Source organism: Tachypleus tridentatus, chromosome 1 (genome assembly GCF_004210375.1).
Source record: "Tachypleus tridentatus isolate NWPU-2018 chromosome 1, ASM421037v1, whole genome shotgun sequence".
Classification (NCBI taxonomy): Eukaryota; Metazoa; Arthropoda; class Merostomata; order Xiphosura; family Limulidae; genus Tachypleus; species Tachypleus tridentatus.
Window position 1 is genome coordinate 124,634,458 of NC_134825.1, and position 69,289 is coordinate 124,703,746.

The 69,289-nt window shown below is 34.1% G+C and overlaps 1 protein-coding gene across 7 annotated transcripts; it reads right to left on the bottom strand.

Annotated features, from left to right (window-relative positions):
- Positions 1–20,917: 20,917 nt before the first annotated feature.
- LOC143222663 (NFATC2-interacting protein-like) lies at positions 20,918–60,742 on the bottom strand. 7 transcript variants are annotated; one of them, XM_076449510.1, is made up of 9 exons: positions 60,605–60,714; positions 60,048–60,100; positions 55,370–55,613; positions 53,151–53,295; positions 47,493–47,597; positions 36,126–36,294; positions 33,205–33,349; positions 31,814–31,941; positions 20,918–29,494 (listed from the first exon to the last, which is right to left on the bottom strand). In XM_076449510.1, the coding sequence occupies exons 3-9, from the start codon at positions 55,572–55,574 to the stop codon at positions 29,330–29,332; spliced, it is 1,062 nt and encodes a 353-aa protein (XP_076305625.1). In that variant the 5' UTR covers positions 55,575–55,613; positions 60,048–60,100; positions 60,605–60,714; the 3' UTR covers positions 20,918–29,329. The 7 variants fall into 7 exon arrangements, with proteins under 7 accessions (XP_076305625.1, XP_076305607.1, XP_076305616.1 ...); XM_076449492.1 differs by lacking the exon at positions 60,048–60,100 and having other exon boundaries at positions 60,605–60,742; XM_076449501.1 differs by lacking the exons at positions 60,048–60,100; positions 60,605–60,714 and adding an exon at positions 60,143–60,515.
- Between the last annotated feature and the right edge of the window lie 8,547 nt (positions 60,743–69,289).

A 69,289-nucleotide genomic window follows, 5' to 3' on the forward strand; every position in this document is an offset into this window, starting at 1 on the left:
TTTTATATAATGAATAGTTTTCAAAGCCTAATATCGCTCCCTTCACTTACCCATGAAAACAAGTTTTCGCCTCTGTGAATTGTGAGGTGAATTAGGATTAAACAGCATCTTTTAAGGAATACTTCAATTGTTTTAATTAGAAACACAAATCACGGACTTGCGTTCAAGATGCAGATTCCGAATAAGAATCTAAGTCTTACTTAAAAGAAGATTGAGACCATTGACTCTAATGAACGAACCTAAGTATAGAAGGCAGTGCAAACAGTTCCCTCAGTTTAGTTACTGTAAGAGATAAGCTGTACAAGAGACCCTCTTGTGTTGTTCCCACTGCAGGTATCAGGTTATACCTTAAGTAATGTCCGATTTTAGGTTCGGAAAATACAGAGGATTTCAAACGATTTTATTGTTATTTAATCAATAATGTATGTTTCATTACACTATGTAACACAAATTTTGTTCCTGGATAGTATGTGTTATTTATTAATTACTTATGCTGTAAAAGTACAGTGGCCATTATTCCCTTCAAACTTTGTTTTTGTGATCTGAATAATGAAATTTAGAAATTAACCTATTTTCTATGTAAAAACAGGCAAATTTGCACATTTTCATTTACATAAGATCTGAATAAAACAACATATCAATAAAGATTTATATGTATTTGTAATAAAGTTACACAAAAATATTTAAAAATGAGTAGTTTCTCGAGATTTGCGACTGTAATGTAAATTACTTTCACATATCAGCCCCCAAATTTCGTCTCCCATCATGTTTTTGTTATACGCTCCTTGGTAGCGGGGTTCAAAGTCCAGAATATCTTGATGGAAACTATCGCCTTGCTCTTCTGAGTATGCTTCCATGTTCTCCTTCAATTTATCAAGAAGAGCGTCAAGGATATGGACTTTCAGGGGCATCCTGCAGCCCATTTTTCTGTAGTTCTTCACCAGATCCTCAACCAGTTCCACATAATTTTCGGCCTTGTGAATGCCCAAGAAGTCCCGAATTACTGAGACAAAGCTGCTCCAAGCTTTTTTTCCCCTCCTACTGAGCTTCTTGGGGAATTCTGTGCACTCCAGGATCTTCTTTATTTGTGGTCCAACAAAGATACCAGCTTTGACCTTTCCCTCAGACAGCTTACGAAAGAAGTCTCGAAGGTACTTGAAGGTTGTAGACTCCTTATCAAGAGCTATGACAAACTGTTTCATTAGGTCCAATTTTGTGTGCAATGGTAGGAACAACATATTCTGGAGGTCCAATAGTGGCTCAACCTTGACATTTTGCCTTCCCACAGAGAACTTGGTTCGCTGTGGCCAGTGCATCTTGTTGTAGTGCACTGCGGTGTCCTTGCTGTCCCAAAAGCAAAGATAACAGGGAAATTTGGTAAAGCCTCCTTGGAGACCCATCAGGAATGCCACCATTTTGAATTCTCCGATAACCTCCCAACCATATTCGTCATACATCAAGGCTTCTAGCAAGGTCTGAACGCTATTGTACTCCTCTTTGAGGTACACCGAATGAGCCAGGGGAAGAGACGGATACTTATTCCCGTTATGGAGCAGCACAACTTCAAGGCTTTTGGAGGAGTTATAAATGAAAATGCGTCATTCGTTCGGGCATTTTCACTTGCTTCACACAGACCGAATACATTATGGCAGACTGAATCTACTTAGAATGTTCTGAAAAAATGGGTAAATTTGAATATTTCATTACCCAGGTCACAAAAGCAAAGTTTGAAGAGAAAAATAAGTCTTTTCCATTTACTTTACGCATAAGTAATTGGGAAATAACACTTTCTGCCCAGGAACAAGAAAGAGTAAAAATTTTGTTACATGGTGTTATTATTAATTACTTCCTGTCAACGATTCACAAGCTTCTGAATACCACTTCTTAAAATTCTTGAAATTTGGAGGAAAAAAATATAGAGATGATAGTTTTTACATCTTCATGTGTTCCAAGCTCTTTTCCATCATGACAATTCTGCAAACTTCGGTATAGAGAATAGGGAGGATGTGGAAGTTTTTCCCATTCTAGCTCTTCAATCTTTGTAGATGTGATCCTCCTGTATGGAACTGTGCATTAGCCTGGTGTAACACAACACCTTTACGATTCATCAAAGAAAGCCTCTTTTCTTTCAGTGCAGCATTCAAGCTCTCTAGCTGTTGACAATAAAAGTCTTATGTAATCGTTATATTGAGTGGCAGTATCTCAAAGTAGATCACCACCAACAATATCCTACCAAACGCTTAACAAGTCTTTTCTAGGGTGGAGGTCCATTTTAAGCTGTGCTTTAGCCAGTTTACCTGCACTGAGCCATTGTCTGTGGAGTTTTACATTTTTATAGCATATCCATTTGTATCTCCAGTCATTACCCTGTCCAAAAAAGGTGAATTACGTTCACGAGAGTGCAGAGAAGTACATATGTCCATTCTTGCCCTAAAGTTGGCTTTTGTAAAATCGTGGGGACTCATTTTCCAAGTTTTGACTCATTTCCAAGCTGTTGCAGATGACGGTGAACTGTTAAATAGGTTGAATTAAGCTTCTATGTTGATTCTTTAACTGTTACAGCACAATCTTCATCAAGTGCAGCTTACAGCAAGTCATCATTAAACTCAACAGGACAATCTGAATTTGGCGCGTCACTTAAGCTGTACCACCTGATCTGAGCTTTTGAAACCACCTTTGACATTTTATCTAATTGAAAGACTGCACCATAAACACCTTAAATGTTTCATGTTGTTTCTGCTTCACTGTTGTCTTTCTTAAACACCTAAACCAGGGGTTCCCAACCGGTGGGTCGCAAAGCCTTGGCAGGGGAGTCGCGTAGTCTTATTAGAAGTAGCTTGGGATAACATTAATTTTATTTCATCAATTACATTTTCATGCTCTTATTTTTTTTTTTTGTTTCGGTGCAAAGCAAAACGCGTGCTACGTTAGTTCAATGTCATTAGGTGATATTATGGGTGTATGTATGCGTGCCTGTGAGTGAATGTGTATGTGTCTGCAACTGTATGTATGTGTGTACTAGTGAGTGGCGAATATGTGAGTGCACGCGCATGTACGTGTGCTTGTGTGTCTGTTTAGCTGTGATTAAGTGTGTGTGTGCTCGCTGTCGACACGTGAGTCACATGTCCGTTGCTGATTGGTGGATGACGAATCGCGCGACTGACCACGCTCCCTTCCCTCCTAATACTTACCCCATCATTACTCTACCTGCACCCCCCACAAGTAGTCAGTGTAAGATCTACGGTTGCCAAAGCGTTCATTATTCAACATTTTTATTTTATTTTAACAAGAAGATAAGTAAGCATTATAGGTGAGTTGTGTCCATGGCTAAACGGTGCAGATACTCAGAATGCTACCTCAACATTGGCTTCACCACTGTGCTCGCCAACGACGGCATCGAAAAACCACAGTGTGTTTTGTGCCATGCTGTCCTGAGTGCAGAGTCAATGAAACCATCAAAACTCAAGCGTCATCTCAAGACCAAACATCCAGAACACGCAAAGAAGGATTTGGATTTCTTCAAACGGCATGAACGGTGTCTTAAAAGCCAAAGAATCGATAGAAGTGGGTCGTTTCAGCAGCAGAGTGCAGCCGTAGTGGAAGCTTCATATGAGATTGCATTCGAAATTGCTAAACAAAAAAAGCCTCAAACGATTGGAGAAACACTTCTTAAACCCTGCATGATGAAAGCAGTAAATCTTATTCTTGGAGAAGCCAGTGCAAAGAAGACGCAGCAAGTATCCCTGTTAAATAATACTATACATTGGCGCATTTCTGAAATGTCTATGGATGTGAAGGAACATGTTTTGACTGAAATCAAGAGTTCCCCTTTGTTCTCCTTTCAGCTCGACGAGTCAACAGATGTAAGTTCATGTTCTCAGTTGCTTGTCTTCGTGAGATACATTAATTCAGGTGACATCAAAGACGAATTCTTATCCTGCAGTGCACTTGAAACCACAACAAAAGCTGATGATGTCATGGAAAAAGTTTCAACTTTTTTTCAAGACGAAGATCTTCAATGGGAAAACGTGTGTGGAATTTGTACGGATGGGGCACCGGCTATGCTGGGATCGAAATCAGGATTCCAGTCGAGAGTGAAGAAGCTAGCACCTCAAGCAAATGGCATCCACTGCATGATTCACCGATATGCTCTCGCCAGTAAGACTCTCCCTGCCTCTCTGCACGAAGTACTTGAATCTGTAATCAAAATTGTAAATTATGTGAAGACTCAAGCACTTAACACTCGCCTATTCAAAGAACTATGCAAAGACATGAATGCTGACCACGAAGTCCTTCTCTTCTACACAGCAGTACGTTGGTTGTCGAAAGGAAACGTTATTAATCGTGTCTTTGAAATGAAAGATGAAATAAATTTATTCCTTGAGACTCAAGAAAGGAAAGCTCTTGTAGCTCACTTCGAAGATGAAGCATGGAATAAAAGGGTTGCGTACCTAGCCGACATTTTTGACCAGCTAAACAAGCTCAATTTGAAGCTTCAAGGAAGAGAAACACGTGTTCTCCTTTTCCAAGATAGTCTTCGGGCCTTTGTTTCCAAACTGCAGAACTGGCGTCGGAAAACCAATCTTGGAAACATCGCTATGTTTGTAAAACTTTGTGGAGTGACGGATGAGTCTCAGATCCAACTGGATCAGTTCCTCAAGGATGAGATTACCGAACATCTTCAGTCTCTAGAAAAGGAAGACGAGCGTTACTTCCCTGAGCTATGACAGGAACAGGAGGCCCTGGTAAGGAACCCATTTTGTACTGAACTTGATGTATCCAGCATCCCAGATGATATCCACAATGAATTTCTGGATCTAAGGAATGATTCTTCAGCTCGTGATCTCTTCAAGGTGAAATCCGTGACTCAGTTCTGGTGCGCTATGTATCAGTCATACTCCAAAGTCAGCATGATAGCTTTACGTGTCCTTGTTCCATTTGCTTCTACCTACTTGTGTGAGGCAGGATTTTCCACTCTTGTCAATATAAAAACAAAGAATAGGAACAGATTGGATGTTGGAGATGACATGAGACTGGCTCTAACAAACGCTCGGCCACGAATTTCAAAGCTTGCTGCTAAAATGCAACATCAGGCATCTCACTAGCTGGGTTGGATAGCTGTTCAAACCTATGTTAATATTATTTTATTATGTTAATAATATATTTTAAATATATGTTTTTTATGTGAATTCAGGTTGGACCAATGTGATTTAATTTGCTAATAAATAATTACAGAATGTTTAAATATTTTTTTAGATGTTTTTTTCCCTCTCCTTCACAGAAAAGAAAAGAAAAATTAAGCTGCTGATAGTAAGCCCTATGTAGGGGGTCACATGGGTTTCAAACTTTTAGGTAAGGGGTCGCGAGTGCCAAAAGGTTGGGAACCCCTGACCTAATCCATTATATGCCTAATGTGGTCCTCAGACACATCCATCTTTATAAGGTTTTATTTGATTAATGATCTGAAAAAGTGGAGTTGCGTTAGTTTCTTTTACTTGTCTAAACATTTTTATACATGTCCTACTACATATTTTAGTCATTAAAGCCTTCTACAAAGACAGAAATGATAATTCACTTTCTGTATTAAATTTTCAGACATTACTTATGGAATGATCTGATATATTAACTCAGCTTTTATCATTATGATCCCTTTGACTTACCACTTAACAATTATTAATGGAGTGGAATAGTTCAAATATAAATTATATTCAAGAAAACATCAGCGTAGCCTCAAGTATAATTTTAAAACGTTTCTTTAAACGGAATGCGACTTTCAAAGTACACATTTTTTATTACATCGATAATAATGTTTAGAGTATGGGAAAATGATTTTTAGCTAGACCTTAATAAGCGAAGAAAATAAAGTCAATTTCATCATTAAGAATGCCAGAAGAATACATTTTATTTGAGAATAGGCTTCAATGTAAAAACACAATGGTTTACAGTGAATTATAGATGTGTTTTTTCGCTAAGAATGCAATAGTAAGAACATTTTATAGAGAGAGTATGGCCTTTCTATAACGTACCTTCATGTAAATATAACAAAATTCCTCTAGCTGTGAAAAAATGGTTTCTAACGGAATTTATGAAGAACATGTTTCGGGTATAATGAAAATACTCCCTGTCATAAACCAAACGTTTAATTAGTCCTTATTAAAACTTAATATTATGAGATCTTTAAGAGCGAAAATTGCATGTGTGCTAAATACACTGCGCAAAACATCAAATCAAATTAATTTCTCTTGTGTAGAATTTTTCATACAAAAAGTATATCAAAATATACAAAGCGTTCGGGAGAGATTAAAGGGCAAAAAAATTTCAATAAAGCTGTGTTCACATTTTGAAAAATTAAAAAGTGTAATACATTTGTGTAGAGACTAAAAGGAAGGAAAAGCGCGTCTCTTTGATAAGCCTAGAATGTCAAAATAAGAACATTTTGCAACAATGAAAAATTTTTGCGTCTTTTATAATATCATATTTTGCATTATGAGCATAATAAATATTTCGAAGTTTTTTCTTGCTCTACGTCACACCGAAAATGGTACCAAGTATCTACAAATGACACAAAAATTCTATTTGTCTGTGTGTTCAGCTACCATTAGCCTTTTTTGTTTGTTTGTTTGTTTGTTTGGGAATTTCGCACAAAGCTACTCGAGGGCTATCTGTGCTCGCCGTCCCTAATTTAGCAGTGTAAGACTAGAGGGAAGGCAGCTAGTCATCACCGCCCACCGCCAACTCTTGAGCTACTCTTTTACCAACGAATAGTGAGATTGAACGTCACATTATACACCCCCACGGCTGGGAGGGCGAGCATGTTTAGCGCGACGCGGGCGCGAACCCGCGACCTACCATTCGCCTGTCTCTTGCCAGAACAATATCTCCTGTTCCTAGATGGCGCTTTGGTAATTTTAAATTTGTTTCTTTTCTTGTTTTGAATTTCGTGCAAAGCTACACAAGGACTATCTGCGCTTTCTATATTTGAAACACTCTCCTAACTCGTATGTATTATAAACTGTATAGCAAATGGAATAATACAGAAAGAAAACTGAAACATACCATATTCTATAAGACAAATAAGACACCTACATGTATATCATCGTTTGAAGATAAGCACAAATAAATACAATGGGTCGACAGGTTTCTGTCCATAATTAATATCAAAAACCCGTTTGTGTTGTTCCACATCCGTAGAGATGACGGTCTGACACTGTTTTAAGCATAGATAAATGTATTCACACAATGGTAAAAATTAACTGATTTTGAATACATTATTGAATAGCGTTTATATAGCTTATAATATGAACAATAATATTATCCTAATCCTCAATCACTTTTTTTTCCAAAATTGTGAAAATATCCACCTAGCTATTTTTTCAATTAATAAACTACAAACATAATTACTCTTTTATCTAAAAAGTCAGCTTTATGTTATTTATATGAATTAGATTGTATTAAGTTATAACAAAATGGGATTGTTTGTTTTTGAATTTCGCGCAAAGCTAATCGAGGGCTATCAGCATGTGTGTGTGTTTTTTTATAGCAAAGACACATCGGGGTATCTGAAAATTTTGTTTGTTTGTTTGTAATTAAGCACAAAGATACACAATGGGCTATCTGTGCTTTACCCACCACAGGTATCGTAACCATGATTCTAGCGTTGTAAGTCCGTAGACATGTCGCTGTGCCACTGTGGTGCAACAGTGAAAGACTAAAGAGAAGACAAGTGGTCATCATTTCCCGCCGATAACTCTTGGGTTACTCTTTTTCCAATAAATAATTGGCTTGACTGTCACATTACGATGCCCTCAGCGCTGAAAGGGCAAATATGTTTTGTATTTTTTACAAAAACTAATTAAAATGTGGAAGAGAAAGATGAAGTAAATTAAAAGACAAACAAGTAGCCAAGAGAAAAGAGGATAATGGGACAGTTGTAACAAAAGTATACAAGTAATCAGAACAGAATTAATAGCAGCGAAACTGTGTAATTATTTAAAGTTGGAATTCAATTCGTTTATAATAGATCAACTTTCTGTTTTAAAGGTGGATGATTCAGATGAGAGTACTTTAAAATTCGTAATCAAAACGGAATAATTAGTGTTTTCACTACATGTGAGAATTGTGAAGTCTGGAAGAATTGATAGGTTTTCACCAGTTCTGCTTGAAACTCCATATGTTCGCTGCTTGGCAGGTGTTTTGCCAATGTAAGTGGCGTTAAAGCTACCACATGTATATTTCTATACGATCCTGGAATATGTCGGGTAGGTAATAGATCTTTAGTTCTGAATAAATATTTATTTTTACAGGTGGTTTAATTTGTATTTGAACTTGTATATAAAACGTTTTAATTATTCTTAAAATTTGTGATTTCACCATGCTTACCTAAAAAAACGTAGGACCAAAACGACCAATCTTAATGCAACGTGCGCATTACTTCTTTGCGTGTTCAACTTTGTAAGTAAAGAGCTTGCGCGTTTGGACTTGAGTAAAATCTAGGGGATGGCTGTTCTTTGTTAGAAAGTTTTGTAAGGTGGTGATTTTGATATTAGTAAAACGGTAGTTAGAACATATGTTACATACTTTATTGAGATAAGGTTATGGTTGAAGGAATTCGGAATAAAACTCTCATATCGAGTACTTAAGTCCGAATACGTTTTTTGTTGGTTTGTTTATGATAAGATAAACAGTTATGAAATGTTTATCTAATCTGCTGATTTGGATACCAAAACAAAGCAATTTAACGTGTGTGTGTTTTTTCACGAGTAAAATTTCTTTGGGGTGCTTCGAATTTAAATAATTCAAGAAATGTTTGACGTGATCCTTTCTTTTTATACCTTAATTACCTTTCACAAAATGCTTAAACTTTATACATTTTTGTATTTAATTTACTCTGTTTAACACAGCTTGATGAAGTTGAAAAAATTGTATATTCCGAAACGTTCACATATAGATAGACATAGTATTTTTATTTGCCGTATTTCATTCATTTGGTATGCTTTTAAACGAAAAATTGCCACGAAGGCTGTAGCGGTTCCATCGTCATTGCTTTTAGAACTTCAGAAGATACTTCATTACTTATGAGTGTATATAAGGTTCTCTTTAAAATTATAAGTTTAGTTGGAGTTTGTTAAAGAAATTATAGTTTTATAAAATCAGTAAATTAATAATGGTACATATAAATATATGCTGCGTGCAATAATAATAATTTTCATTTTACAGGTTTACTTTGAGCCGTTTATTTCATTATTTGTTTTGAATTATTGCGCAAAGCTACTCGAGGGCTATCCGGGCTAACCGTCCATAATTTGACAGTATAAGACTAGAGGGAAGGTAGCTAGTCTCACCACCTACCGCCATCTCTTGGGCTACTCTATTTACAAACTATTACTATCACATAATAACGTACTCACGGCTGAAAGGGCGAGCATATTTGGTACGACGGGGAATGCGAATCCGCGGCCCTCAGATTATGAGTCGCACGCCTTAACCTACCTGGTCATGCCGAGCCTGAATTTCTTGATAAAACGATTTATCTAACTAGTGCATTCAGCAAAAACCAGCATTTACAAGTAAAGCAAGGAATATATGATACCGAATCCAGTTATACACTCATATACACTGTTAACATATGAAGGCTTATAATGAATGAAAAAAAAACAACCAAAAAACATTGATTTCATAAAAGTCTGAGGCCCAGATGGTCAGAGTGCTCATCTCGCAATCTGAGGGTTATAGGTTTGAATTCTGTCGCTCCAGATGTGCTCACCATTTTAGCCGTGGGGGCATTATAATGTGACGGTACAATATGCACAGAGTTAATGTACACTAAGTCTTGCACCTATAGATAAACTGCCATTTTCTGTCTGTATACTTCTGGAACTTCACTAAAAGAACTGGAGTAACTAGAAATTCTGGAACCCTCTGGAGCAGCCTTGAGGTTAGGACACTCTGTCAGGGACAACCAACTACTTGTGGTCCAGAGACATCCGTTTTTATGTGGTTGCAGCAGAATTCATTTAAACTAATGGCAGTAAATTTTGAGGTGACTGGTCCAGCAATTATTGTGTACTCATCTCTTTCTAGCAATTGATGCCCAGTGAGTGATCCCAGGACTGGATGTCAATTGATGTTAAAGATTACAGGAAAGGTTACCTAGGTATACAATTTCTCATTCTGTCTTGTATGAATATTTTTCCAACCAGATGATATTTATTGCTACATTGATGGTACTTTATAGATACTTTTACATCTGTGAACACATTTGTTTAGACTTGCACAAGCATCTAGTTAGAATCACCTTACACGAAAATCCTCTGTTTTCATCGATATGCAGACAATGTTTAATACAATGCGAGTTGTTTTTGACAGGTGTGTTCAACAGTTACCTTTTGTTAACATGTCACAACTATTTTGAAACAAATCTGCCAGTTTCTAGCTTAGTTCCTAATAAAACTTAGTTGATAAGCATGTTTATTTTAAAGTAACAATTTAGCTTGTGAGAAAGCATAGTAAAAATATGTGTTTAATATTTTGTAACATAAACATAAGTCTGTTGTTAGCCCATGTGAAAGTGTACTTGTGAAGCATTTGTTTATTTGCTTCACTACTGTCCAATTGAGAAGGCAACAGGTTATGATGGAGAGATATCATGGAAGGTGTGTTGCACAGTTTGAAATAATTTTCAAGGTAAATGGATGGAATACTGAAGAGAAAGATATAAATGGACCATCTTTAACATTGTTAAATACTCTTCCAACAGAGAACCATATTAATTATTTGGTATTAACAGCTGATTTATCAAATAGATTTGGAATGTTACATCAGAAAGAAATTTTTAAAGTAAAGCTCAGGAACTGTGTGAGGAGGAAAGATGGGATGCATACTGAATTTGCTTAAGATGTATAAAGGTTTATCTAATTATTTTGCATAGATGTGTTATGTGAAATGATTAATTCATTGGCAGGTCACCAGTTTATGCATTCTGAGTAGATGAGAATATACAAATCATGAGAAAGTATTAAAAGTATATTTCCTCTTTAAAGGAAACTTTATGGTTGCAAATGGTACTTCAATTAAATCTTCAGATAAACAATGAATGATACCATAGAGGAATTAAGATTCTTAGATTAAATTCTGTACAAACATTAAATTTATTTGATGATAGCGTATAAAACTCAAAGAATAAATTGGACAACTATTTACCCAAGTAACTTTAAGAAGTAAACGAGAGTAAAGATGTTTCAATTGCAGTTTAGAAAGAAATGTTGTGAAAAACTCTAAACAAAAGCTTTCACAAAATAGAAATTGTTTCCAATGAGTAGTGGCAAAAAGAAATCACTATAAATGTACTAAACCTGAACATTATATCTGAAACTGTGATGAATCAACAATTGATAATGGGCTGAAGAGATGATATTGTGAGGATGAAAATACTTTATATTCCCTAATATAGGTAAAGTGGTTTGATGTGAATAGCATCTAGTCATAAAGTTCTGGCAAAAATGCACCCTAACTTTGGGAAACTTCTGCAAAACATATGGGGGTAACTAACATAGAGAAAGTGTGCATATTGGGAAGAGATTTCAAGTGGAGACATAGATGTGAGGTGAAGCTTGCTTCATTTATTTTCATAATATTTGTCCAGAAAATCCTTTCTGTATTTCATTACTATTACAATACTAGAGGTTAAGCTTCTGTTTATAACAAAGATTTAAACACAAGATAATGAAGAAATCCAACCTAAAGGAAAACAGAAAATGACAATTGCTCCAAACCAAAGATCATCTACTTTGACTGTCTTTGAAGGTACATCAGTGGAAGAGGAAGAATAGTCAACTGGATAACTTCAGAGATACTATACCAAAACTAAGGGTACCTGCTGAAGAACATAATGTTCCTGATAGGACTACTTCCAAAATAATTGCCAGTTATGACCCCTTGAGGTTTGCCATGCACTGCAACCCATGAAGGGGAGGATAGGATCCTGGTAGGTGAGTGGTGTCTGAGGCATTGCAGCACACCACTTTCACCTTAAATTCTTGTGAGGTTTCTCAGCTGGTCCTGTTGGGCTAGGATCAATTGAGTAACAGTATTGGGCATTCTCAATGAGTGTTATGGACATACTGTCTGATGTTGGTGTTTGGGTATAGTGCTCATGAAACACAGGTGTTTCTGTAGTGTAACTGTTTGGTATTATTGTAGTGCATCTCCTCTTAGGGTTCCATGGTGGGTGACGTTAGTGGACACCAAACCATTCTTCTTTTATAATGGATCCTCTATCCAAAAAATAGAATAAAATAGTAAAACCACAGCTCATTGGTAAATGACGACACCTTAAAGACTCTGACCACCAATCTTAAACTTATCTTGATCCTGTACCTTATTTTCTGATTTTGGATTTCTTGTCAGGCACAAATGTCTCTGTTTTTTTTTAATTCAGAAGGGATTAGAAGGGCTTGCTGGCTGTCCAAAATCAGTCAAGAATCTTATGTTCTGGGAGCATCTTGATGGAAACATCTACACCAAAACACAGTGAACTTCTCTTGAATTTGAAGGCTATTGGAGATATACCCATTAGGATTGCTCCCATGCTACTTTGAATTCCTCACAAGGAGTTATTGTTGAAAGGGTTAGAAGAACATCCTTGAGTCAGACATCCTCGCTGATTTTTCCAACCAAGAAGTTTATGCTGTGTTACGTAAGGAATTATGCTCTCTTCCAGTGTTCTAATTTTGACATGTACATTACCGTGTCTACCTCCTGCTATCAAGGAAGGTTATCTGAATTGTAATGTATAGCCATATATTCCCAACATTCTCAGATGTTTCCAGTGTCAACAGTTTAGTCATTCAAAGATATGTTGTCATGATTCTTGGACATGTGCTTATTGTGGTGGAAAAGATCATGATGCCTACAAGTGCAAACTGGAACCACACTGTGTTAACTGTAGTAGTTCACACCCCTTTTACTCTAGTTCTTTCTCTAAGTGGATGGAGGAGAAAGAGATGTAATACTTGAAGACTGTGAACAGTATTTCCTACCCAGCGGCTCAGAAATTATTGTTCCCCATTTCATCTTGGACATGTGTTGATGCACTCCATTCCACTGCCATAGTGGGAATGCAGACAGATCTCTCTATGTCTACAGCAGAGTTGTTTGCAAAACATCTGAAGAGTATTTATACTCTCCATGGTTCAAAGAGTTGTTGAGTCTATGTCTACTCCCATCGTTGTTCCTTCTACTCCATAGAGAAGCAACATGGGTCCACTTCCATTGGTTTGGGGCATTTTCTCAGGTCTATCTTCTTCTCCAGCCCTGAATTGCAAAACAATTAATCATTCACGCCCTCAGTCACTGGAATCTTTGTCCACAGACTGATACCTACCTACTTGATCAAGAGCAAGATCCTCCATCCAGTAAAGAAAAAAAAATGTGGTCAAAAACATTCTCCTTCACATAAATAAAATTGGCCACTTTGATACAGTGGAATTGTTAGGGTTTTTGATGACATTAAGGATTTGATTGATTCTTATCATCCTGTTTCTGTCCTTACAGAAAACATTTGTGAAACCTGCTGATGCAGTCACCTTTCAACAGTTTCCTTTGTACAGAAATGACAGGTTGTATGATGGACGAATGCAAGGGAGGGGTGGCACTGCTGTTGATCTCTTTATCTATTCCCCTTTCAATTTGCTCTTACTTTTCTAAGATGACTGATAGTAATCAATGGGGTAGTGATCATTTTCCTATCATTTTGAGAGGACTGACTGTGATTGGTGCTACCCAACCTGCATGCCTAGATGGAAGTTGGACCCAGCCAACTGGTCCTCTTTAACTGCTCCTTCAAAACTTGATCCTGCTGCTGTCTGTAAGTCATTGATAGATGTCTGCATGACAGTAGTGAATGACTGTATTATCCAGGCAGCTGTTCAATGTATTCCTAAAAACCACATGTTTTCCACTGTATGTTCATCCATGGTGGAATCTTGCTTGTGACATGGCATGAAAAGTTCAAAAATGGGCCTAGGATATCTTTCATAGGTATCCTATGCTTTTAAACTACATTGCTTTTCAGTGGGCCCTTGCCACGGCTTGGCAGGTCAGACATAAAAGTGAGAAGGAATCTTGGATTAAGTACACAGCTAGCATTTCTTCTACCACTGGTTCCAAAGTTGTATGGGACAAAATTCAGAAGGTCAATGGGTAGTATACTTTTGACCCCCCCTCCCCATCCTTTTGATCTTGCTTTCTGATGGCCAGAGCATTGCTGATACTCTTGGCAAAAGCTTTTCTTCTGCATCTAGCACTTCTGCTTCATCAACCATCTTCTTAGCCATCAAGACTCGGGCAGAACGATCACCTCTTTCCTTTCAAGCTGGTCATTTCTTTGATTATAATCAACCCTTTACACTGGTGGAACTCAAGCATGTTCATTATCAGTCTGGCAGTACATCAGTTGGACCTGATGAGATTCACTACAAGATGCTTCTTTTGCTACTCTTCTTGTTGTTTTTAACTAGATCTTGCAATAGAGTGATTTTATTGATGCTTGGTGCTGGGCTATTGCCTTCCTTTTTTTCCAAGGGCAGGAAGGATCCCAAGATTCCTTCAGATTATCATCCAACTAGTTTTATGAGCTGTCTGTGTAAGATCTTAGAGAGGATGGTTAATGCTCATCTTGTTTGGTTTCTTGAATAAAACAACCTTCTCTCACCCCCTCACTGTGGGTTTCAATGACAACACTCCACTGTGAACCACCTGATTTGACTTGAAATGTCCATCAGGGAAGCCTTTCTCAAATGACAACATCTTGTTCCTGTTTTATTTTACCTTGCAAAAGATTATGATACTAGATGGAGGTATGGTATGTTGCAAGATCTCCACTCGTGTAGGTTGCTTGGCCATTTGCCCATTTTATAAAAAAAAAACATTTTAACAGATGGGTGACTCAAAGTTTGTATGGGTTTGACACTTTACCACAGGAACTTGGTGTCTCTCAAGGCTGTGTCTTGAGTGTCACACTTTCCATTATAAAGATTAATGGCACTACTTGAGAACTCCCATACAATTGCAAATGGACTATATGTTAACGACTTCTATATCTCATGTCAGTCATTGAACATGAGGTTTATTGAGCAGCAGCTATAGACTGCCCTCAATCATTTACGAAAGTGGACCACAATAAACAGTTTTACCTTTTCTCTCTCTTAAACTGTCTGCATGCACTTTTATCACCCTGATCTTGAGCACTGTCTCGGTGAAGTTGTGCTTCCTGTGGTCTCTGATGCAAAGTTCTTGAGGCTTATCTTTGACCATATGCTGATCTTTATATTGCACATCAAACAGCTATGTATCAAATGTACAAGGACACTGAACATCCTCTGTGTCCTCTCTTCCACCTCTTGGGGAATGGATCAATGTTCTATGCTAAAGATCTTTTGTGCCCTCATTTAATCAAAACTGTACTATGGGTCTCTTCCAGAACATTGGCCTTGAAGATGTTGGATCCCATTCAACATCTGGGACTTTGGCTCTGCATAGTGGCTTTCTGCACTTCTTCAGTCCAGAGTTTGTACACTGAGTCTCATGAGCTTCATCTACACCTTTGCCATTTATAACTGTCTTTACTGTATGCTTCAATTTTTCAATTGTTACCACAACATTCCACTTGAGGTAATGTTCTCTTTCTTCAGTGATCCATGCTTTATCAAAATAAATAATCTACCATTGTTCCTTTTTGCCTTCATATGCAAGTACATTTGGCTGAATTGGGTCTGTACTTGGATAACATTTCTGTCTCCACAGGTCAGCCCATCCCACCATGATTTATTACCATCTTTCTTTGAGACATATGAACATCCCTCAAGCCATCCTTCCATTCGTATTTATATGGATGGTTTAAAATCAGGTGACTCTGGGCTATGCCATGGTTTCTTGTGATTCGATGGTTGCAGATAGGATCCCCTCTACAGTTTCTGTGTTCACTGCCAATTTGTTTGCCATTTCTCTTGCCCTGGATCATGTAGAAGCTATGTTGTACACAAACTGTATTATTTGTACCAACTAGCTTAGCTATCTGCTGGGCTTGAACTTGCTTCATATTAGTTCTTGCCTTATTCTTGTTCATATTCAAACCTGATGGGCCCATTTCTCTTTATCATCTATTTATATCTAGTTTTTCTGGGTACTAGGCCACGCTGTTACTCGTGCAGCTAAGTTTGTCTGTTCTGGTACTATCACTGCAATGCCTCTTCCTTACATTGACTACAGCCTTGTATTTAAGATTTAGCTCCAAGCCAATTGGCAATCGACTTGAAGTTAACAACATGATAACAAGCTTTTCCAGATAAAACCTTCTATTAGGCTTTTGCCATCTTTGTTTCCACAAATATCGGAAGTTGTTCTAACTAGGATATGTGTTGGTCAGTTTTTAACTTATTGTTTTCTTTTATCTTGGACTGATACACCAATGTGTGGCCTGTTTGACACTCATGTCATGATAGCCCACATTTTACTGTTATGTCATTGCTCGTGGTCATGAGTGATGGCACCATTTTAGACATTTTTACCATGGGTTTACTCTTGCCATTGGACAGTGTCATTGGCAATGGTGAAACTGTCCACCTTATAAATGTTTTTAATGTTTTAAAGACTGTTGGCCTTTTTACTTCTATTTAAGTTTTTATCTGACATTAGACTACAGGTTTTGTTTTAACTTAATTTCTCTTTAGACTTTATAATACTTTTTTTTTTTAACTGGTTGTTTGGTGCAGATAGCCAAGTTGCCCTGCACCATAAAATGCCAAACAACATCCTTCTTTAGGCTTTTGTATTCAGACACAACTGGAGCAATTTTGTCTGGCATTAGATGATGATGCTGTCTCCAGTGATCAGCCCATTCCACCATGGCTTATTACCACTACCAAATGTGATCTTTACCTGAGTTATCTGAATAAGGCAGATACTCCTTATTGAAAGTATTTTCTGTTTATTGAACATCCATCCTTCTATTCCAATTTACACAAATGGTTTGAAATCAGATGACTCTGTAGGCTCTGCCATAGTTTGCTTGGCTCAGTAGTTGCCCAAAGGATCCCCTCTACAGTTTCTACATTAACTGTTAAGTTGTGTGCCTTTTCACTTGCCCTGAATCATGTTAAAGCTGTGCCATATACTCTTAATGGTGAGAAACCCACTGGAATTAAAAATGTATCTCTGAACAGCTGGTATGGGTATTAATACTTTTACTATTAAAGCAAAGAACAACTTTTCACACTTCCTTGGTCATCTTCAAACTCTCTGTGAAACTGAAAGTGACCTAGGAAGGTCAAAAATGGACTTAACTTATGGACCTGTATTGAAGTCTCGGCTTCATGCCAGTTGGCAGTCAACATGAAATAATCAATGTGTTAACAAGCTTTTCCAGATTAAACCTTTTGTTATTTTTTGGCCATCTTTTTTCCATAAGGATTGGAAGTAGGAGGTTGTCCTGGCTATGCTATGCATTAGTTACAGATTTTGACACATTGTTTTCTTTTATCTGGGTTTGGTCCACCAATATGTGGCCCTTGTGACACTCAATTTGCAATAGCCAATGTTACTGTCATGTCATAATTACAACTCTGAGTAATGGCACCATTTTAGACACATTTTATGAGGGTTTAGCTCTGACATTGTCTGGTGTCATTAACAATGATGACACTGTACAATTTGATTATATTTTTAAATTTTTATGATCCATTGGCCTTTTTAATTCTATTTAAATCTTTTATGTATATTTTGGAAAGTTTATAGTTTTAACTCGATGCATTTTTACATTTTATAACAACTTTACTTTTTTGATTTTTACCAGTTGTTTGGTGCAAAAAAAAAACTAGTGGCAAGAAAACAAATATTAATAAAAACAATGAGTCATCCTATAGTCCACAGAAAAAATGAACTAACTAAAACACCTTCTCACTGGACAGTACAATAGTTGAATTATTTTTTTGTTAATTAAAATTATGATTGTAATTTATTTCATTCTATTAATGTTTGTAATGGATATATTTATGAATATAAATGTCAAGAACTAATCCATTATTAATAATAGAAGTTTAGGTTCAGTGCAACATAGTTTTCTTTCTGTACTAAGATCGTTTAAAGAATTTCACAATCCATAAAGGGGCAGTGTTTCTTAATTTGATCGTTTGGTTTAGCTAGAAGGACTTTGAATATTATTCTAAGGATAAAGTGACTGTAAATCTTTTTTAAAAGTTTAAAAACTATTTTAGCAATCTAAAAACAGTATGTAAGTTATGATTCTTCAGTTAAAAATTTGCTACTGGCAACTAGTTGGTTCATTATTGAGTTGTACCATGTGTACATGAATTACTCTACAAGTGAGAATATTACCAAGTGAGTGAAATTGTTACGTTAATGTTTATCAGTGATCATTTAACTAAATGAAGTTTCAGTTGAAGAAATGAAACATTCTTGTTATTAAGAGGACTAGAGTTATTATTACTTTCTTAATCATATAATTTAAAAGAAAAATAACAATAGAAACTGTTACAATAAATTAATTTTTATTAAAAAGTCGCATTATAATATGTTGTATTCTAGCCGGTAGTAAGTATATCTTTAAATCTGATGCTTTATTTAGAGAAAAGGATACTTCTCATAAGTATGCCAGTGGTGTCCATGTGAAACTTCAGTCTAACAAAAATTTGAAAATGGTGTTATTTCACATAATTGAATTCTAAGATTTAAAGTAGTCCTTGTATTAATATCTTGTCTTTCTTACAGATTGTAAATAGTAAAACAGTGGTATGTCTAGCTACAACTATTGTCATACAGTTTATTAATAATACTGTTATTGTATTTTCTTTATATCTACCACTATATTCTGAAACTGAAAATGCATTTAGAATGAAGTGGGAGATTTATAATGTACACAGTTCATTTGGAAATAGTTGGATAAAATATGGTGGTATGATGATTAAAACTTACTAAATATGAGCAAAAATATTTTCATATACATGTGTATGTATGTCTGTTATGATATTTGTATTACATTAAAACTAGAACATGAGTGTGGAAGTGTTTAAATAAAAACTGCAGGATTCTTTATACCTCCATATTAGTAAAATAACTTAAGAAATTATATAAAATGTGCTTTGGAATCTGTTTGTCCTTGAAGTGACAAAAATTATATACACTACAATCATTAGATAAAAATGTAGTTTTAAAGTTATTACCCATATAATTATGTAGAAACTAGATGCATATGTAAAGACAATGTATTCATCAGACTGTAAGACCACATAAGAAATTGTCCAGAATTATTCATAGTCCTCTTATAATTTTTGAATTTCAAACAGTTTGTTAGACGTAAGTATGTAAGGGATATACTTGTTGAGGTTTTTCATTCATTGTCTATATATCTTGCCTTTCTTTTAGACAACTTGCTGAACACAAGTATGGAAAGGCTCCAGTTTTCAAATGTAATGGACACGTTACTGCTAACTTTCTGTACATTTAAATTCTGATTGACTACATAATTCCAGAACTACTGAAAAATGCAGTCAGGTAATGAAGTGCCTTTTGAATTTTAATAAGGAAAAATATTATCTTTCTGTAAGTAAACATGACATTGAGTCTGGAAAAACTGCTCATTTTAATGCTTCAGCCTTCTGGGTAAAGCATTTTATGACAAACCAACTAATACTGACATTTTACCCAAAAGAAGGCAAAGCATTGGTGGATGTCATATCAACTTTTTTTCTAGAAAAGCTGGTATTAAAGTAAGTTATTTATTGAAAATAAATGTAACCAAAATATGAAACCTTAAGAGGAAGAACACCTTTGTAACTAAACACTACTTTATGGGAAAAAGGTATACAATGAATTAATATGCATTGTAACAAAATGGAAAGGCTGCTGTAAGAACAAAATTCAGTTATAAAGGTAATCTTAAGGGTTAAAAACATTGCTAACAGCAAGGAAACTCCACACTGCCCTAGGTCATCAGTTATCACAGAAGCTTCTTGTAGTTTGTCTATTCATAAGTAAGAATATTTATTTCTGTAGAATTTTAGCATCTCTTCTAATAGAAGTTTCTACAAAATTGTATTTTAGGGTTAGCTCTTTTAAACTGAAGCTGTTTAATTTTCTGATGTAAAAATGTATAAAATATTATTGATATAAAACTAGGTTTAACATTTTATAGATGACCAATCTAAATGGCATTACAGTTAATGCCTTGTATCTTGTAATCCAGTCAGCTTGAGTGCCCTGGTTTTAACTAAAGGCTTTTTCAGCAAGAGAAAACAGGTTAGTAATTGAGATATTATGTAATCTCCTTAAAAAATGACACATGATTAAAATCAATCTTATTGTGATGTAACATGACAGTTAAAAGCAAGTAAGCCTGTGTTTTATCTACAAGGATATAATACTCAACTTTTTATGTTCATGTTAAATGAACTATTTGCTAATGAAGATTTCTTACATAAAGGGCTACTACTGAAAGTCATCCAGGCACATCTAAATCGTCTTCCTACAGTAACAGTAGCTAACAATGATGTGGACTTTATTCCAAGGTAATAATAATCTTTTGTTTCCTCTGTATATTTATAAAGTATGTATTTGTACATTCATTCGTATCTGGCCCGGCACTTAGGCATGACTCATAATCTGAGGATCGCGGGTTCACATCCCCGTTGTGCCAAACATGCTTGCCCTTTCAGCCGTAAGGGCATTATAATGTGATGGTCAATCCCGCTATTCATTGGTAAAAGAGTAGCCCAAGAGTTGGCAGTGGGTGGTGATGACTAGCTGCCTTCCCTTTGTCTTATATTACTAAATTAGGGACAGCTAACACAGATAGCCCTTGAGTAACTTTGTGCAAAATTAAAAAACAAACTGAACATTTGTATCATCTTATTATAGTTTTATATTTGTTTATAACATACAAGTTGTTAGTTAAATTTTATTCTTGATTGTTGTTTCCACTTCCAAATTGGATTATTATGAAATAAACCATCTCCCATACTATTTGCCAAACTACTCTGAACTCTTAAATATACATTATAAAGTTGCAAGCATCTTCCTTAACATGTAGTTAAGTCATAAGTTTTCAAATGAGAACAAAAACTCGTGAGGTTTTGAATAGCTTGCTCTGTGATGCTCCCCAGTAGTACAGTGGTAGAAACCAGGATTCAATACTCATGATGGTTAAAACACAGACAGCTCATTATGTAGCTTTGCACTTTACTACAAACAAACACTACGTGATCTTATCTGCTAACTTCTTAATCAGAAAGTAGTTAGGTAAATTAAACTTAATTATTTTTTATCAGCATACTCAATAATGACACTTCAAACTATAATCTGGTTTTAAAATATTTCTTCCAGACCTCTTCCCAAATCATCTACATTTAAACCCTTGTGGCATAAATTTTAATAATAATTATAAGTTAAACTGAAGTGAAAGATACAGAATTTGAAACAGAATGTGGTATCACTTGCATTCACCAAATATTTAGTTAATGTGAAGGCTTATAGGCAAAAAGCAATAAGGTCCTCCGATAAGGGTTCTAGTTATATCAGTTAAAAATAATTACCAGTTATTCTTCTTGCATCCTGGAATAATTATATAATTCAAAAATATTTTTTGAAACAATAGTAGGAACCCTTTATCATAAGTGCTTAGGTTAATATAGTTTCATACAAAAATTACTTGAAGTTAGTAAAGGATTGATACTCCTAAGACAAAACTTGTTACATTGTAAGTTAAAGTATTTGTAATGTTGCAAGTTCTCAAATTTTTTGTCCGTAGTTTTCTTTTAAGTTTTTTGCTCAAGGATCTCTGACTGTGGTGGAGGTATTCCCCACCATCTTCTGAACCACATTACCCAGTATCACTTTATTGCTGAGAAGAGGAATGTGTTGGAATGCTTCACACTATGATTTCAGAGTCCAACCATAAATCATATGAACTAGTTTAATCTCTGGCAAACAGTAATCTTTTACCTCCATATTTCATATTGAAATGTGATTTTCAACCAACCTGCTAAAGAAACTGATGAGCATGCTTGTTTTGAATTGTTTCACAAGTATTTCTTAAGTATAATAAAGATGTATGTGAGTGGGAAATTCTGAAACAAGCAATATCTCTACATATTTACTATTTCTGAAACAGGAGGTACTGTGTACATAAAACATCTGTGCATGCTGCCTGAGATAATGGATGTGCAATTAAACAACTGGTATTAGGCACTTATTGTCACATGTACATTGTATATTTGGATATGTTACAAGCTCAATCTGATATGAAACAATTTGTTGAAGTATTACATTTAATAAAGTATAAAACTTGTTTCATTACAGGTTTGGTTTTGCTTTGCCAACAACACAAGCTTATGCAGAATATTTTGGGGGGAAATCTGACCATTGAAACAATACAAGGAATTGGTTCTGATGTCTATTTGAGAATGAAACACATTGATGGGAAAAAAAACAAAGGAACTTTCAGGATTTAAAATAAACTTATGAAATGACACGATTATAATAACACTTGTATATCAAGTATTCTATAAAGAATATCCTAATAAACAGTTGTATATAGAGTTCTAGGAATATTTGCAGTTTCAAATTACATAAAACTCTGTTTACCAAGATGTTTGATATTTCTAGTGGAGTTATTACATATCTCCTTGATAAATTTGTCATGTAGTTATTATATGGCAAAGGTGCATGTTAAAAACGTAGAAATAAGTTACTTTTACCTCTATATAAAATTTGGGAGTTTCTACTGATATCTTTAATGTAAATTTTCTTTTACAAAAATCTCCTTCCCTGTTGTGATTTTGTGTTGGTATTCGTTGTTGATATAATAATTTAACTAACTACCAAAAATGATGAAAATATCATAACCAAACTTGTTTCTCATGTTCTAAAAAATATATATATAAAGGCATGGGAGGATTTCATCTAATATTTGTTTCATTGTGCTTTAACAGAACTGACAAATGTATCTTTTCTATATACATTAGAAATTAGTAAACATCCACTCTTGACAGGATTTGATAAGAGAAAAACTTTCACTACATATCCTGTTAATTAGTTATTTGATAGTGATTTCACACTGATTTTGAACATTCAGATTCTTACAATCAAAATACCAATTCGAGGTTCATTCCCATTCATTACCTGTAGTATCGAATGCATATATAAATGCAAAATTTTTTTCCAAACTGGACACCTGTGATATATTAACTTTATTTAGTTACAGTGATTAAGAACATTTTATTTTATCAACAACATATTTCATAAAGTTAATTGCTATGACTTCAGTCTTCTGACAGTTTTGCAGTTGCTCACCAACTCAACTGCATACAATTATTTCAAACTTATGAACTAGTTTTGAATTGCTTTACACTTTAGTACAAAAACTATATTTGGTACTGGAAATAATGTTGTAGATAATAGAAATTCAAAAAATTAGGGTGTGATTTTGAAAGTTCAAATCTCTGTAGTAGAAATTGTTTTAGAGGGAATTTAGCTCTAACATTTTTAGACATACTAGTACAATTCATGGATAAAACTACTGAAAGACCATTTTGACTGAAACAAATCTGACCAAGGTCACAGACTATCTAAACCTTAAAGCTCTGGAATTGTTCTCGGAAGCATTATGAGCTATTTTCGACAAGTTTTAGAAATCATAAGTTTTTCAGGTTATCAGATGCACTGACTTTCTAAGATTTAAAACTCTGCATGAAATAAATGGCTTCCACATAATGACTTCAGCCCCAGTAGTGTTCTTACTACTGGAATAACATTTTTTTACAGCACACTATTTCAGTCACACAAGTCAGTAAACTTAAAATTAACAGGGCTAGACACTAACTTTTTTTGACCACTTGCCCTGAAATATTTCACCTTTGCGAAATATTTGCTTGCTTGCACTTAGGAGTCACTGTTCCAAATAAAACTTGCAACAGACAGAGATACCATTTCAGTAACTGACTTCAATAATAAAACACAAGTATAACATAATAAACATTTTAATATCTGTAAACCTGAACACTTCAAACTACAACAATACTCAATAAAAACATTGAAACTTTCAGTTGTTTGTAAATTACTCCACATACAATGATTATAAGCATCTTTGTCATCAGGTAAGCATCACTTGAGCATGTTAATTATCCTGGTAGACTAGACTAGATAGTCTAAAAGTAGACTAGTACTGAGTAACACCTGTAAATAGTTACTCTGATGAGTACACTGAGTAGTAGGTAGACTAGACTCAGACATCAGGGTAATCAGGCCTCCTGGCACAAGGAAATTGAGTCCACCACTACTCCACTGCTCTCCTGGGGTTAAATTCAGCCAATGTTGGACTATCTATTGCTGTCCTCATAAGCATGGATAGTGTGATTGGATCTAGACTGGCTCTCCAGTTGTGCTTGATTTTCTTCATAATGGAAAATCCCCTTTCTCAATATGATGTTCATGGCAGTGTGAGAATGATTTGTGCCAAAAATACAAATTTGGGAATCTGTTGGAAAATTGAAGAAAAATTCAATTCCAGAAGGGGTAAAGGCCCATACCTTGAACATTATCTCGCATCGCCACTCATATAATGCTGAAGCATTATCATAGCCTAGAGCCTGGAGAGGCTGTTCAAAATGAGCTGCCACAGTGTGAATTTGATCTACCCCAAACACAGCAAGAGCTTCTTGAGGTTCATTGAAAGGCCAGTCTCTTGGATCGAGCACCATGGCTGCCTGCATTAGCTTCTCCAAAAAAGTTCTAAATGTTTTCCGAGTATGATCTATGACTCTCTGCAATATGCCCTCTTTTGCATTTTTAAACTGTTGAAGATCCTGCTCATGTCTGGCGAGTTCAATTTCTTACTACTGATTGCCTTCACCAACATCTTGGATAAAGCATCTTAGATTTTCTCCATTCATATGCTTGAAGCCCTCTATAGCAAGCACAAAGGTATTTGGCGCATCAAGTGAACCAGTTAGAGTAGTCTGGTCGCATTGGAGTTTAAGCTCAATAGTGACAATTCATGTAAGATATCAAGCATGAAATGCACATACAGCAAAGTCTTGTACTTTTTTCACGTCCTGTTGGGTTTTTTCTAGCTCTCCCAACCATTGTAGCACTAGCATCTTTTGACTCAGCTGTATGGTCTAAATGCATATATATCAATTTGAAATTTCTTTTCAGCAGAACTTCAAGTGCTCCACAGAGATGAGGAGCCCATCTTGTCCACAGGATATTCACAGGTTTTAATGTTTTTTCTTCTAGAGCATCAATGACACTTTTTAATTTGCAATGTTCGATTTTTACGTCCGATAAAAACTTTTCTTCCTTCTCAGCATCCAACAGTCCTCTTTCAAATAGGTGGGCCACACACCACACCCCAATGAAGCACAGCATTCCATCTCTAGAAAGAAGTGTGATTAGTTCATTTTCTGCTCCAGTATTGATGGAAGCACCATCAGTCCCTGTACTAGTTGCCTTTCTTTTCCAGTTCTCCATACCAACTATCTCAAATGCTTTTTTAATTGCTGTTTTTAATCCTGTGGTGGTACCACTGGGTGAGGCCTGCAAGTCCAAAAATTTTGTAACATTTCCTGCCTTAACAACTTTAACAAATACAATTCCCTCTTGAAGCACTTCAGTGCCTGTAGATCCATCTGACATGAAGGAAAACACTGCAGCATTGTTAAGGTCTGCACACAGATCTTGCATCATGATGTCATTAATACATGTGAAAGTTCTTTGCTGATTTGTCATTTATGTACGTGTCTCCCAGCTGCATTCTATTTTCTGTAACTCGCATAAAGGCCCAAAATGAGAAAACAGCTGTTATGTTACTGCTAAGTAATAGACAGTAGTGAAAAGTTTTTCCAATTTCTCAAGCTGATGAGCATGTAAATTTCTCATACATAAATCTATTGGCTGAACCTGTGGGTTAACTTCAGCATTGGCAGCTTGAACACACAGTATACCTTCCACTTCTATCATGGGCTTTGATCAATTGTAGATGAAAATTACTCGTACCTTATACAAAGACACTATTTCCCTAGCACATGTTTTTGTGACTTTTGCATGCCTTACAAAACATTTCATTAGTTTCTTGATCAAACTCTAACCGAGGAAATTCTTTTTCACATTTTAGCAGGTAACTCCGAAATCACTTCTCCAAGTAATACTTTTTATTGCGTTCTGCCAAAGACATTGGGTTACCCCCCTGACTGCTTGATATTGCTGCTGAGGTGGCAGGAATGGCCCCACTATGACCACTGACACTCAAAGTGGTGCCAGCTTGTACCTCAACTTGTTTATCCTTCTTAGTCCGGTCATCTTCATTATGGAATTCCTTTTGCTTTGTACAACTATTGTCTTTACTAATATCACTTTCTGTATTCAATTCTAAACTCTCATCATCAGATTTCCTTCGCTTTTTAAAATATTCCAACAAAACCTACATGTTAACTACAGGCAACAAGAACAGCTGTTCCATTTATTGGATGCACAAACTTATTGGGCTATATAAATTATATGGAGACATCCTAATATAAGAGGGAGGGTGTATGTTCACAAAAATTGCTGGCCCTGAAACCCCATAACCCAAACGTGATGTCATCTGCACTCGGAAAGTACCTAACAAAGCTGTTCATTTTAGTTTGCACATGGACCTTGTAATCTATATATTACAACATGTCACTTGTGCAACAGGGGGAGGATGTTTAATGAAATAAATTGCAACTTGTTTGCCTGACTGTTTCATTATACACTTTTATTGCCCATTATCGACAAAAGTTCATTAAAAATGACCAATAAAACAATTATTTATACATAAAATATCATATGCCCCAGGACGTCAGGCAGTCATTAATTTTGAGCCCTGATGAAACTTAATTTGTAAGAGATGTTTTTGATCAAATTTGGCACTTTTGAACAACTTTTTTCTGATCATCTACATACCAAATCATCTTGTTGCAAGTTATACAATAAACACATTCTGGCTGGGCAATGTTTTTACACTGATATAGTAATTGTGTAGCAGTGGAGTTTTTTCCTCAAACCAAGCCCATATCTTCTTGTTTTTAACTTTCTATCACAGACAAACCTAAATAGAGGCAAGCTATATCAGAATAGAAAAGTCAATGACATTTATTTTTGTCTAATATAGAGCACCTGTCATTAATTATGATAGTGTCTGATCTTCCTGTAAAAAACCTAGATTCAGAATTTCTATAACATATAGAAAAGAAAGTTATTTATCACAATAAAACATGCCTTCACTAATAATTCAAAAATGCAGTTACATTGATTATGCTACTACACAGGAATTTCATAACACTGAATTAAAAATATACAAGCTAAAATGCAGAAGTTCCCTAGTGAAGAGTTTTAAGAGATAGCCACCTAGTAAGTGAAACAAGGCTTCAGTTATTGAAAATTATCTTTTGTATCAAGAGTAGTTCTTTTGAATAAAGATGGATGGGACGTCTGTGAAAATTAACATTCCTTGTATAATCAAACATCATCATTTTGAACTGTTAAACTTGACAATTTTTGTAAGTAAAATACACTGCATTAGTATATGGTATGTTTCTTAACATGAAATAAAACAGTGAGGGACAAATACTGAAAATTCAATGATACAAAGTATAATCAAATATTTATCCTTACATAAGTTTCAAACTTTGTGCAGGTAACCCATAAATTAACAGCCTAAGTAGAATAATATGACCTAAAACTATTGTCATTTATGTTAGTGTAAAGCTTTTTTCTTCCAAAACTTTTCCTCCATTCTCTTTTTGGAATCAAGCTTAAGTTTCAGGGACATAAACAATTAGGATGTCTAAAATAACATAAATGTGTTTAAACCCTAAAAACTGACATCTTTTTAAACACTTAAGTTCAAAGTTACTGAAAATTTGTTTAGTCCAAAACAAAAAAACTTTTATTACAGTATTTTTAAGCCCATACTTTAAAAAATTATGACATACTCCACACCACTAGTCTTGACCTTAGCTCCCTTTCTGAGGATAAGTTAATGCTGTTGATAACCAAACAGAAACTATATGGTTTTGTAATTTCACATAACTTTTCAATACAATATACAAACATTGAAATTTACAAAGTTTAAAATTTAGCTGACAATTATTGTTTACATCTATTAAACCAATGCCAGTTGACTATAGGCCCCTTCCAAATTCACACTCCAACATACAACTCTGTTAAACCAACTGTTCACATTTTGGCAATAAATTAGTATCTCTTACAATCCTTTACCATTTAATTACATTACCTGCACTTTTGAATAAGAGTGCTACTATTAGCTACTTTGTAGATGGAAGATCTAAGTTTATTAACAATATCTTAATTTACTGAAATACCTTTATCCCAAATATAGGAAAAATAAAAATGTAAAAAGTTTCAACTGAGGATCTGCAGTCTTCATTTATTAGTTTCATGCACATAATTTTAATGTATTATATGGTGATTTACTTCTTCCATATGTGTGTCATTTTAAAATATCCTTCATACTAACAATAGCAAATTTACATACAATCACTTTTTGATAAACGTTTATTTCAGGTGAGTCTGATTTTAAACAGCAGCACAGCATAATAAAAATTCTGAAAATATATTTAAAAAACAGAAATAAACCATTTAATAATTCTTCATTCCAAAAGTACTATAATGAAGTATATTGAAGAGATATTACTTAAATATTTTTCTCTAGATGTAACACTTAAACTGTGAGATAGTGACTAAATATTTAATGAGGATGGCAACATTTCAAATCACCATTAAGATACAAAATATCTAATAATTACCAAAAATAATACACTTAAAATATTAACTATACATACTGTACTATTTTAGAAAATCAAATGCTAAATGTAAAGGTATTGCATTGTATAATCACTTTGCAGTAATATTAAATATTAACAACACTGCATATAAACATTGTTGGATTTACAGACTTTCTGTAAATCTTCTTAGAACAATACCATAGTACAAAATCCCTTCAAGTGAAATAATTACATTAAGAAACCCAATAATATCAATATTGCATGTAGTGTTTGCAGGGCAAATCCACACATTTTTATGTGAATGTTGGGTTATGTTTACAAAGATTTTTTTTTTAACATAGTAACAAGCCATGAATCCTTTTAAAAACGCACGTAGGTCAATGTAAGACTACTTTTGTACTGTATTTACACTGAAGGTTTAGATAAAAATATATTTTTAAATAATATTAATATTATCCAAACTATTATCTTCTACATACTATGCTAATATCATATCATTCTTTAATTTTCACATCCAGACAGTCATCATCATCCATGTCCAATTCAACTGGTGTGTCAGTAGGTGATATAATTTCACCATCAAATTTAAAAGTTAATTTCTCCAAAAGGTTGTTCGTCTGTTTTGCATAGTCTTCCATAAGGGATGAGAGTGGAGAAAACTGAAATAGAATGTTATACAAATTCTAGATTTAGCATTTCAACTTAAAAAATTTTATTTACAAAACATAAGTTCAAATACAGCATTTTCAATCAACTGTAGATACAGTGGTATTATAAAATTTTTATTTCTTGTACAGTGTGTAATCCAACAGTTGTTTTTGTACGATTCTAAATTAGATCTTCTTAATAAAAATACAGAAATATATGCTACAGGAATGAAAAAAAAAAGAAGTAGAGAATGATCTTAAAGAATCTTCATGCTTGTGTGTAATCCAACAGTTTTTTTTGTACGATGCTAAATTACATCTTATTAATAAAAATACAGAAATATATGCTACAGGAATGAAAAAATAATGAAAAGTAGAAAATTATTTTAAATAATCTTCATGCTTTTCACAAATTATTAGTTCCTTATTGTACTAAGACTTGAATCTATTACTTTGACCTGCAATCACCTGATGATGAACATTCAATAACTTAAAATTAGTCTCAAGTTACCCCAATAAGATACTTGAACTTTTGTGAAAGAAATGACAAATTCCAATATTAATTTGTACAACTTGTAACATCCTTGAATTTTAAAAATATATATATTTTGGAACACTTCACATACACCATTGTGCAAATTAATTGAAACAAGACGGAAAATTACAATTTTTTGCGTTTTATTTCTGAGAATCCAAAAATTACTCACAAATTAATACATGATATGACCACCTTTATTTTTCAGAAGATCATTAATCCGCTTTGGCATCAAGTCCATGAGTTCACTGCAATCTTTACTAATTTTTGGATCGAGGTACCATACCTCAATTATGGTCTCTATTAGCTTATCTATCGTAGTACAGTCTTTTCCCCGAAGTCTTTCTTTACAAATCGCCCAAAGATTTTCAATAGGATTTAAGTTCCGAGAGTTTCTAGGCCAGTCCAGCACCTTTATTCGCATTGTAGTCATAAAATTCTTCCTTAGTTTCGACGTGTGGCACGGAGCCAGATCTTGCTGAAAAATGACAGATCCATCTGGAAATATCTTTTTCAATTCTGGAACAATTCTCCTCTGCAAAACTTCGATGTACTGTGGTCCTCACATCATACCTTCTACGATATGTAAGCCTCTGACACCATAGTAGCTGAAATAGTTCCAAAACATCTTCTTCAAGGGATGTTTTACGAACTGATTGATGTGAGATTCTCGAAGTTTCTCACCTGGAAATCTACAAACATGCAGACTTCTTTGACCCTGTACGAAGAAATGAGTCTCATCGCTGAATAGCACCTTCCTCCATTGTTCTTGCATCCAGTTCTTGTATTTCAGACCCAATTGATACCGTTTTTTCTTCATTGAGTTGGTAAGAACGTTTTTGACTGGTCTCCTTGCCCTTCTAACGCAATTTCGAATGATGTAATATTACTCAAAATTTTGTCATATATCCAAAAATAGATCTACAGTACTGCAAAACACAGTTAATGACACCATCTGTGTGAAAAAATAACTGTTAAAGGAAATCAGCAGGTCCAGCGAGCCTACACCAGCCACCATGCTGAAAATATTGTAAAATGACCATTTGTTTCAATTAATTTGCACAAGGATGTATATGTTGAAATAATTCTTTTCCTTCAAAGTATATTTTAGGATCCCACAAATAGAGAGAATTTTGATGAAATTCCAATCTTTTCAGATTGCTCTTTTGAAATGCATGACTGTCTCTCTCTCTCTCTCTCTCTCTCTCTCTCTCTCTCTAATACATACACACAGAGAGAGAGAGAGAGAGAGAGAGAGAGAGATCAAAGTATTCAATATATGTGCAGATGTCAAGTACAATTTGATTACCAAAAAATTTGGCAGTGTAGGAGTCATCTGCAGTTTAGACAGTATTTACTTTTCAAACAGGGTACTTGGTTTTTGAAATAAGCTGCCTTCAAGGGTGTTGATGGCAGAAAATTTAACTGATTTCAAGAAAAGATTGAACAAATACTTAAGCAGTAAAGGGGAGTTATAACTGGGAGTGAGAACAGATATCCCTGATGAACTAATAAGCTCCTTTTTGTTTACATTACTAGTTTATTTCTTAAATTTTTGAATGAAACAATAGTTTCAATAACACATGCTTGGTGGTTTATAACTCACGCTTTGAATTCATAATCTGCAAATGAAACAACTGCTTTTGAAGAACATTCTGAAGTTTCATATTTATCATATCATGGTGTGCTAAAAAATAAGTAATTGTATCTGTTAAAATCAAGTTACAAATCTTTATTTGTATTAACAAATATTCAGTTAGTATTTTCAAACAAAAACACTAGATTACAAAACTTACTTTGTTTACTGTGAAATTAAGCTTCTGTCTTGTATTCTGTGACTGAATTTTGATGGTCATTTTGTTAGCTTGAGAACATTCTCCAATGCTCTCAGCTTCCATTTTTTTAGTTTTGATAATAAAACAATCTGAAAAAGGTACCCACAGAAAAAAAAATCACTGACTAATAAGTCTCGTAACTAAAAGTAGAAATGCTATATCAAAAACAAATTGTTTTTCTTTGGTATTAGGTAATTAAATTACAATACTGAAAAAACTGCTATAACCCAAAAGTTAGTTAGTTTGTTGTTGTTGTTTTTATTTCTTTTTTTACAGGGAACCAATTCAAGGTATATTGAGTTAACAAAAGTATTAAATTATATTTTAACATTTATGAGGATATGTTACAATCTACATCTCCCAAATACCAAGCTTATGTAATGTCCTTGTAGATAACTTCATCCACAAAGAAAATAAGAAAAACAATGAGTTCACATATTATTTTGTGACACAGGGTTTAATCCAAGCTTTTCTGAAGGTGTTACCAACACCTTTGTTTGGGTGGATTTAACTGACTGACTGCTAGTTTTCCACATAAAGTACAATTTCTCTTCAGCAGTTGCTTGCAAATGTGGAATTTATGATGTAATACTCACAAACATTTTGCATACAACAGCCAGTTAATGTGTTAAAACTTTAAACATGTATATGAACATACAATCTTATTCCTTATAAAACTGCATTGTGTTTATTATTTCATGTAATGTATTTGTGAAACATTATCCACATTAAGTTATATATAAAAATTTAAGCTAAATTTTTGTCATTCTTTTAGCTTCAAAATTATATAAAAGGAATGCAGTTTATATAACAGGATATACTACATTTAAATAGTACTTCTAAACCAAATTATAAATTCATTAGCCAGGTCTAGCTATACCTTTTTTGTTTTTTACATTACAATAGCTACTATGACAACAGATCTAACAACTTGAACATATAAACATATCCTTTTTTTCTGTATTCATATTTAAACAAGTGAAAGGTGATTGTTTTCATTAGAAACATATTTCAGACAACAGGACTTCAAATGTTATAAACTATGAACATGCTGTTTCAGTGAAATGATAGAATAAGGTAACTTACAGCAAAAGTGATCTAGCTTAATGCAGTAATAAAACAACAACTTGCATATGTTTTACTGTATGTGTTTTTGAACTAATAATTTATTAACGTTTTAGAAATACAATATGAAAATATTTTAAAAACATTTTTCTATGTTAGTAGTTCAAAAGGTGTTCTGGCTAGAACCCCTTATATTTACTCTAGATTACACCAATATTTTATTTACAAAATGCATTATAAACACTAACTAAATCTTATGGCTAGGGAATTTTTATTGAATATTTTACCTAAAATGTCTGCAACAGTAACACCCAAATTATCAGGCGTATCCTCCATTTGAACCATTTTTTCATCAAAATACAAAAATATTTCTTCAATACAAGAACCAACGATGTCTGACAACCGAGTCATAACTGTGGCAAATTTTTGACCCTAGAATAAAACATTAAGCATATTAATTGTGCTATATGTGTACACATATGAAAATATTTAATTGTGAATTTCAATGAATGAGAAAATATTATTAATGCAAGTCTAGAATTAAAAAAATAACAATTTACGTTGAACTGAACAGTTGTTTAATGAATAATTTTTTTTTCTAGTGTCTTAAAAATGAACCCTTTTTAGTCCTCAAACATTAATACATCATATTTTTATGTTTAGTAAAACTCTGACTAACATTTATTAACTATTTTGAAAAGTTAAATACCTCTTTTAAAGTATGTCTACTTGATATTTTTATATATTTCAGTCTATAAAATGCTGTACACAGTAATGAAAAAACCAACTAAGTATGTTCATGAACTCAATGTTGATAAACAATCACTTTAAAAAAAACACATTAAACCATACCCTGATATAATCATTTATCTATCAAATAATCAAAGCAAGCTACCTATGTAGATCATAACTAAAATTCCAGCTAGTAATGAGTGTAGCTAATAGTTATACTGTTCTCACTTCTAAAAATCAGAATCCCTTGTCTTATTGGTTGAGGACTCTCAGTGTACATCAATATTGTTGACCATAATCACAATAATATTTCATTGGCAGTTTAGAAGACTTGGGTTAGTTATAAACCTATATACTGAGCTAACAGTGCATATTAATTGTAAAAAATTTACTATAATAAAAATATACATTTTAACAATATCATTCATACAGGTAATATTAAGACAAAAAAATGACATACCTAACTTACAGAACAAAAACACTAGTTGAGTGCTTCATCACAGATTTAATGTTCTTTGAAGAATTATACAAACTCCTCCTTTAGGATGTTTTGAGACCAAAGAAACAAAACAAAAACACTTCTAGAAGGCAGACCTTTCTTTAGGGTGCATTTATCTCAGAAAAAGGAAGATCTGCCTTTAAATAGCATTTAAATCTGAGTTTCATATTTTGTAATTTATTTAATTTTTAATCCCAATGTGATTTCTTAGTATCATGAGTGATATAATGTTTATTAAACTCATCCATGAATTTTCAGATACATGTGCCTGGTTGAATATCATGGTTTTAAATTTTATACTTTAACTGAGTAAAATACATTGCACTCAAACCTTTACCTTAGTATTGTTTGTTTAGTTTTTTTGTTTCAGAAGCTTTATGCAAGTCTATACAAACAGTTACTTATGCAAAGCCATCCCTAATTGCAAAGCATAGGAAAGGCAGTAAACCAATAACACACACACACCACCATTTTAAGCTATTCTTATCTATCTATAAAGTAGAAATCAACAGTTTCACAATCTGAGCATACTAACCACTAGGCCAAGCCCAACCTCACTTTAAGGAAGTATTTGTATTAACAATGAGTCAAGGTGTTTCCCTGAATAAAATATTATGTGTGCACACACATGCACAAAAATGGATATAGATAAATTTGTTGTATGTACTGAGAACAGAGTAACCACTAACAGATACAGTAATTTTATTACATTATGATAAACAGAATAAAGACTGTTTTACTTTACTTCTTATACAAGGGTCATGTAAAAATCCCAGTTACCATTCCCCGTGTTTGAATTAAATGTTGGATTCTGCTTCTGTAGTAAAATTATAATTCGATATGTACAAGAAAGATTTTCTAAAAATAGCAATATGATGGTGTTATAACTTAAAATCAATATGTGTATACACCAACTTTTATATTATTTTAGTCACTGTATCCTGTTGACTTTGGAGAGTACAAATACCACCTAGTTTAATTTACAGCTTATATGTAAAAAAATATTAAATGAAAATTACTGAATCTAACTTTATTATTAAAACATAGTTTCTATGTGTATTTGTTTCAAGTGTGTTCAAGTTGATGAAAGATAATTTTTAATAAAATACTAAATGTAATGTATTAATACTAGAAATAAACAACTTTATAACAAAGCACTGTACTAACAGTTTAGGTTTTGTTATAGTGAACACTCCTTATGAAGCTGTAAAGAAAAAAGTTGAGCATCTAATCAAGTAATATTTTGGTGTTATAAAGTAGTTTATTTCTAGTATTAACATATCTTCTATACACCAATACTACAGAAATTAAATAAATTGTATGTATATTGTACAAGATAAAATTCAATCTAATGTAAGCTGTGGTTGGGATACTTTCATGCATGTACAAAGTTTCATGTATTGTGTCAAAAGAAAATAAGGTGAATTTATTGTATTTATATATTAAAACACGTTCACCGTTTCCAAACACCAGCTTTGTGTCATTAAATAATCATCAAAAGAAAGATTTCAATTCAAATGTTTCAGTGCCTTAATTCACAAATTAACAACTACCCTTTTCACAGTAGAAATAAAATTACAAAAAATATATTGCAATCCAATGAAAGAAATAACATAAAGATTTACAATTAGATAAGATTAACCTCCCTGACAATTCATGAATCTTCACATGAGAATAGGTTCAGTATATATTTGTACATAACTGACCTCAGATACATTCTATTTGTGAGTTAAAACTAATGTGTTTCCAAATTAATACCTAGAGAAATACTAACAAATCATTTAATACTAATGTATCTTTCTTCTCACATTCGTATTCTATGCCTGCCCAATAAAATATACTTGGAATTAAAGTTCTATTTATAATGACATTAAAATATCTGGTTCTTGTAACTATTGTAAATAAACAATAATTCATTTTTATTTTATAAACAATTCAAACATTGTACTAAAGAGCAATAACTAGTGGAAAACTTACTCTTTTCATTGAAATTCTATGAATAGAGCCATGACACCTTATCTTAACTTGAATTTCTCGATTATTACTGTCAATTTTATCAATGTTTTCTTGAAACGAATTGCTAAGGTCATCATTATTGTAGATCAGACAAGTTGCTTTGTACAAAAGTTCTGCCTCTTGCAGTTCCCTAATTTTCAGAAAAAATTAATATCCCATAAAATTTCCACTAATGTTAAGACCAAGAAAAAATAGTGTTGATTGGAACACTATACTTCTATATGAAAAAAAACAACAACATGACTTAAGAATATATAATCATGTGACAGTCATCTGGAAATTTTCTCAAAATTATTTAAGTCTCTCAGCCTTTTACTAATAAAACTTAGTTTCTGTATGAAAAAGGTATAAACAAGCAACAAATACTATAAGAGAAGAATGAGTAAATATCTCTTTGTACAAAACATAACAGATAGGAAGATGAAAAAATGATTTGGTGATTTTGCCAGAAAATCTGGAATAATTTCACATGCAATGCACACAGAAAGTAAAAAATTATCAGATGAAGTATTTTCTGAATGATCTGATGTGGCCTAAATGATTAACATTAAAACTTTTAGATTTGATTACAAGTTAGTTGGTTGGCTTGTTAATCTGGTGTTTTATGGCACAAAGCAGCTAGGCTATCTGTGTCAATCATCCAGTAAAAAGTTAAAGTAAATTTAGTAAAATTCATTAAAGGAAATTAGGGTAAAACAAAGTTTAAAAAAAACAACATAAATAACATAAAACCAATGTTTACATCTAGTCTACAACATTAAGACAAAAACTACAGTAATACAAGTTGTAAAGGACTTTCTGTAGCATAATTGTAATTATCATAACTTGCCAGGAAGACTAACAGGTAAATACAAAAACACTATCAGTCACCTGAAGTTGGCCTTTCCAGTCCTGGTTTCGAGTTATATGATGTTATGGCCAGTTTCTAATTTCAAATCAAACTAGATGGACTGTCATTCTTAAAAGGGATTCACATTAAAAAAGGTCTAATGTATAAATTAAAAAACTTAAATGGCATTAAAAAGATTAATGGCCTTCAAAAAACTAAAAAACATTTGCAAGGTGGACAGTGTCACCATCACCAATAACACTGTCTAATGTTATGGATAAACCTTGGGACAGAACATGTTTAAAATGGTGCCAACATTGAGAGTCGTAATGAGGGCAAGAAAGTAAAATGTGGCTTATTGTGAACTGAGTCTTACACAGACTACACATTGGTGAATCAGTTCCAGATAAAAGTAAATGATGAGTTAAGAAACTGTGACCAATGCGTAGTCTAGTTAGAACAACTTCCTCTTTCCGATCCTCATGGAAGCAAGATGGCCAAAGTCCAATATAGGGTTTTATTTGGAAAAGCTTGTTTTCGAGTTGCTCACTCTAAGTCGACTGCCAGTTGGCACGGAGCCAAGCCTTGAATACAGGACCATAGTCCACATATGGTACAGACACAGCAGTGATAGTGCCAGAGCAGATAGATTTACGAATACCAACATGGCTTGGTATCCAGAAACACTGAATAGAAGTAGATGTTAAAGAGAAATGGGCAAGTCAGTTTTGAATATCGGCGAGAACAGGGTATGAATTAACGTAAAGCGATTCCAGGGCCAGTAGAGAACTAAGCGAGTCAGTATAAACAGTGCAGTTTAAGTACTGCTTAGCTTCTATGTGATTCAGGGCAAGAAAAATGGCGTACAGTTCAGCAGCGAACATAGAAGCTGTAGAGGGGATTCTCTGTGCAACCACTAACTACAACAAACTATGGCAAAGCCCACACAGTCACCTGATTTCAAACTATCTGTATACATAGGAATGGAAGGATGGTTCGAAAGATGTTCAGCAAATAACACACAGTATTTCCACTCGGGAATATCTGCTTTTCTCAGATGACTTAAAGATAGGTCACATTTGGGGACTTTTAAGAAGCTATGGTGGGATGGGCTGACCAGTGGATACAGCAATGTTATCCAAGGACAGACCTAATTCATTCAACTGTGCCTGGATATGAAGGCCAAAATGATCAATGGCAGATTGTCTGTTCTGAAAAAGTATGGCCCACCTAGGAAGGAAAACACAACCTCAGGTGGGATGCTTTAGTAAGGAGCGAAGTTTTGAAGCATATTGTAAAGACAGTTGCAAATGGCAGAGGTGCAAAGAAGGTTCATGAGACTGTGCATAAGCTCTGAACAACTATAGATCACCAACAAATAACAATTTCTGTAAATCAGCCATTTTCAGTCAAATATAATCTGTTTATGAGTCACGCTTTGCTCCATCTTACTTCAGGAACTTCTTAAATGTCACACACAAATGGTATTAAAAAACATATCAAATAACATATTCTGGTTTGAAAGATCTAATAAAAACACTAAACAATATTTACAAATTTAGTAATTAACAGTGAAGAAGCAAGAAATGATTCCTGTGTTGGAAAACAAGTTGAGATTGACAGTATATTTCAGGACAATCTTGAAACAAAAACATGGATTCCTAAGTCAACACTGGACAGATTCTTCTTACTGCCTACCTTGCATAATTTACTTCCAAAACACACATGATCTTTTGTTCATATCTATGAATATTATTCACTTAATGCTTCTAAAAATCAAAAAGTTAGAAGACACAGAAATATGTTTCTTTAGCTAGAATCACAGAACACTTTTGTACTGACTTTTCTTAACACCATTACAAAGTATTGTACAAAAAAAATCTTCCATTCTGTTTTATAAACATGATATATAAATAGTAGATCAGGGAGTAAGGAAGCTTAAATGGTAAAAGATAAAAATAATTTGTTTTCTCTTACTTTACTAGAAATATTTAGATCAAAGAGACTTCCACATGCATGTTTAAACTTTAGCTGTACTATATATAGATCAGGACTTCATAATATCAGCATATTAAACAATGTTTGTATAAGTAACAAAAATTAAAGCTTTTACAATGTATTAAGCCAAAACTAAAAGTTATTTTATTATACATGATTCACAGAATAACAATTCAATTATAAACTTGGTTGCTGTAATTTCATCTAGGAGATATGTCTTTTAATTAATGTAAGCACTACATGTATTTGTTCTGAGTCAGTGATATAAAACAACACGCTCTCCACAGACAAGAATATAAAAAGTCATTCTAGGCTCCTAAGTGTATATCAAAAGAAACCATAAAATCAGCATTCACAACACATATCTAAATCGTGTTTCTAGCTTTGAGTATTCAGAAGTACTGTATGAAAAGTTAATCACAGAAAATATTTATCATTCAAAATATTTATAGTGTCACAAATAAAAACTGTAAATAGTTCAATTTTATATTATTTTGTAGTACTAAAAATGTTTCTTTTGAAAGATACGCAAGAGACTAACAGAAGCTAAACTTGTAGTTTTACTACATATGTTAGTAAGTTTTATCTAAGCAGGTGCAATAACTAAACAATATTAGCAAGTGAACAATGTTATACCAAAGTGAATTCCATCTGAAACAATCAAATTCTAAATAGTGATGTCAAAAATCAAAAAATTTGTTTTGTTTGCACATTTTACTTACTACAAGCCAAATGTTTATAAAATACTATCCAATAACTCAGCATAACTTGTATTATTATTTCACAGGGACATTTCAATACAAAAACAAAGTTTCAGAAGAATTAACTATTTTACTTTGAGTACATTAACTAAGTTCAAAAAATACTATAACATGATTACTGAACAGCTGATTTGAGTACAATTTTCACTGTGAACAGAACTAAACAATTCTTACAAACCCTCTATGAGATAAACAGCCCCAACCATATTTTGTTGTACAAATCTATTTTGAGTACACACATACACTTAAAGCATTTAAAATTAATATGACCATTTCCCACAGCCTTTCTTCTTAATTAATGAGCCTTCAAGAAGAGAAGCAAGTAATATTAATAAAAAAAGGAAAAATAAAAAGGAGCTTCCACAACAAAATAATGTATGGAAATTAAAAACTTGAAACAGCTCTGTCAACAAAACAATTTAAAATTAGAGAGTCACAAACATACCTATCAAATATGTCACAGTGACTACACTCAAATGAAAAGGATAACAGAAGCCCTCTGAGGAAAATGTTATTAGGTGTGTCATTTTACTGACGTAGTGTGGTTCACACACCAGAGGAATGAACACACAGTGGAGCCTTTCATGATAGTTTTCCCAACTCAGTTTTTAGGATTTCTGAGCTTCCAGCAGAAAACAATTCATGAGTAATTACCAAATTTTTCCAAAATATTGTGATGAATTTCAGGAATTATTTCATAGTTTTACTTGCCATGAGTCCTGCTCTTAACCTATACAAGTAAGTCATTTATATTATTCACAGTGGGCATTTGTAGTTATAAATACACTGTTGTAGTTAATGATTGTCAACTTTACCCCACAAATATCTACTATCAATAATATAAATTAGTTACTCTTAAAGGTTAAGAATAGGACTCATTGCATGTCTTATCATTACAGATTTGTACTATTTTCTGTAAAAATTTAATATTTCAGCCAGATTTTCCAATGTATCACCTTCTCATGTTAAAGTAGAAATCCTGACAAGTACCATTAAATGCTACTCTTAGCACATATCCTTTTACGGACAATAAGAAATGGTAAAAATATACCTCAAAGCAAGTACTTAGGGAATGAGAAATAAAAGTTTCAAATAAAAACAACATCCTAAAAACAACTATATTTTTTATTACAAGTTATTCTCTTTGCATTTTGTATATTCAGTGATATATGTAATAAACATTCAGCTTTCTTAATTTACATTTATGACAAAATTTAGACCTATGTCTATAACTTAGTTTGTGACTTAATAATGAATACATTTCAGTAAAATTTGTTGATTGGTTGTTTTAGTGTTTTATGGCACAAAGCAGCTAGGCTATCTGTGCCAAACATCCGGTTAAAAGGTAAAAATAAATTAAATGTAGTGAAATACATAAAAGGAAATGAAGGTAAAACAAAACAGTATTGAAAAACAGAAAAAACATAAAACCAATGTTAACACCTAGTCCACAATGTTAAGAGAGAAAGCAGAGTAAGAGAAGTTGTAAAGGACTTTCTCTAGCATAATGGTAATGATCATAACCTGCCAGGAAGACTAACAGATAAGTACAAAAACCACTCTCAGTCACCTGAAGTTGGCCTTTCCAGTCCTGGTTCCAAGTTATGTGTCATAACAGCCATTATCAAAAGGTATAGTAATAAAAGTTTTAAAAGACATGCAGCAAAATCGTAATACTAATTAGCCAAATATCCGGTAAAAAGGTAAAAGTAAAGTAAATGTAGTAAAATTCATAAAAGGAAATGAAGGTAAAAACAAAACAGCAATTAAAAACATAAATGGCATAAAACCAATGTTGACATCCAGTCTACAAAGTTGTAAAGGACTTTCTGTAGCATAATGGTAATGATCATAACCTACCAGAAAGATTAACAGGTAAGCACAAGAACCACTGCCAGTCACCTGAAGTTGGCCTTTCCAGTCCTGGTTCTGGATTATGTGTCATTATGGTCAGTCCCAAAAAGTGAAGTAACAAAAGTGTTAAAAAACATGCAGCAAAATTGTAATAACAACTTGCCAGGATGATTAATAGGTAGTTCAAACAGCAGCGTTAGTCACCTGAAGTTGGCCTTTCCAGTCCTGGTGTCAAGTTATTTAACGTTATGGCCATTTTCCAATTTCAAATTGAACTAGAGAGATTGAGACTCTTAAAAGGGAACCACAATTAAAAAGGTGTTATGAATAAATAACAAACACTTAAATGACATTAAAAAGATTAATAGCCATTAAAAAACTAAAAACTTTATCAAGTTGGACAGTGTCACCGTCACCAATAACACTGTCTAATATTACGGACACACATTGGGACAGAACATGTTTAAAATAGTGCCGTCGTTGAGAGTCATAACGATGGCAAGAAAGTAAAATGTGGCTTACAGTGATTTGAGTGTCACACAAACTACACACCGATGCAACAGTTCCAGATAAAAGAAAACGGTGAGTTAAAAAACTGTGACCAACTTCCTCCATCCAAACCTTATGAAAGCTAGACAGCCAAAGTCCAATATAGGGTTTTATTTGGAAAAGCTTGTTGTTTCATTGCTCACTCCAAGTTGACTGCCAGCTGGCACAGAGCTGAGCCTTGATTACAGGACCATAGTCCATGTAAGGAATAGGCACAGTGGTGATAGTGCCGAAGCAGATAGATTTAGCTGTCATGTCTGCAAGCTCGTTCCCGTGAATACCAACGTGGCCTGGTATCCAGAAAAACTGGATAGAAGTGGATGTTAATGAGAAATGGGCCAGTCAGTTTCGAATATCAGCGAGAACAGGGTGTGAGCCAACGTGAAGCGATTCTAGGGCCAACAGAGAACTAAGCGAGTCAGTATAAATAGTGCAGTTGGAGTACTGCTTAGCTTCAATATGATCCAAGGCAAGAGGTATGGCGTAGAGTTCAGCAGTGAACACAGAAGCTATAGAGGGGATTCTGTGTGCAACCATCGAACCACAACAAACCATGGCAGAGCCCACAGAGTTACCTGATTTGCAACCATCCATATAAATTGGAATGCAAAGATTGTTCAAAAGATGTTCAGTAAATAAAAACGGTACTTCCAATCAGGAGTATCTGCCTTTCTCAGATGACTTAAAGAAAGATCACATTTGGGGACTGTAATAAGCCATGATGGGATGGGCTGACCAGTGGATTCTGCAATGTTATCCAAGGACAAACCCAATTCATCCAATTGCACCTGGATGCAAAGGCCAAAAGGAGCAATGGCAGATCGTTTGTCCTGAAAAAGTGTAGCCCACTGAGGAAGGAGAAAACATCCCCAGGTGGGATGCTTTGGTAAGGAACGAAGTTTCGAAGAATATAGTAAAGACAGTTGCAAATGGCGAAGGTGCAGAGAAGTTTCATGAGATTCTACGTATAAGCTTTGAACTGGGGAGGTGCAGAAAGCCCCAGTGCAAAGTCAAAGTCCTTGATGATGAATGGGGTCCAGCATCATTAAGGCCGAGGGTCTGGCAGAGCCATAGACCATTGATCCACAGTCGAGTTTCGATTGAATAAGAGCACGATATATCTTTAACATAAAACATCGATCCCCGCCCCAACTGGTGGTAGAGAGGACACGGAGAATGTTCAGTGCTCTTGTGTATTTGACGTGTAGCTGCTGTAAGTGTGGTATAAAGGTCAGCTTACAGTCAAAGATAAGCCCCAAGAACTTGTTCTCAGGGACCACTGGCAGTGAAACTTCACCAATACGGAGTTCAGGATCAGGGTGAATACCCCATTGGCGGCAAAAGTGCATGCAAACGGTTTTGGATAGAGAAATTAAAGCCGTTCGCCGTGGTCCACTTCAGTACATGATTGAGGGCAGTTTGTAGTTGCAGCTCAGTATACCTCATGTTCGCCAACTGACACGAGATGTGAAAGTCGTCGACATAGAGCCCGTTTGCAACAGTTAGAGGGAGTTGTTCAATGATGGCATTAATCTTTATACTGAAAAGTGTGACACTCAAAACACAGCCCTGAGGGACCCCAAGTTCCTGTAGAAAAGAATGGGAAAGTGTCGAACCCAAATGAACTTGGAATCTCCTGTCCATTAAAAAATTTTTAATAAACATGGGTAAATGGCTATGTAACCCATATGTATGGAGGTCTCGCAAAATGCCATACCTCCATGTTGTGTCATAAGCCTTCTCAATGTCAAAGAATATTGATACAAGATGCTGTCGTTTGAGAAAGGCTTCTCTGATTGATGTTTAAAGTTGAATAAGGTGGTCCGTGGTGGAGTGCTGTCATCAGAACCCACACTGGGTGGGCGAGAGGAGGTTGTTCGATTTGAGGAACCAAACAACACGAGTATTAACCATCTTCTCTAAGGTGTTACAGAGACAACTCGTCAAAGCAATTGGACAGTAGTTTGAAGGAATCTTGGGATCTTTCCCAGGCTTAGAGAAAGGTAAGATAATAGCCTGGTGGCAGACATTAGGAAAAATATTCTCCTGCCAGATTCGGTTAAAAACAATTAGAAGAATATCAAGAGAAGTAGAAGAGAGATAGCACAGCATGTCATAGTGTACATCATCAGGTCCAACAGATGCACTGCCAGACCGATGAAGGGCCATTTTCAGTTGCACCAGTGTAAAGGGACAATTATAGTCAAAGAGAAAGTCAGTTTGAAAGGAAAGAGGTAAACGCTCTGCCCGAGTCTTGATGGCCAAGAAGATGGAGGAACAAGCAGAAGTGCTAGATACCCTGCAAAAGCTTTCACCTAGAGTATCGGCGATGCTCCGGACAACAACTACCTCTTAGCCCTCAGAGAGTAAGATCGAGAGGGGGGAAAGAATTGTAGCGCCCACTGACCTTTCGAACCCTGTCCCATATGACCTTGGAACTGGTGGTAGAAGGTATGCTAGTTGTGAACTTAATCCAAGTTTCCTTCTCGCTTTGACGTATTACCCAGCTAGCACATGCACGGGCCCATTGGCAAGCGATGCAGTTTAAAAGTATGGGATATCTATGGAAAGTATCCCAGGCCCGTTTTTGAGCCTTCTGTGCCTTGTGACAGGCAGGATTCTACCATGGACGAGGATATTGTGGAAAACGTGTCGATGTTTGAGGCATACACTGAGCAGCTGCTTGTGTAATACAGTCAGTTACCACTGCCACACAGTCGTCTATTGATGGCTGACTGACAATGGCATGGCAGGATCAAGTTCTGCAAGAGCAGTGAAAGTGGACCAGTCTGCCTGATCCAGCTTCCACCGGGGCATGCAGGTAGGGTGGCATCGACCATGGCCAGTCTCTCTCAAAAGTATAGGAAAATGATCACTGTCTAGTGGATTATTGTCAACCCTCCATGAAATATGGGAGAATAATGAAGGGAAGCAAACCGAGAGATCAATAACAGTGAAGGACTGACTAGATGCATGAAAATAAGTGGAAGAACCAGTATTGAAAAGATAAAGATTGTGATCAGAGAGCATATGCTCTACAGAGCAACCCCTCCTATCAATAACAGCACTTCCCCAGAGGGAATGATGTCCATTAAAGTCCCCCAGGATTAAAAGGGGAGATGGCAACTGTTCAATAACAGCATCAAGGTCTGATTGATCATATGTCTCTCCAGAGAACAGATAGAGAGAACAAACAGTGATGGTATGACCAAAGGAAACACGGATGGCTACAACCTCCAAGGGTGTGTTGAGTGACAAAGACAGGGTGGGCACATGCTGATCAACCAACAGTGCCACCCCTCCATGTACTCGACCATCATACAGCCTGTCATTTCTGTACAGAGAAAACTGCTGAAAGGTGATTGTATCGGCACATTTCAGAAATGTTTCTTGTAAGGAAAGACATACAGGATAGTAGGAAGCAATTAGTGTTTTGATGTCATCTAGATTAGAATGTAAACCTCGACAGTTCCATTGTATGAAGGTGGCCATTTTTAATGACGAATAGACAAAGTGGCTACTGTTTACAACCACATCTTTTTTCCTTATTGTCCTTATTGGGAGGAGGTCTAGCAACCTCCATGAATCCTGCCCTGGGTCGATTGGGCAGGTCTTTGTTGTTGGAAGGGGATTCCAGTGACTGAGGATGCAGTCGAATGATTGTTTTGCATCTTGGGGTGGGAGAAAAAGATGTATCTGAAGAAATGCCTGTATCTGAAACCAAAGGATGTGCATCTTGGGGTTTGTTGGAATGTATGGGAGCAACAGAGATGGCTGTAGAAGTTGATTCATCAACCTTTTTAACCATGGAGGTCAAAAGGATTTTCATTTGTTTTGAAAATGATTTTCTTGGAGGCACAGAGAGATCTGTCTGCACTCCCACTGTAGTTGTGGAATGAAGCGCAGCAGCATACGTCCGAAATGAAGTGGCAGACAGCAATTTCAGAGCTTCAAGATAACTAATGTTATGATTCATTTTCAAATGCTGCACCTCTTTTTCCTCCAACCAGTTTGGGCAAGAACGAAAGTAGGAAGGGTGAGAACCATTGCAGTTGACACAACGTGAGTTAATGTCACACTCACAGGCATCGTGGTCCTTGCCACCACAACGAGCATGTCAGGGAACCACGACATGACGTCTTTGAGTGCCCAAACCTCTGACATTGGAAACATCGGAGAGGGTTTGGAATGTATGACCGTACCCTGCAATTTAGATAACCTGCCTTGATGGTGGCAGGTGCACATGGTGATGTAAATGTCAAAACGAGGATATCTGTCAGCAGTGTAACTCCATCTTTGCGAGTGGAAATGTACCTCACTGCAGAAACTCCTTGAGTGGAGAAACCAGTGAGAATCTCTGACTCGGGGACGTTCTTCAAATCCCTCTCAACAATAACTCCTCATGATGAATTCAAGGTAACATGAGGGGTAACCTCAATAGGTACATCCCCAATTCTCTTTGAATTCAAGAGGAGTTCACTGTTGTGGGGAATGGATGTTTCAACCAATATGTCTCCAGATCGAAGCTTCTTTACTGACTTTGGAGAGCCAGCAAGTCCCTCTAGTCCCTTCTGAATAAAAAAAGGGGGACATTTGCCCTAAAGGTTTTTCTGAAAGAGAATGTAATATAAGAAAATGAGGTACGTGTGTTACAGATGTTGAAGATTGCTGCTCAGAGTCTTCAAGAAGTGGTCATTTACCTATTGACTGCTTTTTCACTACTTTATTTAAATTTTTCATAGGAGGATCCACAGGGAAAGAGGAAAATTTTGGTACCCACTGACCCCACCCACCACGGAGCCCTATGAGAGGATGCACTACAATGTCATGCAAGGACACTGCAGCAATGCCAGGGTTTCGTGAGCACTATACCCAAACACCAGCATCAGACACAATGTCCACAACACCCGTTGAGAACTTCCAACACAAATACTTGGTTGACTCTAGCCCAAGTGGACCAGCCAGGTGGACCCAAGGGGGACCACTCAAAGGCCGCCTGTCTACAGGAATTCAAGGCCAAAGTGGTGTGTTACGGTTGGACCCCTCAACCACCAGGATCCCCTCCTCCCTTTCACGGATCACCATGCATGGCAAACACGTAGGTGAATGTTTAGATCCCAGAGGAGGTAACCAGAAAGAACGGAACCTTCCCTGGAAAGTCCCCTCACCACGTACAGGAATCCACACCGAGAAGTTCAGTAAAATTACAAAACTAGCTTAATATTATGGTAATACAGTAATATTGCACAATAATATTAAGAAAAAGGTGTTTATTATCTGACTGCTAAAAGCTCAGAATAAATCTCAAATTACAAAAAATGAATGATTCTAACTTACTTGAAAAGTTTGTTACTTTTAGAGCTGACTTTTCTGGTCCTATTACTTTTGAGGTGCACAGATGGTGGTGGTGAAGGTGACCTGAGTTCATCTTTCTTTTCTTGGCTGAAATATTGAATAGAAATTAGGGATTTTATATTCAAAACAATGTTCCACCACACAGGGGACAACTCAAGTTGTTACCATAACCTATTGGTAATACTGCAAAATACATATTAATGTTTAAAATAAAAAAAAAATTATATTTCAGTTTGAAGCTATACAATGAGATATTTGCACTGTGCCTATCACAGACATATATGGAGACCCAAATTTTAGCATTATAATCCTTCAAGCTTACTACTGAGCCACCAGAGGGTTGTGTGATTAAAACAAGGAATTACCAGTACTAACACGAGTATACTGTTGCATTATGAACAATTTAGAAAATATTAGAACATTTTCTTTACTATTAGTTACATTTACAGCTTGCTTAAATATTATTAGATTGATATCTTAAATATTTTAAATATCTTACACTTCAATGAGCTTAAGAGTTTGCACACACACATACACATGGCTTTCTAAAAGATCCTTGCTAGAAGACATTACTGATAAACCATATGAATACAATGCCAGTCTACTGAGCTTCTGTAGACTGTTAAACCTATTAAATGTTTGCTGTAATTATGAATTTAATTAAATTATATCCATCAAATTTGTCAAACTTTTAGTAGATGTCATACAACTAGTGCACACAGGTACTTTGTTTTTTGAAAGTATTTTTATGTTTCTGAACTTATATTGCCTTCACTGTTTTGTGAAAGGTGATTTTCTTATTAAATATAAAAATACTTCCTTTCACCTTACAATTTTCATATTCCATCTACATAATCTTTACAACCTCCTAAATTAATGTCAAAAGTATTTTCCAGAAACATTTGTAGTTTTTTTCTACTCTATCACTATATAAGTACCAAAATCACAATGTGAAACAAAGAAAATAAAAAAACACAATAAAATCATTTTTTTTTCTAAAATGACTGCATTATTGTAACAACAACAACAAAAAAGAAGTTAAATTATTACAGTGTAAAACAGAAATAAAAACTTAAGTTGTATGTTTAACTTGCACATTAATGCCTTGTAACAGTTCCTTGTGAAAAATGCCAATAAAATACATTTACGGGAGGACAGAATGTCAAAGATGTTGTTAGGTAAGCTCCTATAAAATATGGTTACAGTATAAATTTAACATTTTCTAATGTAATTGTGCTTCATTTGTTCCATTATTAACCACTAAGACGTGCTTTAGAATGTATCATTTTAACTTTGAAACACAAAAATTCTACCCACTCTTATGTATGTTTATTAATTAACTTTATTATAAACATAATAATCTTTAGATCCTTCCCAGGTTTAATAATAGGGAGTACAACAGCTTGGCGCCAAGCATCAGGAAAGACATTCTCCTGCCACATCCAGTTAAAGACAGCCAGGAGAATAGTAAGAGAGGCAGGAGAAAGGTGGCATAGCATCTCATAATGTATATCATCAGGTCCAACTGATGTATTGCCAGACCGATGAAGCACAAGTTTCAGTTCTACCAGTGTGAGAGGGCAATTGTAATCAGTCGAAAGGAAAGAGGCAGATGTTCAACTTGTGTTTTAATAGCTAAGAAGAAAGGGGATGAGTTTCAAGAGCTAGATGCATGAGAGAAACATTCACCAAAAGTATTTGGCAATACTCTGAGCATCAGCAAATTCATGGCCATTGAATATTAAAAGAGAGAGGGGGGCAGAAGTATACCGTCCACTCACCTTCCGTATCTTATCCCATATGACTTTTGAACTGATGGTTGAAGAAATGCTGGAGGTAAATTTTATCAAATATTCCTTCGGGCTTTGACATCTAACTCGCCAAGCCTGTGCACAGGCTTGTTGAAACGCAATGCAGTTTTTAAGTGTGGGATATCTACAAAATATATCCCAAGCATGTGAGCTTTTCATGTTATAGAACAAGCAGAATTCCACCAAGGGCGGGGATGCTGTGGGAAAGATGTCCAGGTTTAGGGGATGCACTAAGCAGCTGCTTGGACAATACAGTTAGTTACTGCTGCTACACGATGATTTACATAAGATGGCAGGGTCAAGTTCTGAGAGAGCAGTGAAAGAGATCCAGTTGGCCTGGTCCAACTTCCACTGAGGCACATGGGTCAGATGGCACCGACCACAGCCAATCTCTCTTAATATGACAGGAAAATGATCACTACCCTGTGGATTGATGTCAACCTCTGAAGAAAGACAGGCTGTGATTCAAAAGCATATGGTCTATAGCATGACCCCTCACATCAATACTAGAACCACCCCAGAGGAGATTATGCCCATTAAGATCCCCCAAATTTAAGGGGGTTGGCAGTTGCTAGATGAGGGCATCAAGGTCTGAGGGGTAATTTTTTCCAGGGGTAAGTTACAGAGAGCAAACAGTGATGGTACGAGCCGAGGAGATAGGGATGGCTACAGCCTCCAAGGGTGTATTCAATGACAAGGACAGGGTGGGCACATGTTGATCAACCAGCAGTGCTACTCCATGTCCTTGTCCTATGCACGACCTGCCATTTCAGTATAAAGAGTATTGTCAAATTTTTACTGTATTAGTAGGTTTTAAAAATGTTTCCTGTAAAGAAAGACATTTGTGATGATAAAAGAAAATCAAATCCTTGATGTCAATCACATTTGATTGAAAACCTTGCCAGTTCCATTGAATTAGCATGGCCATTTTTCTTTATTCTGGTGGAAAATTTTGCATGGAGATCTTCTGCTTGCGACCCCACTTTTTTCTTTACTGGATGTAGGTCGATCACTGTCTAGTGATCCTGCTATGGATCAAGTAGGCAGGTCAGAGTTTGTAGACATATGTTCCAGTGGTTGAGGATGTAAACAAATGGGTTGTTTAATTTTTGGGGTGTCAAGAGAGGAAGACCTCATGGAAACACCCAGGCTTGAACAAGATAAAGTTGGGCAATGACTGGAAGATGTGGTAGGGACAGAAATAGAAGTAGATACTGATTTGTTAATTTTGGAGGGTACTAGATTAAGATATGCTGTTAAGGATTCTGTAGGAGGCACAGAAAGGTCTGTCTAGACTCCTACTGTAGTAGTGGAATGGATAACAGTAGCATAAGTCCAAGATGGAATTGGGAATAGTAATTTCCTAGCCTCTGGATAAGTAATATTATGAACTGTCAAATTGTTGTACTTCTTTCTCTTCCACCCATTTACAGCAAGAAGTAAAATAGGAAGGATGTGGACCATTACAGTTAACACAATGCAGTTCTAGTTGGTATCCAAAAGCATTATGGTCTTTACCAGCACAACAGGCACATGTTTAGAAACCACAGCAAGATGTTTGAGTGACCAAATCATTGACAATGAAAACATCTAACAAGATTAGGAATATAAGCCCGTACCTTACAATTCAGATATCCTGCCTTGATTGTGGTAGAAGGACGTGATGTTGTAAATGTTAATATTAGAACATTTGTTGGCTACATAATCCTGTCTCTACGAGTAAAAAATTCGGAGCACAGCTATAACACCTTGGCTGGTGAAATCTACGAGGATCTCCGACTCTGGAATGGTCTTTAAATCCCTCTCAACTATACCTGCTTTGAAATAATTCAAAGTAGAATGAGGAGTAACCTCAATGGGTATATCCCCAATGGTCTTCAACTTCCAGAAGAATTTGAATGTTGTGATGAAGCTGTTTCCACTAAAATGTCCCCAGACCGTAATTTTTTTACCAATTTAGGTGAGCCAGCACACCCTTCTGAATAACAAATGGAGACATCTGCCCTAAGGGTTTTTCAGTTAAAGAATGTATAATTAAAAATCACAGGACAGATTCAAGTTTGGTTTTGACCGTAGAGAGTTATCAATGCATGGTCGTTTGCCAGTAGTTAGATTTTTCTCTTTGTTGTCATCTTTGTTTACTTCTTTTTTGAGGGGTATCCATAATAAAAGAAAAGAATATTTTGGTGCACACTGACCCAACCCACCATGGAGATCTACAATGGGACACACTACAGTGCTATACAAGGTCACTGCAGTGACGCCAGGGTTTTATGAGCACTATACCTGAACACTAGTATCGGACATAATGTCCACTACACCTGTTGAAGACGTCCTATGCTGAAATTCAGTTGATCCTGGCCCAAATGGACTAACCAACTGATCTTGGGGGCCACCCCAAGACTACCTGTTTACAAGAATTCAAGGCTAAAGTGATGTGTTGAAGTTGGACCCCTCAATCACCAGGATCCTTTCGTCCCCTTCACAGGTCACCACACACAGCAAACATGAAGGTGGATGTTTAGATCCCAGAGGAGATAAACTGAAAGTACAGAGCCTTCTCTGGGAGGTTCCCTTACCATGTACAGAAATTCACATCAATGGGGAAGACCACAGAAAAGTCCTAAATATAAAAGGAAGACCAAAAATACACAAAAAAGTATGTTACCTGATCTTCATCATAGGTAGAATAACGAAGAACAAAGTCAGATCAAATATCATCCAAAGACAAAGTTGGCTTAGTTACAGTAGCAGAAGACAGAGGCTTGGGTTTGAAATAAAGAAAGTAGGATAGAGCCATCCATATGATGCACAACAGCAGAAATATTCCTCACTGACAGAATAGCTCTCCAGTCACTATTTAATGAAAACAAGACAACATCTACAAAGGAGAGTTTAGACTTTAGGAAGATTTAAAAACATGGACTCATGAAATTGTATTAAAAAAGATCCACAAAACCAATCTCACGAAAAGAATTAATAATAATTTCTATGTTTTATTTATCAATAGGTCTGGTATGTCCATGGCACTTAAGTCTTGGTCATTTTCATATCAACAAAAATGAGAGTAATTACATTCCACCAAAGCCTGAACTTCAAGCTAATTACAATGAAGTCAGAGAAACAATAACACAGACTATGGTATGCATGCTCAAGAATTCTGTAGTTTGATTATGTGAAGAGATCAAAGTAATATAAAGGAAAAATAACAATTTATATCACAAGCTCTGATAAAAAACAACTTTAAAATTTTTATATTTTTTCCCCTTAAAATCAAGAAAATAAAGGTTAGAAAAGATCTCTCAAATTTTAACTAAAATTTGACAGTAAGAAGCATAATAGTTTTCCAGCTCTTTATGATATAAAAACATTTCTGAACAGTGCAGTATTGAGGAAAACAATAAGCTTTTGATAAGTACTGTGCATGGAAGACGTGTTGCTTTTCTGTTGGTGGATGGCCATAGTATAATGCTGACTCCGTCACATTACACTCAGAAATGACACAACGTATTATGTAGCTCCTCTACTGTGAGGTGAGCAGTGTTTCAGAAACAAAGGTTTTCTGCCAAAACAAAACCATGAAAAAATATATATCAAAAGTTTTTACACCATTTCCAATATTTTAAGTACACAATAAAAACAAAATCTTACATGAATAGTGCAGCATTCTTGTAATAAATTTATCAAAGAGTGAAATGAAATGTTCAGATCTTAAAATGTTAATAGAAATATTAGTATCTAATACAGACATAATTTGTGTGTACTTTATCAAACAAATCTTCTTTCAATATTCTATTTCATCAAAGATCAAGTTATAGTGTATTATTACCTAGCTTCTGAATGTGAAAGAGCTTCACTAGAATCATCAAGGTTTATACATTCTTCAGTTTTCTTGCCTCGTTTCTTCCGAGTTATCTTATTTTTCGGTTCTGATAACTCTTCATCAGAAATCACATCAGGATCCATCAACAGAACTAAGCCATTAAAAAAATAAATATAGTAGTTACAAACTACAAAGCTGGGTAATTAATTTTATTAATCGATTACCTAGAAGATTTGGTTAGTGATTAGTTCTCAAGTAAAACAACCAACTTATAATATTATGATTAATTCACATAGCAGAATAAATAAATTGAAATGTTTTTCTCATTATTAATATTTTTGCTTATTTTAACTATACAAGTCTCACATGAGTATAATCATGATTACCCAGCTCGAATAATCTAGTTTTATTTAATCATACCATTCAAGAGTCATTTGATTCAAGATTTTTCCTGGACACATAGAAAAAAAAATTTAAACCCACCCTTTTGTTTTGAAAAATACTGTATATCCCCACTTAAATTCATGTAGTGTGCTGACCGTACTACTATATAAAGTAATCATTCCACAAGTCAACTGACCTATTAAAAAATAAAACTGTCTTAACAAAATAGCTTTTTCTTGTCAAATCTGAAAACTTGCGTTTTTCATTTTATCATCTTCAGAATATAGCACAAAGAAATTAAAGCATTTTACCATGTTGATCCACCTAGTAAATTTCATTCAGTTATATTCACTTTCACATTCCACATCTTAAAATAAAAATTTTACTTAAGAAATCTTAATCTATCCCTGTAAGGTAACTCTTCTATTCCAAGGATCATCATAGTATCTCTCCTCCAAGTCCTTTCCACTAAGTCAATATATTTTCTTAGATAAGGAGCTAAATACTGTACACAGTATTCCAAATAAGGCATGCAGGCTAACTGTAACTTTTATAATTACTTGTAATCAATATGACTGTAAATCCAACCTAACGTCTAACAACTTACTATAACAATAGTAACAGACCACTGCTGCAATGACTTGAGTGACCATTGACCATTTTGTTAAGATCCTTTTTCTCCTGTCAAGCTGTTGAGGTTGTTCCATTGATAATAAATTGTGTGAACCAAATTATATCCTAATAAATTACCTTGTACATTCTATAATTAAGTCATTTGATAAATATCTATCCAACTTACCAATTCATTAAAGACATTTTGTAATACCCCAATGTTATAAACACAACTAGAAGTACTTAACAGCTTCATGTCATAAAAAACACAAGTAATTTACTAACTGTGACCCCATCAATATCATTAATATAAATAAGAAAAACAAAGGCCCAAGCAATGACCCATAGAGCATTCAACTTATAACAAAATATCTGGATGGAACAGACACCACTAATAACTGTCTTTTGCTTTCTTCCACCCAATCACTCTGAAATTCTACTGACATAATTTTCTTAGCTAACCTTTTTGTGGCACATCTTCAAAGGATTTTTGAAAATCAAAGTGCATCAAGTCTATTCGCTATCCACTATCCAAATAACATGTAAAGTTCTCAAAAAAAAGAAAAAGAAATGATTAATAAGGCAAGATTTTGTTTGGTGTATTCACTTATCTTTTTCTAAATTACAAAAGAAAAAAATTATTTCATAATGTGCAAAGTTTACGTGAAAGATAAACAAGGTTATTATTTCATTATTCAAGATTTTATGTACTGATACATATTTCTTCTTTCTTTTATAAAATTAATTTCATAGTTTAATTATCATCAAAGAATTTTTTCAGATCTTTAAAAACTGGATGGCAACAAATGTATCTATCCAAACCAAACAACTTTTTCATTTTCTTAACTATTTACATAAATATCAATACACTTCTACACATTTGCATATTCTAATTTCTTGCTTATCCACTTTGACATGTCTATCTCATTCCACTTTGATAGAAGAAACTCAAATTTTCATTCTCATATACACAAGCATGGTTTCTTACCAACATGTAGGTCTGACAGTTGTATAAGCAAATATGTAGAGTTTTGTCTAGTTTTCGGAAGTTTAAATTAATTGTCTCTAAAATAATATAAAAATGTGCATGTTTCGTACATGTACACAGTCCTTACCATTTCCTAATAACTGTGTTTTTTTATTTTACTATGCAAATACCTAATAACCAATCATAAATTTTTACCTTACAAAAGTATGCTTTCATTTATCAAAACATTTTAGAACTTTACCTTTCTCTGCTAGTTTTCTCTTCATATTCCTGAATTTGTGGACTTGTGAACTATATATATGACAAGATTGCATTATTTCATCATCATCAACATCATCGTTGTCTATCACCACATGGAACTGTTTAGATTTCTTTGGTTGCTTCCTTGAAGCAGTCTGTGAAGAAACTTCATTTGAAGTACAAATAGATAAATCTTTATCTTCCATCCTGGTGTAGATCTTATCCTATTCCATACTCACTGTGACCTATATGTATATATATACAAAAAAGTATTGAACTATACAATAAGTGGAGTAACAATTCATAACACTAATTTGTGTTACTGATATTGAAATGAAGCATATTTGAAAAGTACTGCTATAAAACTTTCAGATGAAAATAAAAACTTAATCTAACAGTTTTTTAAACACATATCTGTGCAACATTACACTGATGCCACTTGCACAATGATACACTACACAACTGCAGTTCTACATCTACCGATGTGTCACAATGTTTTTCACCTGCAACTAAAGAATGAATAAATATATATGAACAAATTTATGAAACAGATGAGCATAAAAGATCTTAGCCTATTATTCAAATTACAAAGCTAACAATTTTAGACACAACAGAATTTTATATTCTGTACACGATTATGAAATTCGAATTTATTTTTAACAAATGTTTTACTGTAGTTTTTGGTTAAATCACGTAGAATGAGTAAAAAGTCAAAGTGCTTTTAACATTTAGAAAACAATCAGGTAAATTTGCACACACATGTATTATTTCAGTACACAGTCTTGTCCAAAACATAGCTCAATGGTTAATTCTAAGAGCCCATGAGGAATATAAGAGAATATGTTATATCAACCACATTACATCTGCAACATCCAGTGCTGGTGAGACCTTTTGTCCAGTACCAGTGCTCATCAGTAACAATTTAGACAATATGTATATTAATTCAGTTCCTTAATGAAGTTCACACCAGAACAACTATTGATATATATATATATACACACATGTATCATTAAGTTTCATGAACAAACTACTCTGGTGTAAATCATTAAGCAAGTGAATTGTGATTATTATTAGTTTTGAATGATTTATAAACCAGATTTTAGGGTAAGAACTAATAACACATCATCATTTATATGTTATTTATAATTTAAACACTGATTATATGTTTACTATTATTATATTTACTTTTTCGTTTTGCAAAAGGAACAATACAAAGCAATTTACCATCACAAAATCAGCTCTAGTACAGCCCTTTATAACCATTTATTAAACAAACAACATAACACTCCAGTTAAGATTACTAATAGTTTACATTTTCAATTGTTCCTCTCAAACAGACAAACCATAAACTGTTCAAGTCATTAACACCTGAATGGCTAAACCAAACCACCATTAGTTACTTTATGCACATTTCCATTATAATAGATGGTATTCAAAAGCTGTACAGTTTTCTAAATAATGTCTTATTATAATAGATGGTATTCAAAAGCTGTACAGTTTTCTTATTAGTTTTAATGTCTTATTCATTTGAGGTTATAAATAGCATTTTAGCTCTTAAAATCAAATATTCTACAAATGTAAATTAGATCAATACTCGATATTTTTGCCACAGCTGAACTCAACAGAAAGTTTCAATATTTTAAACTTAATCATATCTTAGTCTCTTTCCATAACATAAATACTCTTGTCTTAAAATTCCATTTCAAGTCATTAACACCTGAATGGCTAAACCAAACCACCATTAGTTACTTTATGCACATTTCCATTATAATAGATGGTATTCAAAAGCTGTACAGTTTTCTAAATAATGTCTTATTAATTTCATTTGAGGTTATAAATAGCATTTTAGCTCTTAAAATCAAATATTCTACAAATGTAAATTAGATCAATACTTGATATTTTTGCCACAGCTGAACTCAACAGAAAGTTTCAATATTTTAAACTTAATCATATCTTAGTCTCTTTCCATAACATAAATACTCTTGTCTTAAAATTCCATTTCAAGTCATTAACACCTGAATGGCTAAACCAAACCACCATTAGTTACTTTATGCACATTTCCATTATAATAGATGGTATTCAAAAGCTGTACAGTTTTCTAAATAATGTCTTATTAATTTCATTTGAGGTTATAAATAGCATTTTAGCTCTTAAAATCAAATATTCTACAAATGTAAATTAGATCAATACTTGATATTTTTGCCACAGCTGAACTCAACAGAAAGTTTCAATATTTTAAACTTAATCATATCTTAGTCTCTTTCCATAACATAAATACTCTTGTCTTAAAATTCCATTTCTCAAATGCATGACTTTGTACTAATGATAAATTTACACAATTACTAGAATTTTCTAATTGATTAATCATCAAGATGGATAAGTAAAGCAAACCAAAAAACCTGTAAATCTACAAACTGAATTTCAATACTAGCAGTGGATAGAGCATAGACAGTTTTTATCATAGCCCTATGCTAACAAACAAACAAATGTAATGCCAATACTTTAATTACTTGGACAGTTAGGATAACTGGATAGAACAAAAAATATTAATAAGTGGGAACCTTAATTTCAATTACTTGGTTATTTTTGGACTAATAAATTATTTTAATGCACATTGAGGCCCTAAAGTAACTAATTATGTTAATTACTTGAATTAATTACCCCAAACTCTACAAGTAATATCTTCAGAGAAATGATAAATCAAGGATTAAAGAGTACTATCACATAAGGTTATCTATTATTCAAAATTACTCTTAAATCAATTAATATCATAAAAATAATCAACAAATGTTTCCAATTATCATATCTTCAGTTATTGCAACTATCCAACAAACAAAATAGTCATTACAACTTTAATTACCTTCAGTCAATTCAATATTGTTCAGTCTAACTGATTAGCGTCATAGTTCACAAAATCCAATCAACTAATCAAACTTATGAGCATTTTTTATTATTCCATTCATCTATGTAATTGAAACATAAGCATTATGTTTATTTGTTGTTCAACATAAAGAAATATAATAGGCTACCTATTATATCAGGCGACAAAAACTGTCAAAATACAATCTGTAGTAGTCTTTTTAGTCCATTCATGTGGGAATAATCTTTTCTTTATTAGCCATCTACTGAAAATATTAATTAGTTGAATGTTATTGAATAATGAATACAATAATCATTCAACCAGCAAATTTCAGCTCTACTCACTCATTATGTGGGTGACAGAACAGGTATGGACTAGAGTTTCTAAAAGTTTTTGATTTCACAAAAAAAAAAAAAAAAAAAAATGGCTGAAAAAAAAAAATTGCATTACTGGGAGTTGAGAAAACACTAGTAAACTGACTTACAGCAGAGTAATTCTTTGTATTTTTAGCTGTATTCACTAAACCTGATCAGCAGTATGACTAAGGAATAAGAAATGGGCATAGTCATGAATAAATCTTATTATGAAAAACATCTAAATCCATCTAATATGCAACAAAAATTCTGAACGCATTAATGGCAAGTTGAAATATTTGGTTTATTTATGTAAAATACTAATTAGGCCTCTTTTGGAATACTAGGCCCAATTTGGATCTCCTTTAAAAGAAAAAATAATAGCCTTCTAAAATTTCATAGGAGAACTCTTATAAATAATTCCAAAGATAAAAGTATGATTTTACATTTACAGCAATAGGCTAAGGAGAAGTTACTGTTTATGTAATTATATGGATGCGTGAATTTGGTGTATATTCTTATCATAAAAGAATACGAAAAGATGCCACATAAAATGCTTAATAAAAGGTTATCTCTATAGGTATGAGAGATAAATTGTCTCACTAAATAGAAAAGTTACTAGACAGATGAAATCGAGTTCAGTCAGGCTGGATTAATGTCACAGATAGGGTACTCAATGATTCAACCTTCAGACGTTTGCTACTTTTGATTTACATCAATGAAATAGATGAAGTAATGATCAATAAGATTTGATTATGAAATGATTCATTATCAACTCTAGTGAAAGTTATCCTTTGTATTACACGTTATTTTTAATTAAACTTGTCAAATGATTATCCATGCCAAGCAATAAAAGAAATGCTATACAAATATATTTTATGTATTTGGAAACAAAATGAATTGTGTGTTTAAAACATACTATACAGCACTGAACTATTTATTATCACAACTAGTTTCACTGAACTTGATATAAACCAACTGTACCTGGTATATAGTACCATTTTTAAACTGTAACCAAGTGTTAACGTTTCAATTTATTTCAGTTGATTTTGTTATAAAATAGATACACTGAAATTATTAAATCTTTTAAATTAGATTACATAATTAACTGAAAGTAACAACGTAATTACAAATTAATGTTACTTTCTAGTTTTACTTCCTTACAGTTACAACTTACAAGTTAAATAACTTAGTTCACAACATTCAACAGTTTCAAGTACATAATAAACAAAACAAACTTTGAAAATTTTGAGCAATGTTACAAATACTAGTTATACTGTTATATGGTTCGATAAATTTCTTACGTTTAATCAAGTTTCAATCATTAGGATAAACAAACACGTTACAACAAAATAATTGGCGAAATATCACTCATTACCCCTAAAATTGGTAGCATTAACACTACCTCACTTTTGCTAACTTACAATCTAACTCTCCCTAGAAAAATCATAACGAAATTGTAGTACTTGTGGTAATAATTCAGGTGTGTTCCCACGTTGTTATCGATATCTTGGGAAACCTTACGTTAAAAATAAAAGAGAAAACTAAATATTAGCCAAACCTTTTAGAAGATTAATGTATTGAATACAAACGTACTACTATGTGTCGTATATTTATAGCAATCGCCTTCGTATTTAAATTCTAATGAAAGTCCACTTGATAACACAACCGAAATTCGAATCTTAGGCTTAACAGTCTACAGTTCACTTCAGCGCCAGCAGAACTTCGATTCATTCGAGTATATTACATACATAAGTTTGAAATATGTGACTCGTACAGTTCAAAATTAAAAATACGAACTCCATTATAAACATTAGCCCTGCAAAAATAGGTTTCTCACTCTAATTTTAGAGTACATAAGTAATAACATCGCAAAGCAACCATTTATAAATGACCAGAACAAACACCGTAAATTTATTTGTTGACATTTTTTTTTAATGATATCATTTTGTTTGCTGGGAATTGTTACGCAAACATGTATAAAGAGCTATCTGCATATAATCGTCTCTAATTATGAACTTACAAATTAGACGGGATAAAGCAAGTCTTTGGGCTATTCCTGTAGAATAAAATATTGTAATATTACATTCATTCCTATAGTACGCTGCAGATTTGGTGGGTGGATCGCATTCTTGTGACAGTGGTTACATAAATTGTGTACCATATAACCAAAACAAATTGCTAGACGTGTTAAATTCTGTGAGTTATAGTCTTGTTAAATAAATACCATACTTATTTTAATGATACAGAAATTAATATGTAGTGAAAGGATAAAAGTTAATTACTACTAGTTAATCTGATAAAAAAATTAGAAAAAACTAAATAAAATCATAAAGATAAAATAAAACCTAATTGCTTTAATATCCCCTTTTTTGCCAAAATTATGAACGCAGCCTTATATAATGCATGCAATGACTAACCAATATTTCCATCTTTAAATTGTTTATGTTTTGAGAGCAAAATAACTGAACTAAAGCTAGTTTTTGACGAAGCAGTTTATGTCAAGTGTATACGGTAGTTTGTAAGTCAGTACGGTCGTTTACTGGAAAATATCATCCACACATTTATTATTCAAAAGTTAACAATCCGCTAATTCATCTACAGTACCTAAATTCAGTTTATACTCATTCCTACTCAACCTGTAACCTATGTTGAACATCTGACTAGCTTGGTCTCTGCATCTCAAACTGTGATCAACTCCTCAAGCCTGAGACAAGAAAACGTTTAAATTACATTTAACAAACAAGTCTCTATAACCTGATAAATAAAGTATAATGTTAACAGATTAGCATAAACACATATTAAATCGTTACTAACCCAAACTAACTTCAGCTTATTTTTTAAATTGACCATACATACAGTCTTTTTTTTTTATCACAAAGATTGCCTTTCAATTTCCCAGTGCTTTATGACTTGTACATCTTTACATTTTGTAGAGACTATAAAGCTTATCTTGTCGGCAGGATCAAATGTCACATAAAAGTAAGAGCTTATGAGCACGTGAGTATTTTTATATATATAAAAAAATTAAACAACTCTTGTTCTTCCTCTATTCTAAAACACAGTAAAGAAACAGGTTAACAACTAACTTTTTTAAAAACACTATTTCATTTTCAGTAAAGTTACTAGTTATCTGGAACTACACTCAAAATAGAACTTGCCTTTAAGCCATAAATTAATATTTCTTGCTCGAAATTATCCATAGCTGAGCATCATTATTATATTGGTTAAACTGTTTTATAAGTTCTCTGTTTCGCTTTATGCTTCCTAATTTTACCCGCTGTTGTCTATACTAATTGTTAAACAGTTTTGTAATACATAATTGCCTTTTAGAAAAATGTATTTATATTCCTGTTTATATGGAAGCTACTAAAGCTGGAATCAAATGCGTTTTGAAATGTATTTCTTACTGTTTTACAATAACGCTAGTTCCTGGTAAATTATTAACTTATTGCATCAGCTGACCTAAAGAGCGTACAAAGATTCTTCAACTGATTTTTGCTTCAAAATAAATTAAATTACAATGTCTTGTGATGTATATGTTTTAGTTAACTTAAAGAAGTATGAAAAATAACCCAAGGTATTGTTGCATAGACAATACTGTCATTTTTACGGCAATATTTTTACCAATCTTAATAGTTTTACAGGTTGTTAAAGCGAAAACAATTAGCAGCAGAGTACTAAGTTTTATCTATCTTAAAATATTAAAAGAATTTACATTAACTAATTCGTATTGATGTGTACATGTAATATCTACTCCTTTCTTTGCTATATTATTTACTTTTTCAAAAAAAAATACTTTTATCATTCTTTGGCCGATTATTTACATTCATTTTATAACAGATACTAAACTGTACTTTTGTGTGTATGTGTACGTATATGCTAAAGACAGAAATATAATTCTCATTTTACAGAGGAACAAGGACACTTGCTTCCTTGAGAACGCTCACGTTTTGTCTAAAAAACAACAACTTCCCTCTTCCACAGAGAAGGAATATGTAGAAAAGTTTGAGAAAAAACGTCACTTATGATGTATTTAAGAGTAAAATTAATTTCAGAACTTACATACACATTTACAAACTACGTTATTTACAATGTTAATAAAGAAAGATACAATCTTTAGAAGAAAATATTGTCTCGTTGTATTTTATAGACTGCAAATTAAGTTGTTTAATTATTGTGCAAAAAAAAAGAAAGTTTCCGAACTAAAAGAAGTTTATGAAACAGGATGTCCCGTTTGATATCATAGAGTCCCCCCTTGGCTTAACGGTAAGTGTGATGGCTTATAACACTAAAATCGATTTTCGATATCCGTGTTGAACACACCACGAAATAGTCCGTTGTCTAACTTTGCGCTGAGTAACAAACAAACTTCTTTTTCTTTCTTTCATTTTTAACACTCCTCTCCAGGAAAAAGCTTATAAGATTGACCATAAATAATTCGCCCCTCCCCATTGGTTCAGCGGTAAGTCTAAAGACTTACAACATCAGAAAACGGGTTTCAAGACCTTTGTTGTAACACAGCACAGGTAGTCTATTGCGCAGCTCTGCACTTAACAACAAACAAATAAATATATTGTTTCATGAACCATTTAAATTGGGCAGCTAGTTTGTATCTTACCCGATGTTACATTTACGTTAACAATTTTATGCTAAAAGTGAAGAGCTGTTTCAGTACATTTAACTCATTTGGAATTCTACGTGCCCAAATCTTTGAAATGTGGTTGAAATGATGCGAGTACAGAAATTTTAATCTGTAGTATTCCACGTTTTAGCTAAAGTGACCAGTAAGATGTAAAATTTAAAGTAGTTGCATATGATAGCTAGAAATGTCTATATCCGGGTATAATAACAGTTAGTTAAGAGTTTTTACAATCACTGAAACAGCAGTCTTCCGTGGAAAGTTTCATATATAAATGTTCTCCAACGGTAAGTCTATGGATTTACAACAGCAGACAGCCAACACACTCGTATAAATATTTTTGTTCATTAGGAAAACGGATTAATGATATAGAAAGAACATATAAATGTGCTAAAATAGGTTTTGTTCTAAATAATAGAAAAAACGGCCTGATCTACGTCCATGAAATGACTTTTATTTTTCAACCGATTTATATCCTTATGAAGACGTATTAAGTATATTGAATTTAAAATATATTTTATTTGGTAGTGTTCAACTTGTATCTCAAATAAATGTTTCCAAATCTGGCGTTACAAGTTATTCATTCTATAATAATTTCATTTAATGTAGTTAATGAACTGCAAGGAAAATTTCTTATAATGTTCGGTATTTGGGCGTCTCATCAATGTAGTATTTTTGTAACCTAGTATTACTAATAGTATGCTTGTAAATAAGTACCCAAGTAAAATGTCACGCGTGTCCAGACTATGATTCTGATGATTTATGGTTTGTGCCCCGTTGTATAAAAAATACGCTCCGCAATATGAGGTCGTAAGTGTGATGGTAAAATTTCACTATTTGATTATATAAAGATATCTATAAGGTTGATGTTGACTGATTATCTTCTCCATATCTTAGTTGAAAATTAGGAACTACTATATGCAGATAGTTAGCACACTCTATAATTTTGCACGAGATTCTGAAACATCCAAACGTTGTGAGAAACTTTCTAAACTAATGGTACTTGTTTTAACTTATGTAGCTTTACTTTATACTTGCAACGTTATATCAGTAAAAAAATCCGTAGACAGAAAGTTGTACAATAAATTCTATAATTTTAAAGTTGTTAATAGAAGTTACTATTTAGTTAGTATTTTTATGTCCTTTTTTCTCGCATTATTACGTCACATTTTGCTAATCTCTTTTGAGTTAATGCTTATGGTTCCTCTGTTGTTTTTTTTCTTTGTTTGTCTTAGGATTAGAACTGCTGTTTAATAACTGTTTTGTAATTATTGTTCCCCAGTGGGATAGCAGTAAGTTTCCAGACTTCTAATATTAAAATGGAGTTCGATAACCAGCTGTGGCTTTGCTCTAAAATAAACACACAATAATTATCTTTTTTATAGCTATGGGGTAGTAATAAACTATTATATTAGGAATAAGATCTATATTTTCTGTTTCACAGGTTCAGGGTGTTAATACACGATGTTGTTACCATGGTAATTCTTAAGTGCACAATGACACGTGTAGGTAGAAATCAGTTCCTTTGGCCTTCAGTACACTCCTATGTGGCAATATAGTGTGTCAAAGTCATCCTGATTTTTGTTTGTTTGTTTGTTTGTTTTTTTAATTTCGCACAAAGCTACTCGAGGCTACCTGCGCTAGCCGTCCCTAATTTAGCAGGATAAGACTAGAGGGAAGAAAGCTAGTCATCACCACGCACCGCCAACTCTTGGGCTACTCTTTTACCAACGAATAGTGGGATTGACCGTCACATTATAACGCCCCCACGGCTGAAAGGGCGAGCATGTTTGGTGCGACCGGGATTCGAACCCGCGACCCTCAGATTACGAGTCGAACACCTTAACATACCTGACCATGCTGGGCCTCATTCTGATTTTGATTGGCTAACATTGTTGACTTCCCTGTAGGGCGAAAATGGTGAGAAAAGAACCGATTACAAACTGTTAATTTCACTCATGTCTGCATGCTTATTTCTAGTTTAGCAGTGAAAACCTAGAGGAAAGGCAACTAGTCAACAACACCCAGTGTCAACTTTATGGCTACTCATATACCAAAGAACACTGGAATTGACATTATAACGGATGGAAGGGTAGAAATTTTCGGCAAAAGGAATAACGAGTCTGCGACCCATAAATTACGAGTCGAGCGTTCTAACTACCAAATCATGAAAATACCGGGGTAATTTATGAATAATAGGTTACATGAACAGTTAACCACCCAAAGATTAACCGTCTTGAAATAGATAATATATCTAAACATTCCGTCCATTAGAGAGTGGCTTCTCACGAAACTCTTCTTTTATATAGAAGTTTTTATTGCGTTACTTATTTTTTGCCACTTCTGGCTGCAGGATCTATAGTGTAAGTGTATATCGCCAATTGGCTTCTGTACTGCGAAAACTACTGCGGACCTAACATGACAGTTGTGAGTTCTAAACATCGCGTGTTCTTCTTGATCGGGATGCGGTCCATGTTTTGGACTAGAGAGAGTGAAGTTAATCGTTGGCCTCTTCCTCCCTCTCAGGTATTGATGTTATTTTCTTTACACTGTTATTGAATCCTAGGTAATAATCCCCGTTACGTTGTTACATTATTAGCAGTGTATTAAATTTTGTCCATTGTCTACAATTTTTAATTAACACCACTTTTGTGCCATTTCCAATTCATTGAGTAGTATTAACTCTTATATTTTTACTAGTTTCATGTATACACGATTGTATTACTAGTCCGTGTTTACAACACAGCTCCGCTCATCAGACACACACACACATATAATACTATTTTTTCTGTTACGTACACAGCCCTTTTAAATGTAGACCACGTTTGCGCCTAGGATTCGTTTTTATCCTTTCTGATGCTCTTTCTCGCACACCAGTTTCAGCTGTATCTTGATGGAGAGTAGTAAATATTAATGTCTTGTTTTCTGTAATTTGTATATTTCTCCTCTTTTATAACAATGTTAGTTAATTCTTGATGATGAGAAACCCACTTGAAATAAAAATATATCTCAGAACGGCTGGTATGGATATTGACACTTTTACTGATAAGGAGAGAACAACGTTTCGACCTTCCTAGGTTATCTTCAGGTTAAGAAAGAGAGAGTGTTTGAATGTTAGTTAAATTTACCTATTAATAAAGCAAAAAAATGTATAAAGACCAATACTAGATAATGTTCTCTTTCCTCCTTTCTTTTGTTATTAAATATCTAATGACTTCCTTAAATGCGAACTGCATACCTTATTTAGTGGGAGGAAATAAGTGACTAATCTAAGTAAGTAATTATTTATGGAAAACAAATTTATATGAAAATAATTAGAAATATGCCCTATTTCATGTTATTTCTTATTACTCTTCTCGGGAAAAAAATTCTGAAACAAAATACCCTACGTTTATCGTTTGACAGTTTCTAATTACCATATCAAAATTCCCACCAGTGATACAGCGGTATGTCTGCCTCCTTACAACGCTAGAAACCAGTTTTAGATACCAGAAGTAGGCAGTGTATAGATAGCAGATAATGTAGCTTTGTACTTAATTCAATTAAACAGACAAACCATTCCAATATTGTAGCAATCGAATCAGCCAAGTCTAGATTGGTGGTTGTTCACTTACAGACACATTCATCCTCTTAAAGTATAAACTTTATAATAAGACTCTCATACCTTTCACTAATGTCTTCCCAAACGCTTACTAATTCCGTCTTATTGGTTTGCTGTAAGTCACAGCTTCTATTTTAAGGATGTCACACGTCATTGTAAGTTTGCTCATTACGGTCAACATATTTCTTAGAACTTTGTATCAGTTTTAATCTTTAAAAAAAAAAAACACTGAATTCATTAGCTTGTAAAGGGAAAAGACATAAAAAGAGCGTTAAAACATTTTAAATCTCTCTTACAACGACAAAATCCGGCATGAATCTTCTCTCTTGGGTTATTAATGATATACCAAAATAATATTCTAAGTTTAGTATTTCTTCGTTATATCGTGCTACTCTGTCTACTCTATTATCTCCTAATATACCGTTTAAACACTCCACGCCTTACGTGGATGTAGAAAATATTAAAGATTTAAAGGATCTTTGTTAGCTAATGGCTGTTACGTACCAGCTTCTGAAGAGTTCAGTTAAAACCCATGAGGGGAATGTAGACAACTTTTGAAAGTAATACGACGATGAAACATTTTATGGTTCTTTTTCAGGGACCGCAACAACACAAAAACTGCAACAAAATGTTCAAAGTCTTAAATACACATAACATTAAAATGTTTTTGAAACTTTTAAGAGTTAACAAAGCCAGGCATTCCGTCTTTTAACTTTCAATCTGCGTGTCGAAGAAAACTTGTTTACCTGAAAAACGCCGAAAAAATATAAGAAAATTGTCTTTAATTCAAATTTATTAACAATACCATATTAAAACTTACGCTTTGTTTTGTACGTGTGAGTTTTAAATTTCGCGCAAAGCTACACGACAGCAGTCTGCGGTAGCTGTCCCTAATTTAGCAGAGTAAGACCAGAGAGAAGGTAACTAGTCATCATCACCCACCGCGAATTCGTGGGCTTCGCTTTTACCAACAAATAGCGAGATTGACCGTACACTATAGTTCTTTCATGGCTGAAAGAACGAACATGTGTGGTGTGAGGGATTCTTACCTGCGACCCTCCAATTGCGAGTCGAGCGCACTAACCATTTGGCCATACCGGACCTTTATGGTTTTTATAGGCAAGTTACAGTGGTGCATCATCCGAGGAATCTGTTGTACATTATTTAGATGTGAAAAAAACAAAAATTATAAGGACAAAAAATTCGAATCCACTCAATAACATGTGAAGGTGAGAATCCAAACCTATAGTCTTCACTTTATGGTTTTATTAAGATAAAACGTGGCACTGATTTTAACCCACAAATATATAGATTTCAATCCATTTACCATCATTTTAGTCATAAATACCCATTAAAAAGAGGCTATATAATTTAGTAACAATTACTTCTAGTAGAATTCAAGTTGTGTTTCATTGATACTTTCATAGACAGACGACTTGCTGGGTTAAATGAATAAATCACACGTTATTAGCAAGTAAAACGTCGGTTGCGATGACCTTGGTCAAAAAGGCAGAGACAACTGAATAAGTTAAAATATATTTTTTAATTATTTCAAGTTGTACAAAAGTTTTTGTTTGTCTTTCATTAGTAAAGTTCCTGATGAAAGAAAATATATTGAAAGAACGTGTTCGAGATGTACGTGATCGACTTGTCTTAATAGGCTTTTTAAGTAATATTGTTTAAATAGTATCTTATCACGGTTATCCAGAATCAAAATTTTTCTTTCTTTTTTAAACTCACATGTTTACGTACAAAATTATTTGTCTTTTTGTATTTTTAATTTTGCGCATAGCTACACGAGGTCTATCTGTGGGGACTCAAACCAGCAAACCTCAGTTTACTAGTCAAGTGCTCTAACTACCTGGCCATGTCGGGCCTATTCTTCATCAGTTACCTCTCTGTCTGAATATATGTATAATAGTTGCCTGTCTGACTGCTATATGTAACACCAAACATCAAACATGCTAGCTTTTTTAGCTGTAGGGGTGTTATAATTTGACAGTCAATCCCTCTATTTGTTGGTAAAAGAGTAGCCCAAGAGATGGCGGTGGGTGATGATGACTAGCTACTTTCTCCCTAGTTTTCCACTGCTAAATTGGAATGGCTAACGCAAATAGTCTTCGTGTAGCTTTATGTGAGATTCAAAAGCAAACTCTCTTTGTGTCGCAAATTGTTGTGGAGAACTGACTGAAGTAATCTGGATAACAGCCGGTTAGAACAGCTGAGGTGGACCCTCCAGATTTCGAGTTTGAATGAATAAGTAACCAAACGTACAACTTGAGTATGCTAATCGTTTCAGTTGTATCTTTTGCAAGGGCAACGACCTTAGAGCTCAGCTGAGCGAGGAATTCAAAATTCAGTGAGGAGATACGTGATGCCAAACGAAAGTGATGTTTAAGGTGATTCGTGGCACATATACTTTTGCTAGTATGTGATCATCATACAGTATTCGTACTCATACATAG

Coding starts and splice junctions, on each gene's coding strand:
- LOC143222663 (XM_076449492.1), bottom strand. CDS start 55,574: ATGGAAGATAAAGATTTATCTATTTGTACTTCAAATGAAGTTTCTTCA. Junction 53,296..55,369: donor GAGAAAACTAGCAGAGAAAG/GTAAAGTTCTAA, acceptor TTAATGGCTTAG/TTCTGTTGATGGATCCTGAT. Junction 31,942..33,204: donor TACTGTTGCAGACATTTTAG/GTAAAATATTCA, acceptor TACCTTTTTCAG/ATTGTTTTATTATCAAAACT.